Source organism: Nomascus leucogenys, chromosome 10, assembly GCF_006542625.1.
Source record: "Nomascus leucogenys isolate Asia chromosome 10, Asia_NLE_v1, whole genome shotgun sequence".
Classification (NCBI taxonomy): domain Eukaryota; kingdom Metazoa; phylum Chordata; class Mammalia; order Primates; family Hylobatidae; genus Nomascus; species Nomascus leucogenys.
The window spans coordinates 36,944,244-37,016,332 of record NC_044390.1 but is presented as its reverse complement, the minus strand read 5'-3'; the positions used below and the strand labels follow the sequence as shown (position 1 = coordinate 37,016,332).

Genomic DNA, 72,089 nt, shown 5'->3' with positions numbered 1-72,089 from the left:
TGGCACAATCTCGGCTCACTGCAACCTCCACCTCCCGGATTCAAGTGATTCTCCTGCCTTAGCCTCCTGAATAGCTGGGATTACAGGTGCGTGCCACCACACCCAGATAATTTTTTGTATTTTTAGTAGAGATGGGGTTTCATCATGTTGGCCAGGATGGTCTCGAACTCCTAGTTTGAGATTTTTAGTTGGGGCCAGGAGTATGGAATACACATATACAGCAGTTGGATATACATGTCTGGAGTCCTTTCTAGGAGAGAAAGGGGTAGTCTTGGAGAATTCACAGGATGAGAAGAGCAATGGGACCAAGAGAGTGTCCCAAGGAATGCCAACATTTAAGGAACGGTAAGGAAAGAGAAGTTGGATTTAAAAATACATTGATTTTCATTATTCATGGCAGTTATGTTCTCTGAAGCCACTGTGAACCCTGGATTAGAAAATGCTGAGCCATTTCTTTTAGGGGAAATACAGGGTTAGGTTCCTGCAAACCTCTGGTCACGACGTTTTCACCAACTTATCAGTGGTAACCTTGTTTTGTGTGTGTTTCTGTTTAAAAATAACATATTTAATCTACATTGTCAATTTATTAATGTTGAACTCATGCCCGAACAAAGTTTATCTAACACTTATTTTCTTCATAAGGCATAGTACAGCTTTCTTGTGCTTGGAAACACTAAACAGCACTTCAGTACTAGGCCTGGGGCTATTTTAAACAGTAAAGTCATCAACAAAAAGCACAAATATGTGAAAAAGGCGCACTGAATAGGCCGCGATAAGGAAACTTCTTAATAGTATGGGAACTGAAACGGGAAAGCAAAGCATCACCTTGGTCAGCCTCAGCTGAGAGCACGCCCATCAGGAAGCTCAAATTTTGTGCTCCTCAGCACACATTTGTGAGTGACCTCAAAAACCCTATCAGGATCACTTTTGGAGTTACAAAAAAATTTTAGCATAGGCAAATTTGCAAAAAACAGACTCCATAAATAATAAAGGTTGACTACATGTATATTCAGGGAAAGGAATGGTCATTCTTGAGAGAAATCAGTGCTGAAAGAGACGATCAATCTAAGAAGAAAACAAATAATAGTGTTACATTCCACCTAGAGCTTAAATAAAATGCAGACTAGAAGAATCCATTGGATGTTGTGAATAGAAGGTTAATTGCTGGCATTTGTTAGAGGACTTTCGTGGGAGGGTTTGAAGCAATAGTTCAGTTGCTGAGTTAGAGAATAATTGCGGGGTAAAGAAACGGAGGGAGAAGAAGCACTTGTTTTCGGATGCTTTGTGGTGCTATTCAGAGGGGAATACATTCAACATTGAAATGAAAGCTCTGTGAGGATAGGGGTTTTCTTCTCCTGCACTCACTGCTACTTTCTTAGTACCTAGAACAGTTCCTGGAACATAGCAGGTGCTCAACACATACTATTACCAATGGGCCTGATCTGACAGAGCTAGGAGGGGCTTTTAAAATCATACTCCCAACACTTTACAACAAAAGCTGAAACCAAGAATGCTTGTGATTTTTGTACATTGATTTTGTATCCTGAGACTTTGCTGAAGTTGCTTATCAGCTTAAGGAGATTTTGGGCTGAGACAATGGGGTTTTCTAGATATACAATCATGTCATCTTCAAACAGGGACAATTTGACTTCCTCTTTTCCTAATTGAATACCCTTTATTTCCTTCTCCTGTCTGATTGCCCTGGCCAGAACTTCCAGCACTATGTTGAATAGGAGTGGTGAGAGAGGGCATCCCTGTCCTGTGCCAGTTTTCAAAGAGAATGCTTCCAGTTTTTGCCCATTCAGTATGATATTGGCTGTGGGTTTGTCAGAGATAGCTCTTATTATTTTGAGATACGTCCCATCAATACCTAATTTATTGAGAGTTTTTAGCATGAAGGGTTGTTGAATTTTGTCAAAGGCCTTTTCTGCATCTATTGAGATAATCATGTGGTTTTTGTCTTTGGTTCTGTTTATATGCTGGATTACATTTATTGATTTGCGTATGTTGAACCAGCCTTGCATCCCAGGGATGAAGCCCACTTGATCATGGTGGATAAGCTTTTGGATGTGCTGCTGGATTCGGTTTGCCAGTATTTTATTGGGGATTTTTGCATCAATGTTCATCAAGGATATTGGTCTGAAATTCTCTTTTCTGGTTATGTCTCTGCCAGGCTTTGGTATCAGGACGATGCTGGCCTCATAAAATGTGTTAGGGAGGATTCCCTCTTTTTCTATCGATTGGAATAGTTTCAGAAGGAATGGTACCAGTTCCTCCTTGTACCTCTGGTAGAATTCGGCTGTGAATCCATCAGGTCCTAGACTCTTTTTGGTTGGTAAGCTATTGATTATTGCCACAATTTCATAGCCTGTTATTGGTCTATTCAGAGATTCAACTTTTTCCTGGTTTAGTCTTGGGAGGGTGTGTTTGTTGAGGAATTTATCCATTTCTTCTAGATTTTCTAGTTTATTTGCATAGAGGTGTTTGCAGTATTCTCTGATGGTACATTGTATTTCTGAGAGACATAGATCAATGGAACAGAATAGAGCCCTCAGAAATAATGCCGCATATCTACAACTATCTGATCTTTGACAAACCTGACAAAAACAAGCAATGGGAAAAGGATTCCCTATTTAATAAATAGTGCTGGGAAAACTGACTAGCCATATGTAGAAAGCTGAAACTGGATCCCTTCTTTATACCTTATACAAAAATTAATTCAAGATGGATTAAAGACTTACATGTTAGACCTAAAACCATAAAAACCCCAGAAGAAAACCTAGGCAATACCATTCAGGACATAGGCATGGGCAAGGACTTCATGTCTAAAACACCAAAAGCAATGGCAACAAAAGCCAAAATTGACAAATGGGATTTAATTAAACTCAAGAGCTTCTGCACAGCAAAAGAAACCACCATCAGAGTGAACAGGCAACCTACAGAATGGGAGAAAATTTTCGCAACCTACTCATCTGACAAAGGGCTAATATCCAGAATCTACAATGAACTCAACAAATTTACAAGAAAAAAACAAACAACCCCATCAAAAAGTGGGTGAAGGACATGAACAGACACTTCTCAAAAGAAGACATTTATGCAGCCAAAAAACACATAAAAAAATGCTCATCATCACTGGCCATCAGAGAAATGCAAATCAAAACCACAATGAGATACCATCTCACACCGGTTAGAATGGTGATCATTAAAAAGTCAGGAAACAACACGTGCTGGAGAGGATGTGGAGAAATAGGAACACTTTTACACTGTTGGTGGGACCGTAAACTAGTTCAACCATTGTGGAAGTCAGTGTGTCGATTCCTCAGGGATCTAGAACTAGAAATACCATTTGACCCAGCCATCCCATTACTGGGTATATACCCAAAGGACTATAAATCATGCTGCTATAAAGACACATGCACATGTATGTTTATTGCGGCACTATTCACAATAGCAAAGACTTGGAACCAACCCAAATGTGCAACAACAATAGACTGGATTAAGAAAATGTGGCACATATACACCATGGAATACTATGCAGCCATAAAAAATGATGAGTTCACGTCCTTTGTAGGGACATGGATGAAACTGGAAACCATCATTCTCAGTAAACTATCACAAGGACAAAAAACCAAACACCACATGTTCTCACTCACAGGTGGGAATTGAACAATGAGAACTCATGGACACAAGAAGGGGAACATCACACTCCGGGGACTGTTGTGGGGTGGGGGGAGGGAGGAGGGACAGCATTAGGAGATATACCTAATGCTAAATGATGAGTTAATGGGTGCAGGAAATCAACATGGCACATGGATACATATGTAACAAACCTGCACATTGTGCACATGTACCCTAAAACCTAAAGTATAATAATAATAAAAAAAAAAAGAAAAAAGAAAACTGAAACCAATGAGGTTGAGCAATTTGTCTATAGCCACGCAGCTAGCTACTGGCAAAACTATGCTAGAAACCCAAGGCTCCTCACTTTTACTTCAGTGTACTTTTTTAATTTACGATGGGACCAAAGATGAGATAAATTGAAATGGAGCAAAAATATGTTGCTTCCTCATTACAACAGCAATTGCCACATACGGACAGGCTGGATAGGCTTCCAAAGTGAAGAAAACGAAGTGAAAAGCCATGTGTATACCGTGACCCCATTTTTGTAAAATAAGAATAATCTGACCTGGTGCTGTGGCTCATGCCTATAATCCCACCACTTTGGGAGGCCGAGGCAGGTGGATCACCTGAGGTCAGGAGGTCGAGACCAGCCTGGCCAACATAGTGAAACCCCATCATTACTAAAAATACAAAAATTAGCCAGGCATGGTGGCAGGTGCCTGTAATCCCAGTTACTCAGGAGGCTGAGGCAGGAGAATCACTTGAACCCAGGAGGTGAAGGCTGCAGTGACCCAAGGTAGTGCCACTGCACTCCAGCCTGGGCAAGAGAGCCAGATTGTCAAAAAAAAAAAAAAAAAGGGAAAGAAAGAAAGAAAAAGAAGAAGAAGAATCTAGCTGGCATACCTATTGAAAAAAATTGAGGCTCACTAGACTATTAAAGTGGTTTTCTCTGCAGGTAGAATTATGAGGCACCTTCACTTTTTACAATACATATTTCTTCAGTGTTTAAATTTTATTTAATGTATATATTACTTCTGTTGAGAAAAATAAATTTTAAAAACACTTTAAGAGTTTATAGAAAAACTTCTATTACTGTTAGAACTGGATTGTACAATGTTGTCTAAGTAGGAAATTAGCAGATCTTTGGCCAACATGTAAAACAAGTTTTGTGAAGTTGCCTGCCACACCCCGGAACAGCCATGGAAGGTTCCTTCAAACATCAGAGCAATCTAGAAGGAGAATAGGAGAAGATACAATTGCTACTGTAAAGTAGGAGAAAGAGAAGGTGATGGGAAGAAAGAGAGAGACATTCCCACTGTGAGAGGCTGAGGTGTGCTAAAAACAAACCGCAGAGAATCGAGGGATTAATAACAAAGGCTCCTACTAAGAAAGAAAATGACTCAGAGATTTGTAGTATCAAGAATAGAGGGTTTCCTGCCCACTCCTACTCCCACCTCCTTGCCCAGCTCACAGTCACCCAAGCACGCACACACAGCTCTGCCATGCTCCTGTGTGCAGTTTGCAAGGTATTAAACCCTCAGATCCAACTCCATCAGGGCTGCTTGAGGATTCAGGGAAATAGTTAAGCCTGCAGCAGGCTCATAATAAGTTATTACCGTGGTAGTTGAATGAAAAGGCAATCTCAGTTTGTATACACCTTAGGGAAAGTCACAGATTTATTTCATGCTACGTATACATTTTCTCTTAATTAAACAATGTTCTACAGCATTATTGGAAGTGCAAATCATTGAGTGTACAATTGTCCTGCTTGAAGACAATCCAGAGAGCTTCTCACACAGTGGTTATGTTTTTTGAGAACACAGTTTAGGGGGAAAAAAGATGGTTTAGGGGGCTTGTTAGCCAAGTTCAGAGCTCTAAATTCATAGTATCTTTTTTAAAGTCAGTAAGCAAAAACTTTAGAACTCCAAGACAGGCATCAAGCATAATGCTTTCAATTTAGATGCCACTTGGTAGCAATTAGACATTCCCAGCATTGGTTTCTCAGTGCTCCCCCAATGAGGCTCCTTCCCTAGAATCATTTCAAGCATCCAAGTAGAACAGGAGGCCTCCACTCCTCTCATTCCCAAATTCACAGGCTCCTCACGCCTCCTGGCAAATTAGGGGGTGAAGAGGAGCATCGTGTATCATCCAGCCCCAAGCACGTAAGGGCCCACTGCTGCTTCCCTTGCAAGGTGATTCGTGATAAAGATACCTAGTCCTACTATATATTGATGTGTAAAAATGTGAAACTTTTATACTTAAGATAACTGACAGGGGCCACTCTCTTTCTCATTGAAAGCACTAAAGGATTTTCTCTCTTCCCTAAAAGAAATATCACAAGGCACCAAATATTATTGAGGCTATAAAGACCTAATAATTAATGCAGAGTGGTACTGCTAAATGAATTCACAAATAGACCAATGGAAAAGATGCAGAGTCAGAATTATAAGCAAATGCCTATGGGGATTTGGTATAAGATAAAGGCTGCATCTCAAATCAGTCAAGATAATTTTTAAATAGAACAGTGGTGGGGCGACTGGGTAGTCAGGGGCAAAAGGACAAAGTTAGATCCATAACTAACATAATACTCATCAGAATAAACTCCAAATAATTCAAAGATTTAAAGATGAGGGGGAAAGGAATTGTCAAAATATGATAAAACGCAGGCAAATCCCTTTGTAACATCAGTGTAGGGAAGGCCTTTCTAACTATGGCTGAAAATCCAGACAGCACGAGAGAGTAATGATGCTTAACTACATAAACAAACAAAAGCCATCTGAAGGCAAAAGAGTAGTAATAATAATAACACACCAAGGCAAAGTCAAAAAATAAGTGGCAAACCCGCAAAAATATTTGTAACTCATCTCAGGCATAGACTCCCCTGCACATATTTTTCACAGAAAGGAAATACACCCTTAAACATATGAAAATATTCTCAACCTCAGTCATGAAAAAAAAAACAACTATTAAGTCAGAACTGCACTAGGAAACCATTTCTCGCCTATCAGATTGGCAAAAATCCAGTGTGACAACACACTCTGTTGGCAGGGCAGTGGGACACTCTCTTATCTAATGCTAGTGGGAGAGTCCTGTGAAGGACAATTTGGCAATAACCATGTAAAAGCACATTTACTCTTCGACCCAGCAATCTTACTTCTGGGAGTTTATCCTACAGATACCACTGCATAAGCAAATTCATCGCAATGTTTTTTGCAATTACAAGACTGCAAACAACCTAAACGCCCATTCATGGAGGCTGGTTAGATACGCTGTGGGACAGGTACACAAGGAATACTCTGCAGATGTAAACAGTAAAAAGTGCATGTTCTGTATGTATTTTTAAAATACTTAGAGTAAAAAAGATGAGGACAGAGTGTAGCTTTTGTGTAAAAAAAAAAAAGAATAAACAGGTATTTATATTTGCATTTAAAAAGGATGAGAAGAATATGCAAGAAACTAATAAAAATGCTTACTAATTTAGAGGGAGAATTAGGGTGAATGGGGACAAGGGTAGAAATAAAATACGTTTTTATATGTAATTGCTTTATATTGTTTTGATTTTGAACTATATATGTATATATTATTTATTGAATGAATGAATTTAAATTTTAAGGAACTATAATGTTGGCATAGAGTAAGATATAAAGACCAAAAAATACCCCATGCTTTTGCCTCCTCCATTCGTTGTAACAAGTAAATCACATCCTCAGGTAAAGATTTGTCCAAGCCTTGCAGAACTATGCTTTCCTAGGGACATTTATTGAGTCGCTCTTTTTCCCGCTGAAGGAAGGTTTATTACATGACAGGTGGAGAGGAGCCTCTACTTGCAGAATGACACAGGAATAGGAGCTCTATCTGCTCAGACACAGGAATGAGATCACAGGCAGACTTCATATTTGAAGGGAAGGCAGGACATGAGAGCACTGGCGTGTGGTTGGAGATAAACTGCCATTATAATCCCTCACCCAAGACAGGGAATCTGGAATATACTGTGCAGGAGAGCTGAACAAAGCAGGACTCTACAGTCAAGGGACTGCAGCTTGCAGATTCAGTCTGCCTCATATGGGCTACATTTTCTATGAGAAGCATTATACCCTGGTGCTCAAGACCAGCAACATACCTGGTCTCCAAGGCCAGTTAGGATGGCTTGCAGCCCCAACTACACCATTTATGAAGGGTATGGACTTGGTGAAGTTACTCAGCTTCTGTAAACCTCGGTTTCCTCATCTGTAAAATACAGGTAATAATAGGCAAAATTACATAAGATTATGCACATTCAGGCATTTGGTACAATGTCTGACACATCGTAAGTGCCTAGTAAATAGAAACCCTTCATGTAATTTGGCCTGTACTAAAGGGAGCCTGTTCTTTATCTCATCAAGGCTGCACATCATTGCAAGGTTTTGTTGTTGTTTGTTTGTTTGTTTGAGATGGGCCCTCACCATGTTGCCCAGGCTGGTCTCAAACTCCTGGGCTCGAGCAATCCTCTTGCCTTGGCGTCCCCTGTTGCATTTTGAAGGAGGGACATCGGATACTTGCACTATCTCCCTTTTATTTTATTTTCCATTTCAACTCATATTTTAAGTTAAAGAGTAAGATCCCCATTTTCACAGCTCCTGATGGAGCCATGTGAGTGAAGGTGTGCATGTGAGTGAGGCTAGTCTCCCAAGAGAACCTACTCTTCATATGCAAACCTGGAGGGGGACCCCGCACAGCAGGAAACAGGCCACTTACAGCAATTTAATCGCGGGTGGGAGAAAATCTAAACTAAGTTTGGACATCTTTGATTGAACTCAGCGCATCCTTTACAACCAGTTAAATCATTAGACTTCAGAAAATCTTTTCAATGTGGTTGCCAAACAGCCAGTTTGGCTTTAGCTGTTTTGTAGTCACCTTGGTTCCTCAATTTTCTCATCTCATTGTTCATGATAACAGTAATATCTGTACCTGAGGGAAGATTCCGTAAATACTTTACTTGGTAACTAAGAAATGAGCCACTACCAGAGAAATCATTTCACTGCCACATCAGTGCAGGGGAGTTTAGCTGTTATTTTCTCAGATATCGTAAGCTCTAAGAGGCTGATGCTTATCTGAGAATCCAATTTAAGGAAATTGCGCATACTTAAATCTAGTGGTATTTCTATGGCCATTTCACAATTTTATAAGGAGGAATCAATTTAATAAGAACTTTATTGGAATCAATACATTTGATTGGCCTAGTTTCAAAAGCACCTTGGCAATGTTACATTCTCAAAAATCAGCCACATATGAAACCAGTGTGCATGCAAGGATATTTATAAAGTACTTAGTGAAACTCGCTAAATTATCAAAGAAGATGGGGGAGGCTGCTATGACTTGGAAAGGCCAGATGGAAAAAGCATAGACTGAAATAGAGTCGCTTCATAGTTACACACTGAGGCCCAGAAGTAGACCAGTCTCATTTTAAATTTCTCCTCTACCCCCTACTAATTTTGTGAAACTCAGAAAATTTCTGAACCTCTCACCTCAGGGTCCTCCTCTGAAGAATAAGGAAAATCATAGTAATGAGAAGTAATGAAGTCATTTGTGAATCTCGGAGGTAAAGAGATTATTTGTGAAGGGCATTTAGTACAACACAATATATTATAAGCATCCGAAACTACAGATATTATTTAATAAAGCTGCCACATGTAACCTGATAAATCTGTCAAATACAAATAACAATTGTCTTTATTTCTTATGGTTATTGTGGTACTAAGTGAGTTAATGTATGTAAACAGACTAGAAGTGGGATCTTCATAAGAACTCAGTAAGTGTAAGGACTATGATGACAAAGAATCCTCCTCCTATTACTATAATTATTATCCAGTCCTTCTTTAGGGAAGAAGAAAAATTAGCCTGGAATTGAAGTTTTAATTTAATCAATAGCTTGAGCTACCTCAATTGCTGATATTTTACCACTTTTTACCTGCAAAAAACTAGCAATTTCTTTCTTTTTTTTTTTTTTTTTTTTTTGGAGACAGAGTCTTGCTCTGTCACCCAGGCTGGAGTACAGTGGCTTGATCTCAGCTCACTGCAACCTCTGCCTCCTGGTTTCAAACGATTCTTGTGCCTCAGCCTCCTGAGTAGCTGGGATTACAGGCGTGTGCCATCACATCCAGCTAATTTTCGTATTTTTAGTAGAGATCGGGTTTCACCATGTTGGCCAGGCTGTTCTCGAACTCCTGGCCTCAAGTGTCCGCCCACCTTGGCCTCCCAAAGTACTAGGATTACAGGCATGAGCCACTGCACCCAGCCAAAAATAGCAATTTCTTATGGTTCAATTTAATAATTGAATTTAATGTTCATTTAATTTAAAGCTGCTGTCTCAAAGAAGCAAGTGCAACTTTTCTCAGTACAACTTAATTTCATATGTGATGTCTTAAGGTTGTGCTTTTAAGGACTAGCCCCTTAGACTGGGTATTTTTATCTAGGTCACCACTTTTTTTTCTAGTCAGGATCTTGCTCTGTTGCCCAGGCTAGAGTGCAGTGGAGCGCCAACACAGCTCACTGTAGCCTTGACCTCCTGGGCTGAAGTGATCCTCCCACCTCAGCCTCCCTAGTAGAATAGTTGGAACTACAAGTACATGCCACCATGCACAGCTAATTTTTTTCATTATTTGTAGAGATGGGGGGTCTCCAAATGTTGCCCAGGCTGGTCTTGAACTCCTGGGCTTCAAGCAGTCCTTCCGCCTTGGCCTCCCAAAGTGCTGGAATTACAGGTGTGAGCCACGCATCTGGTCTTAGATTACCACTTTTGACATTTACGTAGCTGTCACCAGGTGCATGGTGGTGCCCCAGCCTCAGGCTCCATGGGAAAGCCACCTGAGCCCTCCTAGGCATGCCCAAAATACAGCTTTATTAACTATCTAGTGCAATTATTTTTACCAAGCTCTAATTGCTTAGTAAAAGCAAAGCAATATGCAATTTAGACTAAGGTATTTTTTATAAATAAAAATAAATATGTGGGTCCACTGTGACACCATTCTTATACTGACATAGTTGAATGGCTGTCTTTGCGTGTTTAGAATAAACTTGGTATTCTTTTCTCTAATGAAAACCTTTTCATTTTTCACTTATACCTCAAATGTCAAAAAAATTGTATGAGGCTCCTCATAGATCTAGAGTCAGAATCTCTTGCTGTCAGTTGAACTTTGGCATGTAACTCTCAGCTGGCTACTGATTTCAGAGGAAGCTGGAGGTGCCCACTCATCCACCTCTCCAAAGCAGTAGAGATGAATGTAACGTGGCTTTGAAGGCAAAAGACCTGAGTTTGGGTTTCAACTTAGCCTCAACTTTCTTACTGGCAGAAGAAAGACAGTACTCACAAGATCATTCGAAAAATTGAATTAAATAATGTAGACTCCTCATGAATCTAGAGTCAGAATCTCTTGTTTTCAGTTGAACTTTGGCATCTAACTAACTCTCAGTTGGTCACGGATTTGAGAGGAAGCTGGAGGTGCCCCTCATCTGGTTATTACTGATGACTGTTACTTCCCTTCTAGTAATAGCTAATGTGTAGTGAGTGTTTGCTGTGTACAGGTGGCTATGTAAGAATCCTATGCAGACCTGCTTGTTTAATTCTTATGTGAGGAACTCAACACAGGCTTAGAAAAGCCCGGTAACTTGCCTAAGATGACATAGTACCTATCAAAGCAGAGATCTGAACCCAGTCAAAGCCCACAGCCCGTGTGTTTAATCACTGCACCTCCCATAGAGATGCTTTTCTGAAAAAAAATATCACAAGCTGATGAACACTTTGTATTTTCACTTATCAAATGTATAGAACTTGTACAACTAAAGGGGCTTGGAGAAGTGGCTCTCAACTGGTTCTTGCAGAGACACCTCCGATGGTGCTACAACTTTCTGAAGAGCTAAAGTAGTGCCCACAAAGTGCAGGCTACAAGCTCGGGTGTACCAGAAACACAATTCTATTTATTTTTCACTATAATAGTACTTAACTTCTCTTCAAAGTCCCATTCAGGTGGGTGGTAGAATGGGGCCAACTTCAGGCACTTGTAATCAAGAATCTTTCTAACTTTTGTATTATCTCTATGGCTGCCACTACTTTTCTGCCCACCAGAGTGGGGAGGAAGGAAGCCGGTCCTGTGTCATCACCTGTCCACTCTTTTTATTTTTTTCTTTTGAGACAGGGTCTCACTGTGTCACCCAGGCTTGAGTGCAGTGGCACGACCTCGGCTCAAGCAGTCCTCCTACCTCAGCCTCCTGAGTAGCTGGGACTACACGCATGTGCTACCATGCACTGCTATTTTTTTTTTTTTTTTTTTTTTTTGTAGAGACGGGGTTTCACCATGTTTCCTGGGCTGGTTGTGAACTCCTGAGCTCAAGTGATCCATCCACATCAGCTCTCAAAGTGCTGAGGTTATAGGCATGAGCCACAGCGCCTAGCCCCACCTGTTCACTGTCTTATCCACTGAGATGTGCACCTTCCTGAATGATCTTTGACTGTCCACGCCCACAGGCATGGCTCCATTTCAATCACTTTTGAGCCTCTCTCCAAAGTACAGAACAAATTGGAGTGGTCTCTCATAACCCTCTGTGGCCATGGGAAATTCTGGATGCTGTCGTACAACGTTTCTGCCAAGATAGGTCACAGGCCACTCAGCCATTTCTACTTTTTGCCAGACATAGGGCAAGGAGGAGGCAGATTTCAAAAAGTTTGCCATCTTTCTGGACTGCACCAGGGAAGTAAGACAGAGGTCCCAAACCAGTGGTATGAGGGACAAATGCTTAACAATCAGCTCTCCAAAGAGAAAAGTTCTGATTTGTAGCAGTTGCCAATTTCTGCAGTGTGAATATTCCCACCATGGCCAATTTCAAGCAAGCAACATGAGAGCACCAAATGAGGAGTTGGGAAGAAATGCTCCACTGAGTCCTGAGGGTGAAGCTGTCTCCAGCAAGCCATTGCTCCAAACGAACCAAAATGTCCACAGTCCTCACTCAGCCAACCCAGGGCTCCATTTAGGAGAGTCTCAGGGAATAGGCCCTCCTTAGGAACACACCAACATTTACCCCTTCTCTTTCCCATTTTCATTCACAGTCTGGCTGGGAGCTAGAAACATTGGCTTTGCCTGCCCACATTGTCATCCAATTTTTATCTTGCAAAAACAAAACCAAAAGCCAGGCTCTACTTCTCCAGTTATGCAGTGACAACCCTCTGATTGTAATGGCTTATGTACTGTAATAGACAATCATGGCTTCTTGCCTAGTGCTGAACTGCGGGAGAAAAATAGTTTAACAGAAAATATCAGATTTGGGAGAAAGAGGTGGGAAGAATCTATATTCACTATATCAAAATAGTATCTCACTACATTACAGAGAATTCACTCCCTCTCCCATCTCCCAAAGCCCCTGCCAGCACTGTTTGTCAAGGATTCGACTACTTGTTTCCAGCCCTCTCCCAATTCCTTAGGAGGTGAAGACCCAGCATGTGCTTCAGTGAATGCCTCAAGAGTGGGCGCAGGGCTCAGACCAAAAGATGCGAACGTGCCGTAGTTCCTGTTTGGGTTGACCCTCCTGGCCCTTAGGCCACTGCCCTAACTACCCGTGTTTCACTTGCTAGTTACATTTTTTAAACACCAAGTTGAAATAATTTTTATCCCTTCCAGATCTCTCACCTCCCATAAAATAAAGTTATGTATAGGAAATAAGATACAAAAGAGCAATCATAGTTAGCAATTATTGAGCTCTAACTACATGCCAGTGTTACATACTTCAGTGCATGAGATGATTTATTCTCACAAAAATCATTTCAGAAAGTGTATAATTATTATTCCTATTTACTCAGCAACTGGACCTCAGAGTTTGGTAACTTGCCCAGGATCACAGAGCTAACAAGTGACAGAACATCCTGTTGTCTGACCCAATAGTATAAGCTTCATTTAAAATTAACATTTGTGGGCCAGGTGTGGGGGCTCAGGCCTGTAATCCCATCACTTAGGGAGGCTGAGGTGGGAGATCACCTGAGGCAGTTCAGCCTGGCCAACATGAAAAAACCCTGTCTCTACTAAAAAAATACAAAAATTAGCTGGGCTTGATGGCACACCCTTCTAATCCCAGCTACTTGGGTGGCTGTGAGGCAAGAGAATCACTTGAACTCGGGAGGCAGAGGTTTCAGTGAGCCAAGATAGCACCACTGCACTCCAGCCTGGGTGACAGAGCAAGACTCCGTCCAAAAAAAAAAAAGAAATTAACATTTGTGGCTGATTCCTTTTCTAGCTCCTTGGTGGTCTTGTTAAGATTATTAAAGAAAATCTATTGTACAGAGACTTGTGGAGATTGAATCATTCACTCAGAAAAATATGGTGAGTGAATATATTCTAAACACATCTGAGTTTGTGTCATGCCATGTTTAGATTTGAGATGCCCTACAAAGGCCAAGGAAAAGGTGAATTCTGGAGTCCTAGAGTAAACAGTGCCTTAGACACAAAAGAGAATGTGCTCCATGCTTGTTATAGAAAACCAGAAGGGCAAAGACAAGACAAATATTCCGTAAAGCAGGTTGGTTTGGCAGAAGGAAAAATTTGTTACATCTTTATCTTTCAGTGCACACAAAGCAACAGCGGTAAGTGACAATGGTAGTGTGTCGGTGTTGTCATTAACACACATGGGAACATGTACTCATGCACACACACAAGCCACGCAACTCATATATTTTACTGTGGCTTAGATGGGCTTTTTTTTTTTATTAGCAACTAGGAAATAGAGTTTACCAAAGGGAAGCTAGCATGGGAAAAAGTAAGACTCGCTGGCTCTGCTGTTGTTCAGAGAGAAGAGGAAATGGAAATTACTTGTCACAGTACATCTAAAATTTCCTGAAGTATCAATGGAAACTAATCCTTCTCCTTATATGGAATTAACAAATAAAAAAAAAAGCTAGTTGTCTAGTAAATTATTTTGTAATTTGTGACTGTGACTTTTTAAGATTAAACAGATACTAAGATACTAAGATTAATGTGTTGTACATAGCAGAAAATGTCTGGAATTGTTGCAGGCAGTTTTAATTAGTGAATGAAAATAACCACTAAATCTATATATTAAGGAAGGTCATCAGATATTTTTCTAGAAGCTTCTCTAGTAAAAAATATTCACTGTTTCTAATAAAAAATACTCACTCAGAAACATCAAGCCCAGCTAATTTTTGTATTTTTTTATTTTTATTATTATTTAAGTAGTGACTGAAGAACTGTATATGTTGACATATGTCTCTACTATTCTATATTTTTACGTCTTCAAATTATTAAAATTAATCTGAATAAAATTTTTTGGGTCCCCACATTTTGATTCTGAATGATAAAAGAAACTGACATGTTGTTAGTGTATTGATCCACAATGTTTTTAAAGTCTTGGCAGCAAAAGAACAAAGATGGAGGCATCACGCTACCTGACTTCAAACTATACTGCAAGGCTACAGTAACCAAAACAGCATGGTACTGGTACCAAAACAGAGATGTAGACCAATGGAACAGAACAGAGCCCTCAGAAATAATACCACACATCTACAACCATCTGATCTTTGACAAATCTGACAAAAAACAAAAAACAAAGGATTCCCTATTTAATAAATGGTGCTGGGAAAAATGGCTAGCCATATGTAGAAAGCTAAAACTGGATCCCTTCCTTATACTTTATACGAAAATTAATTCAAGATGGATTAAAGACTTAAATGTTAGACCCAAAACCATAAAAACCCTAGAAGAAAACCTAGGCAATACCATTCAGGACATAGGCATAGGCAAGGACTTCATGTCTAAAACACCAAAAGCAATGGCAACAGAAGCCAAAATTGACAAATAGGATCCAATTAAACTAAAGAGCTTCTGCACAGCAAAAGAAACTACCATCAGAGTGAACAGGCAACCTATAGAATGGGAGAAAATTTTTGCAATCTACTCATCTGACAAAGGGCTAATATCCAGAATCTACAATGAACTCAAACAAATTTACAAGAAAGAAACAAACCCATCAAAAAGTGGGTGAAGGATACGAACAGACACTTCTCAAAAGAAGACATTTATGCAGCCAACAGACACATAAAAAAATGCTCATCATCACTGGCCATCAGAGAAACTCAAATCAAAACCACAATGAGATACCATCTCACACCAGTTAGAATGGCCATCATTAAAAAGTCAGGAAACAACAGGTGCTGGAGAGGATGTGGAGAAATAGGAACACTTTTACACTGTTGGTGGGACTGTAAACTAGTTCAACCATTGTGGAAGACAGTGTGGCGATTCCTCAAGGATCTAGAACTAGAAATATCATTTGACCCAGCCATCCCATTACTGGGTATATACCCAAAGGATTATAAATCATGCTTCTATAAAGGCACATGCACACGTATGTTTATTGAAGCACTAGTCACAATAGCAAAGACTTGGAACCAACCCAAATGTCCATCAATGATAGACTGGATTAAGAAAATGTGGCACATATACACCATGGAATACTATGCAGCCATAAAAAATGATGAGTTCGTGTCCTTTGTAGGGACATGGATGAAGCTGGAAACCATCATTCTCAGCAAACTATCGCAAGGACAAAAAAACCAAACACCGCATGTTCTCACTCATAGGTGGGAACTGAACAATGAGAACACTTGGACACAGGAAGGGGAACATCACACACTGGGGCCTGTCGTGGGGTGGGGGGAGGGGAGAGGGATAGCATTAGGAGATATACCTAATGTAAATGGTTAATGGGTGCAGCACACCAACATGGCACATGTATACATATGTAACAAACCTGCACGTTGTGCACATGTATCCTAGAACTTAAAGTATAATAAAAAAAATTAAAAATAAAAAAATAAATAAAAAACAAAACAAAAAAATGTCTTGGCAGCAACGATTCATAGTAATTTATTTATTTTATTTATTTATTTACTTATTTATTTTTGAGACGGAGTCTTGCCCTGTTGCCCAGGCTGGAGTGCAATGGCACTATCTCAGCTCACTGCAACCTCCGCCTCCCGGGTTCAAACAATTCTCCTGCCTCAGCCTCCTGAGTAGCTGGAATTACAGGCACCTGCCACCAAACCCAGCTACTTTTTGTATTTTTAGTAGATATGGGGTTTCACCATGTTGGCCAGGCTGGTCTCGAACTCCTGATCTCGTGATCCACCCACCCAGGCCTCCCAAAGTGCTGGGGATTACAGGCGTGAGCCACCGCACCTGGCCAGTAATTGATTTAAATGACATGCTAGGGTATCTGTTAGTGCCAGGTATATGTTTTCAAATTAGTAAAGCACTTCAGATGTTTCATCTTTGCAAAATTACAAGTTAAACTTTAATATTACTCGTTCCTTGTGGAACCAAAATTTAGAATTGCCATACAACCTATTTTCGATTTTCTCTTGGTTTCCCGAGAACCTTAACTGTTTTGACCTGAATAGTTTTTTGACAGGAACACTGAATGCTAAGGTACTCACTGTGGGCAAATTTTTCCTGAGATGCCCAAACTCTGACTATCATTGAAGTTATGAGTGTAAAGCGCCTACATCTTCCCATAATGTGTGGCATTTGGGTTAGTTTATATTTTCTTCTTAAAATTACAAAACTGAGCTTTATTTAATTCATCTTATTCAAAAAAAACTTGCAGCAAACATAGGAAATCTTTGATATTGGACACGCATTCAGTCAGGGACCAAACTTGACTATCTTTCCTTTCATCAGTAATTATCGTGGGTACTTTATCTCTGCATTTCCTGACTCAAAGCTGATAACATCTCCAATTCATGGTTACGCTAATATAGTTTGCATATATCAGGTAATTAGTTCCACCTTCTAGAGTCGCTGAGTCACAACACTGTAGTCAGTCTTTTTTCGCTTTACCACATAACGGAAATAGACAAATCATTTCAGCACCCCTACCTGAAACTGCCTCTGGGTAAGCTGAATGTAGGTCACAACTGATAGGTCTGCGATGAGAGGCCACGATTTCAGGGTACCCTGTCACCTGCTTGTTAGATTTAACCCTAGCCTCTCTAAAACACGGCTTATTTTCTTGTTGTTTTAATGAAAATTTGCCAACATAATAAAACTAAACATTTTGAAGTGAATAACATTTAAATAGCATATATGAAAACTTTACAGACCTTATGCCATTTAATCTGAAAACTAAATTGGTGAGTTATCTTAATCTGCAAGATGAGGAATACAAGCTCAAAGTTCAACTGGCTTGCTCAAGGTGGAGTTAGGATTAGAACCTAGGCTACTATAACCCCAAAGCCAGTTGTTCCCAAACTACCTATGAGAATCATCTGAAAGATCACACATATAGATTCCTAGGCCATCTCTGCATAGTCTCCCTCTGTAAGTCTATTGTTATTTGTAGCTCGTTTTTATTTTCTAGGTGGACTTCAGCCAAGAAAATAAACTAAACCAAACCATTTTTATAAGCCAAGGAATATGTCAGTGGTATAATAAATATTAAAGCAGCTTATCTTGAGCTGGCTTTCTGAAGTAGATTGTTTTCTCTGTCAGGCAAGTGATATGGAAAGTATAGGAGAGCCTGAGGTGGTAGCTAGTGATGGACTTGTAAACCGCCTCCCAGTAAATGGGAGAAGCACTAATTTATGGCATCTGTTGATTTCAGTGGTGTAAATACTCCCACCATGGCCAATTTCAAACTACTGATAACTTTAACAATTTGCTCACAATATTCTTATTTAATGATTGGCCCATGAGTCAGCTCCAGCATAATACTGGCATGTAGACTGTATAGGGGAGAAACTGAACAATTTCCCAGCATTATCTAAATTGTCCATTCTGTGGTTTGAATTGGTGTAAACTCCCCAAATATTACCCTACCTGTTGGTCTCATGTTCTGATTTCCAAAGGTGGCTTAGTGTCCCCCAGGTCCTCATTTCTCAATTTCCAGATACGCTTTATATGGATATAGGGCAGAATGAAACTATGGATGGAGACTAGTGGGTAGAGCACTTCGTAGAAGAGAAATGGATGCCATCTTTAAGATGACGGCTCCTTTGCTCTTACCTGCCACGTGGCAGGAGTCGCAGGATGGGGAGCTGCCTCCTGTATGAGAGCTTCAGGGTGGGAATGAAACATGACATATGATTTAAAGAAGCTTGGCTCTAAGCCTGAGAGCAAAGGGCTGGGTCTTTCTGTGACTCCACTTGCCGCGGGAGAAACACACGTATGGTTAGATTGCAGTCAGCACTAGCAAGAAAGTGCATCAGCACGGAGCTGAAGAAATCAGTAGCCTGCTTTTAGTCCATGAGTTAAGCTCATGGGGCAAGTTGGCTTCTCAGAGACCCCATGTGACCAGATCCATTGGTGCACAACCCTAGCTAGTCCAATGACACAGACTGTTGTTCGGCCTGGAGTAGTCTCTATCAGCAGAATCACCTTGGGAAACTGAGTAATGGTGGTTTGACAGACTGGGCCCTAAGCACACTAACATGACTACCACTATCAGATGTAAAAGTACCAAAAACATACTCCAAAACCAAATAGAAATAATTCTGGGATCATCTACCATTTTACATTATTTGTTCCTTTGGTAAACTTCTAGAAGTCAGGATATTTTCTGGATGTCTGATATGTGCATGCACAATTATAAGAAAAATATATAATCCATCCTTGAGCTCCCTAAGTAGCCAACCTGAACACTGCTCTACATAAGGACAAGCTTATTTTGAATATTAATTTGCCTTCATTCTGGTTGAATCCACTTGTACAATAATTCAATGCTCACATATTCTTTTTCCCGACTAGAAAAGGTAGACATTTATCTTCCAAGAAGGCAAAGTGGAAAATTAACTCCCAAATGAATCAACCAGAGAGAGAATTGAATCACAGTGGGACTTGCAATTTTAGCATACACACTTCAAAGGAGTTAGCGTGGGTGGATTTCGAGTAAGGAGACCTAGATTTAATTCACCAGCCTTCAGATCTTGGGCCAGTTATTTCATCTAAATCTGTTTTCCCATCTGTAAAATGAGGATATTTATGCTTAAATCTCATGGTAACATTTCCTCCTATGTACCAAGCATATTTATCATGTTATTTATCCTTAATCGTCAAAACCATCCTTCAAGGGTTAATTTCGAGTTCAGAATTCCATGGGGATCCAGAGATGAGACCAGAAATTAACATGTGAAACCTCCCATGTATGTGTTTTGGTGCATTTTTATAAGGGCTCTCATATACGGATACACTGAGAATCTCAACACCTGGGGTGAAGATGGGGGAGGGGGAAGGGCAGGGAAAAGAGCAGGTAGATGTATGCATTTTAGAAAAACCGCCCGTTGCAGTTCTGCGGTTGGCTCCCCAGTGTGGCTTGTGAGATATTAATTCAGACAGAAAGACCAAGCTACCAGTTTATAATATTTATTTGGGTATATACTGCATACTCAAAGCAGAAGTTATATTCAAGGTGAATAAAAATTGACTTACCTGGATATTCTGCAGAGAAATGAAAGCATTTATCTACACAAAGACTTGCACACCAATACTGATAGCATTTTATTCATTATAATCCCAAACTGAAAATAACCCCAAAGTCCACCAGCAAGTGAATAAAGAGGCAACATGCACACCAAAACATGGATGACTCTCAAAAATATTATGCTGAGTAAAAGCCAGGCATAAAGGATGGCTCCATTTATATAAAATTCCTGTAAACTAATTTATACCAACAGAAAGCAGATTATTGGTTGCCTTGCGGACCAGGGGTGGAAGGACAGACTGACTGCAAAAGAATATGAAGAAACTTTTGGGGTGATGGAAACATAATGTATCATGATGGTGGTGTTAGTTTCACAGATGTGTACATCTATTCAAACTCATTGAGCTCTATTTTTTTTTAACAATTGCAGTTTATTGTAAAGTATGCCTTAATAAAACTAATAAAAATTTGAATTAGCAATCCCAGCTCCTGAATACCAGCAAATCTCAAGGGGCAGTTGTCATGTAACTAAGACTACTCACCAACCCAAATGCATGTCTTCTGAGTTGCCCTTAGAATGAGCGATAAAACACTACTGGGCCCTCAACACTATTCTCTCCCCTGGGCCACTGAATGGGGTTTTTAACAGAAGGAGTCAATAACTGCAGAGCTAAATTGTTGCATACAGACTGGGGTCATGACCTTGTCCCCATGAGAACTATATCCTAATCCATCTAACACCTGATAGATCAAGTTCATGTGGTTTGATTCACTCCAATGGGTGTACCCAGATTTTACATCTATAGCTTGAATAGACTGAGTTATGCAAAATTCCCTGCAAGCTAGCTCTAATTCCCTTCTTTACCATACATCAGTGGTCAGCCATTGAAAACTCTGTCCTAACCAACTAGACTAACCAACCTTTGAGGAAGAGGACAATGATACATCTATGTGTCTAGAGAGATAAGTTCCAAACCTATTTTACAATTAATATGCCTCAGTGCAGATATGTATAGAAGCCAATTTGTGTTCTAAAGTCCAGTTATACTCTAATTTCAAACTTTTATTTTCATATTTAATGCCTTAGTAGCCTTTACTGAACAAACTAGTTTAAAGGTCAGTGGAAGACAGGCAAATATTTGTATGCCTACAGTTCTTTAAGACTTCATGATAATGTAAGATCTTTAACAAACTTATTGTGAACCAATGATTTGCAAATACACTTTTGACCAATTATCACTTTAGAACAGATTGTTCACTTGTTTTCTAATCAATAAGCATGAATATTCTGTATATTTTAGCTTCAGTACTTTCTATGTATTACTGTAAAGATTTTATGTAATATAGTTGTAAAATCCATATTTTTTAGAAACTTAAATTTATCATAATTTGTAAGATAAACAGTATGACAACAGAATATGTCCTGTGAGTGAAGAAATGTATTTAAAAAGTTTTGTGTTAACTTTCTGTAAATGAGTCTGCCTTGGAAATTCTCTGTCTCACATTTGTGTGAAAATATCATAGACTTGGCTCCATTCCATTCTGACAGCTGCAAAACAAGTATAACTTTTCATTAACCTGTTAGGAGTAGAATTCTTCTACAAGATAATTATTTGTTCCATGTAATAACCTTCTGCAGAAGCCAAACACACTTGATCAATTTTTATTTCAAAATGTCTACAAAGTTTTAATTCTCCATTATACAGGTAATTTTTCAAAATCTAGACATTATTCAAATGTAAGCCAAAGTCCTTATACAAATAGAATACACTCAAAGATCAAAAATATACATATCTTTCAGCAAACTTTGTTACATAAATAAGGAAAATATATACAGCTGGTGTTTTCAAAGTACAATTATCTTAACACTGCAAACACGTATAGAAGGAACTAAAATAAAAAGAAACACTACAGCAAAGGTTAAAGGAACGACAAATTCATTTTACAACATCATCAATTATAAAGATACATATATCAAATCTTAGGGGAATATATACTTCACACTGGGATCTTAACTTTTACTTCACTTTATCTTTTTAGAATATTCTCTGGATAGGTGAAAATCTATCCATGACACCTATTACAAAAGTTACAACATGTGAAGAATTCAATAGTCTAGGTCTTTGTACTCTGGGATAGACGTAAAAAGAATTCTTTAAAAGTTAAATTTGTATAAGCCTATGTTAAAAATTTCCAAGTAAACTGTTCTATTGGAAATTAAATATTTCAAAGTAGAAAATGTCAGGAAAAAATTCAAACACTCAAAAAATTTTAACACAGTACGCAATAAAGAAAAATTATGCCAATGTTTCCTTAGATAAAGGCAACTCAACTAGGTTTACGTTTTACCCCAGAAATTCTCCTTCCTTTTCTTAGCTCTTGCCAGAGTTTGAAAAGCCCGGAGACTAGAAGCTGCAGAGCGAGCAGAAATCTCAGACAATCTGTCCTCATCTGCAATGAAAAAATCCCAAGATTATATTCAGTGCCAAAAATATCTATTAAATATTATGTTTTATATAACAGAAAATTAAAAGCATCAAACTGTGTATCAATGTCAAGTTAGTCAGGAAAAAAAGTAATCTACTGAAATGTAAGATATTAACATTCTCATGATACCTCACAGTAGTTTTCCAGGTGTATCATACATAGAAATCAAACCTTTTAATGTTAAAATTTAACGTTAAATTTTTTTCCTTCCTGAAATCCCCTGTCATTAACAGAGTACATGGCCTATGATTTCGGTATTACTTGAAAATAATTCATCATAATACTGTTTTATTCTACTTTAAAAAGCACAGCTATTCTGAGCAAAAAGCTTTTCTAGACTTTTTAAAAACAAAATGCCATACCTTAACATGGTATTTACATCACATTTCTAAAATAATCTCACTAAATGTAGAAATAATGTTTGACTTTAATATGCTACCCGTCATTAGTACTGAAATTCCTCATTCTGAGTAAGCAAATCTTTTATAAGATTATTTATAGACACTATTCTTCCATTAGAAAGAAAACAGGACTGGATTCAAAGTTGCCAGACATTTGCATTTCAAAACATACAACTTGATTTCTAGCTCAATGAATTATAACAAAAAGTCCTAAACCTGCTAAACGGAAAGAAAGTCTTTAATGTATGATACAGAGTATGAAATTTAAATTTACTTCCAATTCAAAATTTATAAGTTCAGTAATTCCATACTTCTAAGGATGAATTAAAATAGTGATTCAATTATTCGTATTGAATTCAAGTTCCTCCTGCCACTATTATAAGCAAATAAATGTCAGAATAAAAACTACAAAAGGCTGGGCGTGGTGGCTCACGCCTGTAATCCCAGCACTTTGGGAGGCCGAGGCGGGCAGATCACAAGGTCAGGAGTTTGAGACCATCCTGGCCAACATGGTGAAACCCCATCTCTACTAAAAATACAAAAATTAGCCAGGTGTGGTAGCGGGTGCCTGTAATCTCAGCTACTTGGGAGGCTGAGGCAGGAGAATCGCTTGAACCCGGGAGGCAGAGGTTGCAGTGAGCCGAGATCGCGCCACTGCACTCCAGCCTGGTGACAGAGCGAGACTCCGTCTCAAAAACAAAACAAAACAAAACAAAACAGAACAACAAAAAAGAATAATGTCAATTTTCTCTAATCATGTATTTGACCATGGAAAATTGACAAAAATATATAGGCATTTTTTTAAAAGATGGATGTAACACTAGGCCAAATTCCTGAGCCCCCAGCTAGACAAGGTGGAAAAAGAGAAAGAACACTGACCTCAGCTGTGACGTTAGGCACAATCTCTTATTATATGTTTGCCCTAGAACAGTTTTTTACCACTTTACTCCCAGCTTACTCATTTGTAAATGGGGGTAATTTCACTCCCCCTCACAGGGTTTCAAGGATCTAATGAAAAATCTGTGGAAGTACTTCATAAGCTACAAAGTGCTAATCAAATGTAAAGCCATTATACTATCATAGACTAGAACTCAAACTTTTATGTTACGTGACTACTGAAATACCTTCATCATTAAAGGCTTCATGCTGAGGTAACTGCAAATTGTTCATCCTTGCTTTTCCCACTTTAAAAAAAAAGGCAGAAGAAATTATCCTTCAAAAGCCAATGAACAGCTTATTTCAATTATATACTAAACTGTTAGTAAAAGGCTGTCACAAATTTTATTAATTATCAAACTTACATGTGAGTAAAGGTTTAAGAAATAAAAGATTTTATTAATTTTATATCTTAATAGAAATTACCATAAAAGGGCCATTCATAATTTATAATGCACTTAGCAAGCATGTAAACAAACTATGGATAACTTCCTAATATTCTTTCCAATGGTAATATTGATCTATTCTAACTTTAAAGAAATGTAGTAATCTTCTGATTAGAGATGGTAAATTGAATACACACATTTACAAGAACAACAAACTCATAGGACAAAGAGAATGGGAGCAAATAAGACAGCAAGAAACTTTTTGGAACATGGAAAGCAAATGGAAGGGCACTGAGTATGTAACTATACCCAAGTAAGTGGAATTTTAAGCTAGCAGAAGAGTGAAACCAAGAAACAACCAACTTGTTCCCCTGATGGCTCTGGGTTTGGGCGTACTGAGTACCACTGAAAGTTGGAGTGAAGGGAAGACTGAACCAGGAAGCTGGCTAAATACGTTTTACAAAAATAGTTAATATGCCAGGTCCTCCTTTAAATTTGCACAGCTGGGTAGTTCCCTCTTTCCCAAAAGAGGCATGGAAGTTTCATCTCTAAAAGTTTACCAGAGCTACTTTGACTGAAGGATACCAGGTTCAACTGTGGGCAGGGGTACTGTATTCAAAACAGAGGCATTATATGTATCATTTACCTCTTCAAAGAGATAAAACATTCCATTCATGAAATAAGAATGGGATGCTGTATAAAAGAAATATGCAATGTTTAAAAAATTCTTAGAAATTAAAAAGAGCCAAAATCTTTTTAAAAAACTAACAGACAGCATGTGAAGAGTCAAAGAGCAGACTCACCTAACCCAGCCCCTCCCCGGCTGTGCCCCACCACGGCTTAACAAAAAGGACATAAACTTTTGGGAGTTTTATAACCCTGCCCAGGTGTGAGAAGCCAGAATACCTCCCACCCTGGGCAACACAGAGCAAGCTCAAATACCACTGCTACTACTGCAGCTGGTGCTCTTTTGCAAGCAGCACCTCCTGATTAGAGGCCAACTGACACAGTCCATTATATCATCTCTAGGTAGAATAACGCTGTGCCCAGAATGGAGAAAACCAGTGCCTGACCTCAGCTATCACCACTGCCTGCAACACCCTAGCTGACCAGTGGTCCTGAATCTGCCTATGTGACAAGTTCACTACTATTATAACCAACATGCAAGAAAGCCAGCCCCCTAAGACTATCTACAACCAAGGAATCTCAGGAGTCCCGGATCTTTCCACTGGTGGGAAGTTTCTTTCGGCAGAGACACAATTGCGGTGCTAGGCTCAGCAGGGAGTCTACCCCATCATCCCAACAGTCAGGCAGCCTTAGTGCTCATGAAGGGTCTTGGAGAAGGAGTCTTTTTTCCACCACTGCAGACACAGCTGGGACTTCTCCCACAGGACTCGGTACGGGTGTGCCTATAGACAGCCTTCCTGGAACACTTCAGGGTGACTGCTTCCCCACAGGAGGAGCACTCCCCAGATGCAGGCTTGCACGAGAGGCAGAGTCACAATTCCTATCTACTTGGAATGTCAACGTTCCTACAGACAAAAAGAGGTGTCTGTCTGATCTGAATAGCTGGGATACTGGGACATGAGTGAGGATGGGAGGTGGATAGCTTTCCTGCTGGCCTGGCAGGGGAGCTGAGGTGGCTCTCACCCTTCACCCTGATAAGACCTCATTGCATCTAACTGAGAGCTCCCCCAGCCACCTTCATCAAGGCTGGGACCTGTGCCCACCAGTGGGTATTGCAATCACCCACCTGCCTTAGCCACAGTTAAGTTCCTGCCCAGGGATACCTCCCCTAATGGCCTGAAGCCTGAACTATCAACTCAGTAAACAAAATACTGGAGAAAAATTAAATAAATAAAAAAGTACACACCACAGGGGAATGAGATAAGCTTCAAGAGACCTCTGCCATTCCAACCCCACAGGAGACAGTGAACTTGCCCACACACTGAGTACACAGCTACTACAACCAGCATCTGAGGAAGCCATCATACAAAGACTCTCTATAACCAAAGAACTTATAAAGACTCTTCACCCCTAAAAGCACCAAGAACCAAATTAAACTATAACAAATTATAATCATTAAAGTCACATTCTTAAGAGGGGAAAAAATTTTTAAAAAACCACACACAATCAAATCAAAAATAAATTTGAGAACAATTAGAATAGTCTACCCAAAAAAGAAGGAACCAGAAAGTAATTCTAGTAATATGACAAAACAGGATTCTATAACACCCTCAAAAGATCACACTCGCTCTCCAGTAATTGATCCAAACCAAGATGATCTTTGAAATACCAGATAACAAATTCAGAAGGTTGATTATTAAGCTACTCAAGGAGCTACCAGAGAAAGGTGAAAACCAACATAAGGAAATTTAAAAAAAAAACCAGGATATGAATGAAAAATTTCCCAGAGAGATAGATATCATAAAGATCACCACCAAGGCACATAGTCATCAGGTTATCTAAAGTCAAGATGAAGGAAAGAATTGTAACAGTTGTGAGGCAAAAAGCATGAGGTAACTTACAAAAGAAAAACTATCAGACTAACAACAGACTTCCTAGCAGAAACCTTACAAGGCAGAAGGCATTGGGGTCCTATCTTTAGCCTCCTTAAACAAAATATCTATCAGCCAAGAATTCTATTAGTTTAGCAAAACTAAGTTTCATAAATGAAGGAGAAATAAAGTCTTTTTCAGACAAACAAATGCTGATGAATTTGTCACTACCAGACCAGCACTACAAGAAATGCTAAGTAGGAGTTCTAAATTTTGAAACAAAAGCTTGATATGCAACAGAACCTCCTGAAAGCTTAAAGCTCACAGGGCCTATAAAACAACACAACAGAAAAAACAAAGTATCTAAGTAACAACTAACAGAGTCAATACAACAGTACCTCACATCTCAATATTAACATTGAACGTAAATGGCCTAAATGCTCCACTTAAAAGATACGGAATGGCAGAATGGATTAAAAACCACAAACCAAATATCTAACGTGCAAAGATTCATATAAACTCAAGGTAAAGGGGTAGGAAAAGATATTCCATGCAAATGGAAACCAAAAGCAAGCAGGAGTCTTATATCAGGCAAAACAGATTTTAAAGCAACTATTTAAAAAAAGACAAAGGTCATCATATAATGATAAAAAGGTCAATCCAACAAGAAGATATTACAGTCAGTCCTAAATTTATATGCACCTAACACTGGAGTTCCTACATTCATAAAACAATTACTACTAGACCTAAGAAATGAAGTAGACAGCAACATAATAATAGCGAGGGACTTCAATACTCCACTGACAGCACTAGACAGATCATTAAGACAGAAAGTCAACAAAGAAACAATGGACTTAAACAATACTCTAGATCAAATGGACTTAACAGATATTTACAAAACATTCTACCCAACAATTGTAGAATATACATTCTTCTCATCATTTCACATGAAACATTTTCCAAAATAGACCACATGACAGGCCACAAAACAAGTCTCAATAAATTTAAGAAAATCATGCCAATTATCTTCTCAGACCACAGTGGAATAAAACTAGAAATCAACTCCAAAAGGAACCCTCAAAACTATACAAATACATAGAAATTAAATAATCTGCTCTTGAATGATTTTGGGGTTAACAATGAAATCAAGATGGAACTTCAAAAATTCTTTGAAATGAGTAACAGTGACACAAGTTATCAAAACCTCTGGGATACAGCAAAAGCAATGCTAAGAGAAAAGTTTATAGCATTAAATGCCTATCTTAAAAAGTCTGAAAGAGCACAAACTGACAACCTAGTATCACACCTCAAGGAACTAGAGAAACAGGAACACCATGGAATACTAATCCGCCATTAAAAGGAATGAAATAATGTCTTTTGCAGCAACTAAGATGGAGATGGAGGTCATTATTCTAAATGAAGTAACTCAGGAATGAAAAATCAAATACTGCATGTTCTCACTTATAAGTGGGAGCTAAGCTATGAGGACGCAAATACATACAGAGTGATATGATAGACTGTGGGGACTTGGGGTGGGGGAAGGGATAAAAGTCTACATGTTGGGTACAGTGTACACTGCTTGGGTAACAGGTGCATTAAAATACAGAATTCACCACTATAGAATACGTCCATGTAACCAAAACTACCTGTACCCCAAAAGCTATTGAAATAAAAATTTTTAATAACAGAAAAGACAGAAGATAAAAATTAGTAACCCTTTCAAATTTAAAGACACAGATGGAAAACAGGAGAGGTAAGATAAAAAATAAAATCATGTCCAATATCTGAATAGGAGCCCTAGAAAGAGGAAACAGAGAAAGGAGAGAATTTTTTTTTTTTTCGTCCCAGACGTAAGCAATTCTCATGCCTCAGCCTCCCAAGTAGCTGGAATTACAGGCATGCACTAACACACCCAGCTAATTTTTTTGTAGTAGAGACAGGGTTTCATCATGTGACCCAGGCTAGTCTCAAATTCCTGGCCTCAAGTGATCCGCCCGCCTTGGCCTCCCAAAGTGCTGGGATTACAAACATGAGCCACTGTGCCCGGCCAGGAGAGGAAATTTTTGACGAATAATTCAAGAAAATGTTCCAGAAGTGAGAATTTTCCAGACTGAAAGGTCTATGGAGTACCAGCAAAATGAATAAAAAAAAAAAAAAACTCTCTCACAGGCACATCATAAAATTTCAGAACATTAGATATGAAGAGAAGATCCCAAAAGCTGCCAGAAAGAAAACACCGTATATAGAAGATCCGGAATAAAAGGAGCATCTGACTTCTTAACATTAACGACGGAAGCTAGAAAAGAGCTGAGCAATGCCTACTAACACTAAAGGAAAGTCATTTCTGACCGTGAATTCTACACCCAGGCAACATTTGGCAATGTCTGGAGACATTTTTGGTTGTCACATCCAGAGAAGAGGTGCTACTGGCATCTATCTAGTGGATTCCCTGTACGTGTATGAATAAGAACTTGAGAGACATCTCACACATACATAACAGCAAAAAGTGAACTTAGGTGCAGCACAATTGTTCCCAAAGAGGGATTTTTCCTATTTAAAGATATCTTATTAATACATTAACCAAAAATACTAAATAACTGATTTATTAACATAAAGTGCATTCTTAGCCTTTGTACCTATCAGTATAACACTTTATTTTAAAAGACAAAAAATTAAAACCAAAATAATTACCATTGTGCTGAAACTCTGGATCTCTAAGAGAGCCCTGAATTCGACGAGAGGGATGCCAGTAGGATGGAACATGTGGTGGAGAAGTCGACTTTCCAGGGGGATTTGTTGGGTATTCTGGAATTTTTGAAACTGGAAGAGTTGCCTCAGCAAATTTGGGGATATTGTCTTCAGAATCTTCCCGCAAAGGCAGAGGATCAACTGTTTTTATACCAGCAGCTGGAGAAGTCAGTAGGGATACAGCACGATTTTCTTTCTAAATGACAAAAAAAAAGATGCCTATGTGTAGATATGTAAATAAATAAGCCAAACATTTAAATGCTAAAAACATAACCAAAAAGCAGAAGGAGAAATATGAGAGAATTTATGCAACCTCTATGTGGGGAAGATATGATATAGACAAACAGACTTGGCTATATAAACAAAATATGTAGACATTTTAAAAATTAAAAGAAAAATGCAGAACTTGGAAAAAAATATACAACTTTTATGACTGACAATGAATTATCATTGCTACGTAAGTATTTCTTTAAAAGCAGTAAGAAAACTATAAATCTAATTAAAAAGTAGGAAAAGGGTATGAATAAACAATTCATATAATGTACACACAAATCACAAACAGCAAACGTATTCTACCTTACTAATGATCAAATAATTATAAAATGAAAGCACTGAGATATTAATTTTTCACATACCAAATTTCAAAAATTAATTTTTAAAAGAACAATGATACCAGAGCTGGCAAGGATATAGGAAACTGGCAATATCACAGACTGCTATTGGGAGTACAATCTTTCCGAGGGGCTGGAAAAACATAGCAGAAGCCTTAAAATTTAGTGTTCTTTGACTTCTTTGACTACACAATAATACGTGGGGAGTAGTTACAAACACAAAATAATATAAACAAAAATGTAGCTACGGATGGATTTCTTTACAGTATTTCTTCAAAACAGATTAAAAAATAACAATAGAAATCTGAATAAAAATTAGATTTTAACAATAAGCATCTGGTTTTAAAAAACTATGGTGTTACTATAGATTGCACATGTCTCAATAAAAATAAGATTATATTTCATGATGTGAAAATATGTTAACAGTGCTAAAAATAATTATAAAACCTTTCTACAGTATGATAAACAAATAACCAAATATACTAACACATATATACCTAAATACCTCAAAAATTTAACAGTGGATGTCCCTGAACAGTACATGTGAGATATTTACCTTTTTTAGTTTGGTCAGTATTTGCTGTTTTCCACAATGACTACGTATCACTGTCCTAAAAGTCACTAACAATTTTACTTTTTAAAAGAAGGCAGCTAGCTGGACACAGTGGCTCATGCCTGTAATCCTAGCAATTTGGGAGGCCAAGACGGGAGGATCATTTCAGGCCAGGAGTTCAAGATCAGCCTGGCCAACAGGCTGAAACCCATCTCTAATAAAAATACAAAAATTAGTCGGGTGTGGTGGCACACACGTGTAATCCCAGATACTTGGGTGGCCAAGGCACAAGAATTGCTTGAGCTGGGGAGGCAGAGATTGCAGTGAGCCATGATTGCATCACTGCACTCCAGCCAGGAAACAGAGAGATACTGTCTCAAAAAATAAAAATAAAAATAAAAATAAAAATAGTCCAGGTGCAGTGGCTCATGCCTGTAATCCTAGCACTTTGGGAGGCCGAGATGGGAGGATCACTTTAGGCCAGGAGTTTGACCAGCCTGGTCAACAGAGCGCGACCCCATCTCTGTTTATTAAAAAAAAATTTAAATTAAAAACAAAACAAGGCAAACCAGTAAAATCAAACACAGTTCCAAACTTTCCTGATTTCTTGTAATTGTTGCCTTCACTTATTATCTTTGATTCTATCAATGTAACATTCAAAACATTACTTTCTAAACTTAGATATCATTTTCTGTGGTTGCAGAGCTTATTGCTTCAAAGTGGCCTAGGGCTGTTGGTCTCAACCAATAAACATACTTCAAATCAATATGTAGGATAAAACCACAAATCTTCCACTTGCTTTCCTTTTTAAACAAGTATCACTTAGTACAAGACAAATAATTCCAAAGAGAAACTGTTCTCTTTCTTTCCTTTTTCTATATATATGAACAAAATTTGTGATCTCTGTAAAATTGGTTTTACAATTGCTGAAAACCCCAGAAAGAAACCTGTAAAATAAAAGACATGGGGTTCCCAGGTTTAACATAACTGATTCTGTGATCTGTTTTTGAGCCTAAAGCCTCAAAAGGCCAATAGGCCTCACTGCTCTACTCAGCCCTGTGTACAGCAATTCTCCACTGAGGAGCCACAGTGACTTGATTTACCCTGTGAATCATATCCTATTTGCTTTATTGCTTCTGATATTCCAGAAGTTTCCCAGTGACATTAGAATAACATCCAAGAGAATAAACCCGCTTGATTATAATGAATTATCTTTTTGATGTGCTGCTGGATTCAGTTTGATAGTATTTTGTTGAGGATTTTTGTGTCTATGTTCATCAGGAATATTGGTCTACAGTTTTCTTTTTTGTTGTTGTTGTGTCCTTGCCAGATTTTGGTATCAGGATGATACTGGTTTCATAGAATGTGTTAAGGAGAAATCCTTTCTCCTTGATTTTAGGGAATAGTTTTAGCACATAAACAGAATTAAAAACAAAAACCATATGATCAACTCAATACATGAAGAAAAAGCATTTGATAAAGTCCAATATCCCTTCATGATAAAAATCCTCAACAAACTAGGCAATGAAGAAACATACCTCTCAAAATAATAAGAGCCATCTATGACAAACCCACAGCCAATATCATACTGAATGGGCAAAAGCTGGAAGCATCTCCACTAAGAACAAGACAAGGATGCCCACTCTCACCAACTCTATTTGACATAGTACTGAAAGTCCTACCCAGAGCAACTGGGCAAGAAAAAGAAACAAATGGCATCTAAATAGAAAAAGAGGAAATCAAATTATCTCTGTTCACTCACAATATGATTCTAAACCTAAAAAAAACTCTAACAATCCCTCCAAAAGACCTGATAAATGACTTTCGTATAAAGTTTCAGGATACAAAAATTAACGTGCAAAAATCAGTAGCATTTCTACACACCAATAATTCAAGCTGAGAACCAAATCAAGGATACAGTCCTGTTACAATGGCCCCCCAAAAATAAAGTACCTAGGAACACAGCTAACCAAGGAAGTGAAAGATCTCCACATGAACTACAAAACACTGCTGAACGAAATTATAGATGACATAAACAAATGGAAAAGCATTCCACACTCATGGATTGGAAGAATCGATACTGTTAAAATTGCCATACTGTCCAAAGTAACTTACAGATTCAATGCAATTCCTATCAAATTACCAATGTCATTTTTCACAGATTTAGAAAAAGCAGTTCTAAAATTCATATGGAAGCAAAACAAAAAGGGCCCAAAGCAATCCTAAGCAAAAAAAGAAAAAAAAGAAAAGAACAAAGCTGGAGGCATTACATTACTTGACTTCAAACTATACTATAAGGTTACAGTTACCAAAACATCATGGTACTGGTAAACAAACAGACACATAGACTAATGGAACAGAAAAGAGAACTCAGAAATAAAGCCATACACCTACAGCTATCTGATCTTTAACAAAGATGACAAAAAAAATGAACAATGGAAAAAGGACACCCTATTCAATAAATGTTGCTGGGAAAACTGGCTGGCCATATGTAGAAGAATGAAATTGGACCCCTATCTCTCACCATATACAAAAATTAACTCAAGATGGATTAAAGACTTAAATGTAAGACCTCAAAGTACAAAAATCCTAGAAGAAACCCTAGAAAAAACTCTTCTGGACATGGGCTAAGGCAAGGAATTTATGACTAAGTACTCAAAAACAAATGTAACAAAAACAAATTGACAATTGGGACTTAAACTACAGAGCATTTGCACAGCAAAAGAAACTATCAACAGAGTAAACAGACATCTTACAGAATGGGAGAAAATATTTGCAAACTACATATCTGACAAAGGACTAATATCCAGAATCTGTAAGGAACTTAACAAGAATAAAACAACTCCATTAAAAAGTGGGCAAAGGACATGAACAGACACTTCTTAAAAGAAGACAAAGCAGCCAACAAACATGAAAAAATGCTCAACATCGCTAATCACCAGAGAGATGTAAATCAAAACCATAATGAGATATCATCTCACATCAGTCAGAATGACTATTATCAAAAAGTCAAAAAATAACAGATGTTGGCAAGGATACAGAGAAAAGGAAACGCAACCCCTGCAGAAGGCAATATGAAAATTTCTCAAACAACTAAAATTAGAACTACCATTCCACCCAGCAATCTCACTACTGGGTATCTAGCCAAAGGAAATCATTCTATGAGAAAGACCTGCGCTTATAGGTTTATTCCAGCACAATTCACATTAGCAAACTCATGGAATCAGCCTAGGTGCCCATCAATAGTGGATTAGATGAAGACAATGTAGTACATATACACACCATAGAATACTGTGCAGCCATAAAAAAGAATGAAATAATGTCCACTGCAACAACATGGATGCAGCTGGAGGCCATTATTCTAGGTGAATTAACACAGAAACATACAGTCAAATACTGCATATTCTCATTTCTAAGTGGGAGCTAAACAAGAGGTACACACAATACAAAGATGGAAACAGACACTAGCAACTACAAAAGGGGGAAGAGAGGGAGGGGTGCAAGGGTTGAAAACCTACCTATTGGGTAAAATGTTCACTATTTGGGTGATGGGTTCAATAGAAGCCCAAATCCCAGCATTACACAATATATCAATGTAACAAACTTGCACATGAACCCTCCGAATCTAAAATAAAATTCAGGCTGGGCACAGTGGCTCAAGCCTGTAATCATCCTACCACTTTGGGAGGCCAAGAAGGGAGGACTGCTTGAACCCAGGAGTTTGAGAACAGCCTGGCAACACAGTGAGACCCCAACTCTACAAAAAAAAAATTTTTTTTTAATTAGCAGGCATGGTGGCACATATCTGTGGTCCCAGCTACTCAGGAGGCTGAGGTGGGAGGATTGCCTAAGCCCAGGAGGTTGGGGCTACAATGAGCCATGATTACACAACTGCACTCTGGCCTGGGCAACAGAGCAAGACCTTGTCTCAAAAAGCAAAAAACGGGCCAGATGTGGTGGCTGTAACCTGTAATCCCAGCACTTTAGGAGGCCGATGTAGGTGGATCACTTGAGGCCAGGAGTTCAAGACCAGCTGGCCAACATGGCAAAATGCAAAAATACAAAAATTAGCCAGATGTGGTGGCAGTTGCCTGTAGTCCCAGCTATTTGGGAGGCTGAGGCATGAGAACTCCTTGAGCCTGGAAGGCAGAGGTTACAGTGAGCCAAGATTGCGCCACTATACTCCAGCCGGGGCAACAGATCGAGACCCTCTCTCAAAAAAAAAAAAAAAAAAAAGTGAATATAAAATTAAATTTAAAAAAAAAAAAAAGAATAACATCTAAGATCCTTACTTGGCCTCCCTTTCTAATCTCATTTCCTGCCCTCTCCCCTTCCCTCTCCAGGCTCCAGCCACACTCTTAATCTCCCTGGGTTCTTGCCCTAGGGAAGAACACTTGAACTTGTTGTTCTTTCTTTTTTTTTTTTTTTTTTTGAGATGGAGTCTCACTCTGTCGCCCAGGCTGGAGTGCAGTGGTGCAATCTCAGCTCACTGCAACCTCTGCCTCCCGGATTCAGGCAATTCTCATGCCTCAGCCTCCCAAGTAGCTGGGACTATAGGCGTGCGCCACCACGTCCAGCTAATTTTTGTAATTTTAGTAGAGACAGGGTTTCACTGTGTTGGCCAGGCTGATGTTGAACTCCTGACCTCAAGTGATCCACCTGCCTTGGCCTCCCAAAGTGCTGGGATTACAGGCGTAAGCCACTGCACCCAGCCCGTTCTTTCTAACTGGAAAACAATCTCTGCCCCAGATCTCTGCATGGGCACCTTCCTCATCAGTCAGGTCTCAGCTAAAATGTGATCTCCTTAGAGGTGCCTGTCCTGATGGTCCAAATTAAAGCTGTCTTACCCATCCCTTAGAGATCTGTAGTTTTAATTCACAGCGCTTACTACTATGTGAAATTATTTTCTTAAAAAATTGTCTATTCCTCCCAATGAAAATGTAAGCTTCATGAAGGCAGGGATTTTGACTTGATTATCAATAAATCCCCAGATCCTAGAACAGTGCCTGGCACTTGGTAAGAGCCTATTAAATACCGAATTGAATGAATGAAAATAAAACTACCCTCCAAAGAGGCTCTTTGTCCAGAGTTCTCTTGCTCAGTGCATGGGACCTCCATCAATCTTGTTGGGCAAGCCAGAAACTTAGCAGGCATCCCTGTCTCTCATCCCCCATTATCCAACCCAGCATCAATCTTAACATTGTTCCCCTTACACAATTGTGCAGTTTCATCCACTTCTGTCTATTCCTGCCCTCCTTCATCCAAGCTACCAACACCTCCTACGTGGACTACTGCAATGGCCTTTTAAGGGCATTCACAGCCCACTCTTGCCTCCTATGGCAGCCGGACAGATCTTGCAAAACATATATCCATCACAATTCCCATACTTAAAATATTTCAATGGCTTACCATTGCTCTTGAGACAACGAAAGAAATCCCAATGTTGCCATGTTTTCCAGCCTCATGTTGTACCAGGCTCCCTGCCACACATCGTATTGGTCTTTGTTTCCTCAAACTCTACATTGTTTCTCTCCACAAGATCTTGGCATATGCTATGCTACTTCTCCCCATCCTTTTTTCCTGGTCAATGCTTCCTCTTCTCCTTTATCTTAGCTCAATTATGACTTTTTCAAAGAAGCATCATTGACTTCCAAGAAGGTTTCTGATTTCCCTGATTAGACCAATTCCTTCCAGAATAGCACTAAGTACTTTTAAACTTTTAATAGTTTTAATTTCATTTCTTTTTTGGTGTGATTAACATATATCTCCCTTACCAGACTGCAGGTTTCATAAGATTATGTACCATGTCTGTTTCTATCCATTATCATTGCCACAGCATGTGGGTAAATCTGCTAAATGAATGAAGTGAGCAAATCCACACTTGGGTTTTTAATATAATTTTAAGACTTGAAAATGCTTCCTGATGATCAAACCAATATGAGAATTCTACCCTAAAGTTTTGGGACATACTGATAATTTATTGGAAATTGAATGACCTATGGGTTTAATTTTATACATAATAATAACGTAATTTCTTATCAATGCTTTTATAAGAGAATATAAGGGGAAAAACTGATGGTGTATATCAAAGTTTAGTGACTCCTCTGCCTACCAGTAACCAAGGGGTAGACACTGGGAAATAACCAAATCTAGCTAGCTCCTGGTATAGTCCCTGGTAGTGCTGGTCGCAGAAAATTCACATGGAAGGATATCCAATCAAGATGTCAATAATAAACTTGTATACGTATGTACATATGTATGCATTTATTGGTTTGGAGACAGTCTTGCTCTGTCTCCCAGGCTGGAGTGCAGTGGCATCTGATCTCAGCTCACTCCAACCTCCGCCTCCTGGGTTGAAGCAATTCTTGTTCCTCAGTCTCCTAAATGGCTGGGATTACAGGCATCTGCCACCACACCCAGCTAATTTTTGTATTTTTAGTAGGGACAAGATTTCCCCACGTCAGCCAGGCTGGTCTTGAACTCCTGGCTTCATGTGATCCGCCCACCTCGGCTTCCCAAAGTGCTGGGATTACAAACATGAGCTACCGCGCCAGGCCAGAAACTTATTTTAGAGGAGCTGGTAATTAAAATGTTAAAAGTGTATAGTACTCACAGTGAGACAGATTGGCATTAACATTCTGAGGGATGATATTACTCTATTTAGATTATTCAATAAATTAATTCCACAGTAAGTGAAAATAATACATATAAATCCAGCCGCAAATATGGATTAGTCACTCATTTTGGCTGAATCAGCTGTGTGTATACAGTTGCCTAAAAGCTCACAGCTTCCAGATGGCAGCCTGGATTTCTAAGGAGGAGTAGAACAGTCCACTAAGATCTGATTCTCATGAGTCCTCTGACTGTATTCCTAATTTCACATTTCCTTTAATAAACCAATGTATACATAAGCTACAGGAAATAGTTTAGATATTCTGTCACTCCAATAACATTCATTCAATCTGTTACGTGCTATGAGCTGGGCTCTGTTCTAAGCACTGGGGATCGAGAGGTAGAGGGTGCTCTGATCCCATCTCCCACCTGTTCCCAATCCCTGAAAACTCCTACTTTGTACTCAAATTCACAAACAGCCATCAGCAAAATTCCCTATAGATTTTCAACCTTTTCTCTGAATGTTCTCTATTCTACTCCAACCACTTACACCCATGCTTATATGTTAGGCCGTGTCATTACTGATAACTGCAACCTCTCCGTAACCTAAATTTCTGATCACCATTTCCTAACTTTAAAACTAATCCCCACGGGTGCCCCAATTCCAACAAGTCTTTTATTTTACCTAGACCATCCATCCACCGATCCTATCACCTCTGCACTGTTCTCAAGTCCCAGTGTCCTTCCCTCACCAACTCATGATAATCCCTTCTTCATATATACCTCAACTCCATTCCCCTTTTTCTCACTTTGTCTTATTCTCATGACAAGTTCAAAACCCTAGGTAAATCCAACTCTATCTGATAAAAGTATCTTACACTTCCGCAGCCAAACATTACTGGAGAAAGGCACACAACCCTTCCTGACTGGTCTGCCACCAACTTTGTGACCACCAACTTTAAATGGCCCCTTAACATTGGCCTAAAATATCCCACATTCCCCTGGCCCACTCACTCTCCCACTCTCTGAGAAGACTACTCTATGCCTTCACTTTCCTCAAATCTCCAACATCTTCCCCAGCCTTATTCTCAGCAAGGACCTTTCTTCACATGTCACCAAGAAGCAATAAGGAGAGGTTTTCCAAAAGCTGCCATCACATCTTCCTACATTCATCAGCAGTGCCCATGAATTCTGCTTTCCCTCTTGTAACAATAAAGAAACAATCAGTGTCTAAAGCCAACCCTTCCATATCTCCACCAGATCCTACGCCCTTTCTCCAACTCAACAGCATCTTTCCAACAACTATCCCCTCACTCCTGCATCATCAACTTTTCTCTCTCCAAAATCATTCTTGTCAACATACAAACATGCTGTTATGTCTTCCACCTTGATCTTACTTCCCCCAACTACTCCTGCATTACTCTGCTTCCCTTCTTGGAAAAGAAACTTCAAAGAATTATCTGTGGCAGATTTCTCCAATTCTTCTCTTTTTTCTCTTGAATTCACTTGCACTTAGGCTTTTGTCCCTTCCTTCCACCAAAAATGCCCTTTATCAAGGTCACCAAAGAACTCCACGTTGCTAAATCCAATAAGCAATTGTCCTATCTTACTCACCTATCCTGTAGCACTGACTCTCCCTCCTCCTTGACACCTCCAGGATACCAGTCTCTTGTTTGTCACCACCTCACTGGCTGCTCTCCTTCAGTCTCCTTTGCTGACTAGTCCTCAACTTCCCAGTATCAAAAAACTGGGGCTTAGATCTGTCTGCAACTATTCTTCTCTATCTACACCCACTCCCTTGATGATTTCCTCCAGTCTCAATACTTTAGAAACCTGACCCACCTAAGCTATAAAGAGCCTCAAATCTGTATCTATAGCCTAACTTCTCCTCTACACTCCAAACCTATATAGTCAGTTCCCTATTCAACATGTCTACTTGTATGTTTAATAAGCTTCTCAAATTTAGAGTGTCCAGAATGTAATTCTTCATCTTCTCCAACTCAGTTAAAAGGCGACTCCATCCTTATTGCTAAGGCCAAAAATCTTGAGTCATCCTTGATTTTTCTTTCTCCCACCCCAGATCTTATCCATCAGCAAATCTTGTTGGCTGTATCTTCCATGTGTATCCAGAATTGAACTTTATATGACCTTCACTGCCACCACCAAGGTCCAAACAACCATCACCTCTTGCCTGGATAGAGTAAGTGACTCCCAACTGTTTTTATGCCCCAGCTCTTGCTCTACTACTATCTATTCTCAACACAGCAGCCAGAAAGACCTTGGAAAAAAACTAAATAAAATCATGTCACTCCTCTGCCTTTCCAATAGCTTGCCACTTCATACAGAAAAAAATTCAAAATCTTTGCTATGATTTACAAAGCCCTACACAATTTAGCACCCCATTATGTCTCTGAACCCATTATCAACACTACCCTCCCTCTCATTCTCTCTCTCTCTCTTCCAGCTACAGTGACCTCCTAGCCATTCCTCAAGGAGGCAGGTACCCCCTTCACCTGAGGGATCTGCACTTACTGTTCTTGTCACCTAGACCTTCCCAGATCCATACACAGGTCAATCCCTTACCTTTTTCAGATCCTGCTTAAATGCCACTCTCGCACCGAGGACATCCCTGGCCACTTCCTGTTCACTTCAGTGGCTTTATTTTTCTCCTTAGTACTAATCAATATCTAAAATACTACGTATTTTACCTGGTTATTTTGTTTATTGTCTCCCTCCTCCACTAGAATGTAAGTTCAATGACGGCCACGATTTTTGTCTGTTTGTTCTCTGCTATATCCCCAGCACTTAAAACAATGCCTGGAACATAGCTGGAATACAACTGTCACACAGTAGATGCTCAATAAAAGTATTGTTTTCTTTCTCTTCCTATTGAGTCACTACTGACGAAGTTGAAAGTGTATCAACAAAAATGTAATGCTTCTCACAGAAAAAAAGTCAAGCCTTTTGCCTTACTAAAAGCAGGTTAACAGTATCATCTCCTCATATGATAGCCACAATTCTCTAAAATCTTAACCTATCATTCATTTATTACATGTGTCTATAATAGTTAGTCCTAGATGAGATGCTTTTTTCCCCAAAATATATTTACCTTAGTAAAATCATTCTTTGAAGTTTCTAAACAATCCTGAGAGGTCATTCTTTTCCTCAGTTCTGGGGCTGGAGGCTTCATCTTAGATGGAGACACTAAAACAGCACCACCTGGAAAAATAAAGATGACAGTTTCAATTACACTAAATTAACATGTAGAAAAAGTAGGTTAAATAAGAACTGCACGGTGTTTGCCAATTACCAACAGCTGGAGTAGTGAGATCATGATGAGTCCTCTGGATTCCACCAAGTTCTGTCAGCTTGGGAGTAGGAAGCCGGCCTCCTTTTTCTGAGGATACAGAAGAATCTGACCTATAAATTGAAACAATCTATGAATCTATACAGCATTTCCTCCAGAAAATATGATAAAAAATACTTTGCCATCATTGTGCAATAATAAAGTATAAAACTTGTAAGAGGCCAGGCACAGTGGCTCATGCCCATAATCCCAGCACTTTGGGAGGCCGAGGCTGGCGGATCAGGAGATTGAGACCATCCTGGCCAACATGGTGAAACCCCATCTCTACTAAAAATACAAAAACAAAATTAGCCGGGCGTGGTGGCGGGCACCTGTAGTCCCAGCTACTTGGGAGGCTGAGGCGGGAGAATGGCGTGAACCCGGAAGGTGGGGCTTGTAGTGAGACAAGATCGCGCCACTGCATTCCAGCCTGGGTGACAGAGCGAAACTCTGTCTCAAAAAAAAAAAAAAAAAAACTTGTAAGAGAAGGCCATTTTGTTTCTGAAAAAAATAACCACCAAATCCACATGCAGTTAAAAGTGACTGAAATTTTCAATAATGAATAGAACTAAGCACAAGATCAAAAATAAACAGAACACTGAAAAAATACTATAAGCTATACCAACTATATCAATAGAAGAAAAACAATCCACAAAGTAAAAAGTGACTGAATACTGGAAAAGGGGGAAAATCACTGCAAGTCAGCACCAGCACAGCAGAGAATCCTTCCTCTTATCAAGGCTCAAGTTCCATAACATCCACGAATGAATAAGGGATTTATACACAAAAGGCACTATTATCACAGGTGGAGAAGAGCCACTCCCCAAAGCAATTTACACATAAAACAACAGGAATTAGCTATTTTCAGAAATCACTTTTTAAAAAATATTATAAAACAGTATCTTTTTTGGTAGAATCATCTGATATTAAAGAACACCAGTTTTTTTCTTTAAAGTCATTATTCCAGACACATTTGCAAATCCGGCACACCATAAATTATAGGACATAAACGAAAATAATCCTAACTACTTCCTCCCAAAGTAGCCCAGAATTCAAGTATTCAATTACCAATCACTAGTGACTTAAATACCTGAGTGAATCAAATTATTCACCATACAGCAGTGCCTCCTTTGTGACGTCGAAATAAAATCTGCAATTTATTAGTCATAAGATCAAAAGTGTAAACCACTATATTTAGTGACAAAACAAAATACGTATCAACTATGTAAATAACGCTTCTCTATACTGAGTAATTTAAAACTCTCACCCTTCTTTCATCTTATCTGCCTTAGATTTCTCATGTACATCCAACTTCTCTTGCTCTCCCATAAAAGCCTGCTTGCCCGTTTTCCTGTCCCTTTCCTCTTCATCGTCCTCCTCCTCTTTCTCCCTGGGCTGTTTCTGTACGTCTTCACTTGTGTTCTCTGTATCCCAAGCCAGACGCCTTCTAACAGGTATGGTAGGAGCTGACACACCCAATTTCTCCATGTTATTTTTCTGGGGCTGTTCTTCCACGATATTTCCTTTTTCTTCTGGTTCTGTAGAAGGACATTTCTGCAAAGTCTTATGGTTTATAGGATCTCTGCATAACAAAATCAGTTTTATTTTAAATGTGAATAGTTTGCACTTTTCTAATCTATATCAATTTTAGTGAGTCCATCATTTCCTTCTACTGTTCACAACTACATGTTTTCCATAGATATTGCCTTACTCAGGTATTGAAGAAGGAAATCTAATTTGTTTTATAGCGAAATAAATGAAAGTCATAATCTGGAGTTTCTATTAAAATATTCCAAAACGTATTTATGTTCTTTTACTCCTACCTTCACATGTTTGTGTACATCTGCTGACACAAGTGATATCTAGCCCTAAACTGGCATTTAAACACATAAACTAGGACCCCATGGTCTAAGTTCTTCAATTACTTTCGCTTACAAATAATTAAATCATGTTCATTTTAACCCAAAACAGCAGAGCGTTCTTCCATACAATCAGCAGCCAAGTTCTGAATTAGCCACAAAATCTATTAATGAATAATAGGTATGTATTAATAGCTTACAGTCTCTATTTTATTGCTGTTGACTTTCTTTTTACCTTCTAAAGATCTTTTTACATCTACCATGTAATCATCCCTACTCCACTATTAATTGCCAACAAAAAAAATTATAAAAATCTAGCCTTCCAGATTTACATTATGTGTTATTTGTACTGAGAATAAAAATGAAATAAATGGCTGCCACACTTCCATTTGACTAGGAGACAAATTTTGAGTAGTCAGGTCATTTTCCTATGTCCTTCTATGATTTACATAAGCTTCAACAAACTTTTTTTGCCATCCACAAAGAATATCTCACCCAGCAAGATCTAATGCTCTGATGTTGCTACTAACGGTTCCTTCTGAGCTTGTGGTTGATGAGACATCCCAACAGCAGTTGCTATCAGATAGAATCTGATTCAGATGGTCCCGAGAAAAATGCGTCCCCTGAACTCGCTTCCTATAAAACTCAGCCTTTTCTCGGAGTTCTTTAACCTATGCAGGAGAATTCAGACACCATATACTATTGTAAATGCTTCTTTACAAATAGCACCAAGTAGCATATCAAAGACATTCCATAAATACAGCCAGGGACCAAAGACAAAATTAGCCACATACAGTCATCAGACTTTGTGCATTTAAGCAAAAACTAAAACAATCAAGCTAAAGCATGATGCAGTTATTTTATTTCAGACCAGCAGGCAGGGAGAAATTCATAGCAGCTAAGAAAAATATTGACACCTACTTTTTATTCCAACTGAAATTACACAAGTAATCTATGCATTATTATAGTTTTTAAAAACTCAAAAGCAACCAACCTCGGCATACCACATGGCATTTAGAGAACCCTAGAGAAGGAATACAGAAACACACTTAATGATAGGTTAATGCCATAATTGAATATTAATGGGAATCAATGAAACACATTATTCTCCCTTCTAAATATCTACCAAACTTGTCAATCAATATTTCTTGGGATTTTTAGTAATTAGTTCAGTAACCAAGATACCTTATTATTATCTTGAAAGCCAGCCACATTCTTGCATGGCTAGGGTGCTGCTGATGATAGAAAAATTAGGCAATCTAACTATTATTCCTATTTCCCCACCTCTGGAAGAGTACTTACACGCCAGAAATCCCTAACCCAGCTGTATTTCATGGCTTTATATACAGCTACTACTGCTACAGAAGCCCTCACTGGGAGAGTTATGAGGTTATGAGGCTTCCTTCTCCAAATTCCTCAATATTCCCTTGGAATCAGCAAAATCTCAACTTAAAAAAAAAAAAAAAGTACTAAATATATAATTAAAAATAATAGCCCATAAAATCATAATTGCAATATGCTCAGCAAAGGGACAGGATTAAAAAAGTTCTGATGAATAATAAAGTGATATGAATTATTTAATATGCAAGTAACATTTTCTGATGAAAAGGAGCCTTTATATCCATTTGAAACCTTTCACTTCATACATTATACTGCCACCTGCTGGCTTCTCCAAGTACAATTCCACAATGTAAAAAAATTAAGTTGAAGTTTTACCCTTAAAATTCTGTTCAATATCTTTATTTATTCTCGAAAAACACTAATTTTTTTATCATCAAGACAGAAAATCTTTATTCTAGAATTGCTTTTCTTTCAGGGCAAAAAAAAGCAAAAAATGAAACGGCAATGTAAAAACAATTGTAGAAACATATTCTCAGCTCCTTAACAAGGTACGACTTTGAATGCAAAGATGAAAGTGTTACATCTCTAGGGAATTGGCCAAAGCAAAAGACAGCACCTATATGGCATAAGAAACCATATAATCCCAACAGAGTCCTACTCTAATGAACCATACCTGAAAAAATTCCTAAAGGATAATTTGAAATATTTTCTTCACTGCTAAAAAAAAAAAAAAAAAAAAGCTATGTTCATTTATCATTTCTATCAACTCCTATAACTTTAAAGAAAATTTCTAGCAGCGGCTTTTGCATTTAACAGGTAGAAGTGAGGTACATGAATTAACTCTACTGAACTTCTAACCAGGGTACTCTGAATGCACAGGAACTTTGTTATAAAGTGCCTCAATATACTCCAGATTTTATTGCCAATAAGTGCCCCCATGTTTCAAATGTTTCATGGCCACTCCATCACCTACATGCCTTAGCATCACTTCCTCCTCTGTGTTCTCAGAGTTCTTTGTGCACATCCCCATTAATACATATTCAATTTTCCTGGAATTAATTGCACATGTCCTCCTCCTCCAACAACCTATGAACTTCTTGAGGTGAGGGAAAATGTAGCACTTAAGCACTGAGTCCACAACCTGTCCTGAGTGCAGACTAAGTGGTATGCCTGAGCTAAACATGGCAGCCAAAGATAAGTAAGAAACTCCCTGCACTCAGTGAGCTCACAGTCTGAGACAGGAGGCCAACCTGTACATAAATTATCATAATATTGATGGGGGTCTCTGCCATAATAAACAAATGAAATGAAATGTAAATTGAAGGAGTAGTTCAAAAGGGGGACCAATCAGTCCTGCACTGTGTTGGGTAGAGTGGCGGGGCTGTGGGGGTGGAGGGGACAGCAGAGGCAGCTGCATCTATCCATGCATGATGAATGAAAGGATGGATGAATACCCTCCATGTACACAGTCATCCAGTTTTATTTGACGTCAACTTTATTTAGAAAGGAGGGGGAGACTATACTTCACAAAAATTCTGAAGACTTTGATTTATTCAGTTCTATTTGTTACTGACATTTAAAACTAAGTGCTTTAAATTTACTATATCAACAATCTTTATTAATCTTAGTGCTAATATTTTACAAATATGATTTTAAATATCTATAGCCCTAAACTAAGATGAAAAATTAGAAGGCTGACATTTTCCAAAGTAGTATGTTCTACTAAAAAGAGGAGGAAAAAAATCAATAGCATGAACTCAATGTTAAATAGAACAATCCCTATAGCCAACTACCAGAGCCACTAAAAAGGATAGAAATAAACCATTCCCAACTCAAAACAACATACACACACCTTTCTGGGTCAAGTAATGTTATTATATTATATATTATGATATAATTATAAGTGGAATGTTTCCTTTTCTGAATTTCTTTGTCCAAATTAAGAGTTCAACTAAATTATTTAAAACATATGCAGAAAATTCAAACTCAAGAAACTGGGGATAAAAACCCTTTTTACCCAAAAACCATCCCCCCAAAATGAGGGGTCACTTTATACCTAGTCTTTACAATGTCTGTCAAATTATAGGACATCTCTCAAATGCAGGACTTTATCTTGAAACACAGTCCTATTTGTGGAAGACACATTAGAATAAAATCACCTCAACCAATCGATGATGAAAAGATTACCTAACAATTAAGAAAAAAAGAAGTTTAACATAGATTAAGTAGTTATTCTGAGGATAGAACCTAAAAAATTCTAATTGCTGACTATTAAGAAACAATCCCTTAAGTGAGCATTTTAGAAAGCAATAGTCAAGTGGTTATTATAATAGAGATGACAAATATACAACGACTGGGCAAATAAAACCAACCACCCTAATGCTCTATGAGAGGTAACTGGGACTTAGCATAGAATTTCCAGTGACTAGACTATAAACAGATTCAAAAAGTGTATCTCAAACATAGAAAGAAATGAAGATGATATATGGACTCGAAAACTAATGTGACTCAAAAAGTGAGTTAATATTCCAACAACAAAGTCACTTATGCCTGAGTGCATTTGAGGAGTGTGAATACACTCCTTCCTGAAATGTTAGGAGTGGGAAAATGAAGGAGTACTGTACCTTATATTTAGGAACCTCATAATCAGATGCCTATAGTAAATGACTTCCAAGAAATATAAGTAAAACATGGCCCATATTAAATGTCTATAACCTGGTCAACTAAAACTGTTATCATCAATGATCACTGACTTCTTAGCTAAAAATTCTTATTCTTTTCCAACTTCAATTTACTTTTTGAATTATTTTTCTCAAAGAAATTAAGGCAAACTATACCACTAATTTAAATATTTACAACCACCATTATAGTATTTAATAAGCAAAAAAAGCAGCATTACCAAGATATCATAATAGGAAACCTTGAAAAGTCTATCTTAAATTGACAACAACAATGTTCTCTTCCATCAAGGCAGGATAAGGAATCTCATCTTACTATGACTTCAGTTTTAACAATCTTCTTAATTAGATGTTAGTTCTGATGACTAAACTCATCTTAGTTTAAAGAAATCACTGCTCGACCTTTTGGCTAAGATCAAGTGTAGAAATCTCAGAGAAAACACAGTCTTCCAAAACAAAGAGTTTCTCATAACCTCAACCTAGTGTCATGCCTAAACACAACAGGCCAGCGGCTGACATCGATTTACCGGCCACACACTGTTCTGCCTCTGTCCTGCTTTTCCTCACTCCCACTATCAGACTCCTCAGTCAGGGAGATCTTTGCCAAGACTTGGAATGGTCATAAACTGCTCAAGAGTTTAGCTGACTCACTGCCTTTCTTCCATCATGGGTGCTTTCGATGCTTCTAGTTTTAACTTGATTTCACTAAGGTGAATATATGAACATTGCCCCAGATAATACTCGGGACGGCTTTGAGCTTTGTCTTTTACTTTGCCTGTGCTGTCTTCAAGCTATGCTCAAATAGAGAAGTAGAAAGCAGAAGAGTGGCCACGGTGGAAGGAATCAAGTGACCTCCTGAAACAATATGCAGACAGCATGACAGTCGCCAGGACATATGTCTGGGAGCTGCAGCTCAAAGAACCAGCAGCTCAGAGCACTGAGCACCAGCCCCTTCCCCCAGAGGCTGATTACATATAACTGGGGGCCATGGTTTTAAGTAATGAGCTAAATAAAAGACTCATTCCCCATCCAAATTATCCTTCTGTTTACAATGACAGGGGGAAGTGGGATGTTTACTAATGTCTAAACAGAAACATTTTAATTTAGCTTGTTCTCACAGAAAAGGCAAAAAAAAGTCAAGATATGATTTGAAAGATGCTAATTAATACAATAACAAAAAGGTTCCATTCTCTATCCTTTGAGTATAAGAAGCTAGTACTAAAGTAACAATTCTCAACTCTAGAATTACCCTTCCCTTCAAACCTATCTTCAGATCCCCAGAGTTTCTCCCATGTTAGAGTACCCCAAAACTGTAGCTCACACCTCTAACACAAACTTCACCTTTCTTTTGCCTACAAACTGTAATAGCACACATTGACAATGGGCATCACTATCAGATAAATTATTTAATCTTGAAAATTAATCTTCAGTTGAGAGAATGGAGGTCTGGAGGTTATGAAATAATCAAATCTATAATGATACAATTCTATAAATTGAATCTATTAACACAATCAAATGTTTGATGCTAAAAAGCTTTAACTTAAAAGACCTCAATAAATATTAATTTCTGAAGAGCCAGTGGCATTAACAAAAAAAACAATGACAATTTACATCCTAATACATAAGTTCCTGGTACTATTAGTGCTATTATTGTATCACACTTCTTTAAATTGTGGTCTCTATTACCAAAAGGAACTCATTGTGAAATTAAAGTGTTAACAGAGGCTGAAAGAACATGTAGGCTTATTGAGCTCATGTACACTCACCTGATTTGGCATGTTTCCCTTCACACGTGTCCAAGCCCCAGCTTTATACAGATACTGAGCTGGGCTCAGAAATTTTGCTTTATATTCGGAATTCACCTTCCTAATAGAAATGAAACGAAAGTAAATATTTCACCATGTTAATCATTGAAATACCATATTTTCCTATTAAAATACATACCCAAGCCTTTGATGTTTCCAAGGAGTAAGCTTCTTTTTAGGCTGGTGTAAGTCTTTTAATTCCATCTCTGCTTCCAATTTTAAAGGATTGTCTATTTTATTACTCTGAAATGGAAATAATTTAAGCTTTTTATGCTTAAGATGTTACACATTAAAGTGACAACATGCATGTTATAAAGTTAGACTTGAATATTTAATGACATTTCTATTTTTAGAAGCTTTAGATACTAAAGAAAACAAAAATCATAAGAAATCAACGAAGAAGTTTTGAAATTTTTAGTACATTTGGTTAGTTATTTTTGAAGTTTAGCTGAGGATATAGTTTCATTTTCTAACAATAAAGATTTTAGATCTTTGGCTAAGGAAGAAAAATTTTAAGTTAATGAATATATATCTAAATAATGTTATCACATACTGAATTTGATATTCTAAATTTACAATTGCGTTACAGTAATTAAACATAAGATCCTGATGAATTAGTTACCAAATCGCTTTACTGAATAACAATCCTTTTTTTCTCCAATAATATCACAGGCCTAATATATATGTGTGTGTATAAATCATTTTACTTTTAGTCATATTTACTTGTAGTTACATACTTTCTATTTTTGGGACCCATAAAGTATCAGGTATCAACATTCCAGGAGATTCAAAAATAGTATTTATACCCCAATTACCTGTAATTTATAATCATGTTAGCCTGGTTCTGCAAATTAAATGGCTGTAATATCACACAGAAGCAGTTGTTTGTATATTCTGAGGTAAACCATGTGAATTATACTGGCTATAATTTGGCATGCTAAAGCTTTGGTTTAAAATACATGTGATGGCTGCGTGTGGTGGCTCACGCCTGTAATCCCAGCACTTTGGGACGCCAAGGCGGGCGGATCACCTGAGGCTAGTAGTTTGAGACTGGCCTGAGGCTAGTAGTTTGAGACCAGCCTGGCCAACATAGTGAAACCCCGTCTCTACTAAAAATACAAAAATTAGCCGGGCATGGTGGCATGCACCTGTAGTCCCAGCTACTCAGGAGGCTGAGGCAGGAGAATTGCTTGAACCCAGAGGCAGAGGTTGCAGTGAGCCGAGATCGTGCCACTGCACTCCAGCCTGGGCGACAGACCGAGACTCTGTCTCGGAAAAAATAAATAAAAATAAAACACATGTGAGTATGTATGTGTTTAATTTCCATAACTTAAAGTATTTCTATCACTACTGTTACCCTTGGAGGTTACTGTAAATCGTCATTTGATATTAAACTTACTTGACTTTGATATTAAACTTATTAGACTTACCTCTTATATTGTTAAGCACTCATCACGCTGTATCATTTTAATTTATGTCTGTCTCCCCACTAGCCCAAGAGCTGCTTGGGGCTATTTGCCAGCCTTGTATTCTCAGTACCAACCCGTGTCTGCTCCTAGTAGCTGGCTCAATGAACATTTGATGAACAAATGAATTAATGAAGTAGTGAAAACCAAAAACTCCCAGGTGGTAGTAAGTAAATGAAAATTGGGAGAATCTAAAATAATGGGGATTTTGTTTTGTAAGGTTAAAAGTTGATGAATACCTTCTTTTCAGGAGACACTGTTTCAAGATTTCTGTTTTCTCTCAAATCATTTCTTAATTTTGGTTCTTTCACTGGAGATAAACCCTTGAAATTTCTTTTGTATTCAGTTTCATGGATGATTGTGTTACCTTTGAATGGTGGAACAAACTGGCTTTTATTGTGGAAAACCTTAAAACAAAAATTATTTTAGTTTAGTTTTGTTGACTAAATATGCAGAACTTTGGTCTTCAATTACTTAACAAAACAAAGTTGAATTGCAGGACAAAAAAATAGCAAAGTTATATATAATTTTAATTTCATTTCATATATATTATTAACATCCAAAGGTCAACTTTATATACTCATTACTATGTTTTGAATAATAGTTTTGTAATCAAAATATAGCTTATAACCAAAATAAACATTGGCATATTTTCATATGACATAGACATTAGCTTTAAGGCAACTCTGTTGTCAGTTCTACAGGTTTTTTTCTTCCTCCCTGACATGATTCTTTTTCTTCCTGCCTTAATAGAAAATTCTTGACATTTTTGAATACCCAATACGTTCAATCTGTTTAGCTTTTCTTCCCTTGGCTTATTTTCAGCGTTATTTTATTAAGGCAAAGAAAATGTTCTGAGCAATTACTACACTTCTATTACTACTTCATAATATGGTTTCTATTTCACAGCATATTACCACTGATTACAAGGAAAGCAAATGGAAAAGATAGGGAACTCAAACAAGTTATATCACTGCTTTGTAATGCTGAATAGTACATCTTCATACAGATCAGATCTAAACAGTTTATCTTTTTTAGTAAAATATAACCTCAAGGACTTTCCTGCCAAAAACTGTTCTGACTCCTTTACATATTAATATAAGACATCCTTTCGGAAAGCAGGTGTCTGATAAAATAGAAATGAACAACCTTTTTAGAGGTTTCCTATCAACAAGCATTGAAAGCTGTCTCAAAGCTCTTCAATCCATAGACTCTGAATTCAATATGCTTTGAACTAACCATGAGCATTTCCTTCTAAAAAAAGTATGTGAAACACTTATTAAAGAAAGCAGTAAAACTACTGGTGAATATATTGCTAGTGATTTCTCTTATAAAAGTAACGTTTCTACACAACGCTTTCACTGACATGTAAAAGCCCTATTTGACGATGATAGGGCTTTGATTTGAATCAGCTCTATTTTAAAGGTCAAATACTCTATAAAAAACTGAATAATTACAATTTTCAGGTTGTAAGTAATGTTTTAGGTACACTTAATCTCCAAAAAAACTGTAGGCAAGCAAAAGAAGTACTGATCCTATTTACTAGGCTAATAAAGGGTATTTATCACTTTGTTACTTCACAGGTTCTTAAAATGTTATATAAATTTCAAAGGTATTTTAAAAATTGAATAATAATTAAGCCCAAAGCTGCCACAATTTATAGGATCACTGGCGTTTTTTTATCTTAACGTAAGATGACTAGATGTTATTGTCTTGCTGAATCTAACTATCCTGTCAGTTCTTAGGGCTGTACACAAGTGAATGTTGACGTACAAGAGAAAATGAATGTGAGGGTGTGTGAAAGTGTGTGTATTTATAAAGAAAAACACAAAGACCAGAAGAAAAAACAGACTAAGCCATTACAGGTCTCTGGGGATATTCCAAGTGGAGGTATTTCCTGTCTATGCCTAGAAGTACTGTTAAGAACATAAATGAGAGTTTAAAGCCTAAGAACTGCCTAAAGGATGAAGGTAATAAAACAACAGACTATCTATTAGTAATGGTATCTCAATACTAAAATTGTGCAGGCATATAATGAAATCTAATACCACATCATTACAGCTTTTGAATTTTACAAATATAGTTATACTGACAATGCCTATTACTATTTGTCTGATACAAGGACAAAATTATGTATCTTGTGTTACTGTCAACATATTTTGTATTTATTAAATACTCAAAGCAGTTATGCCTTTCTTAGAATACAGGAAACATGCAATATATTAGTCAACAAAATACAACATTTTAGAATAAAATCAATTTAATAATTTTTTAACAAGTAAAAAAATCTTGTAGCATGCAAAAAACTTACCAGTTCCCCAAGTTTTCATTACCCTGTCTCATATTTAGTATATGTGCTGCATCTGGCAACAATGATCATCAGAAGCCTAGGACAGTATAATATTACTACCATAAATCATAAGTAACAGGATGATTTTAGCAAAACTCTCATTTTGGTTTTCTAGAACCTACCTCCAGGCTACTTAAGTACTTAATTTCTTTCAACTCTTAATTCTATGTAAATCTACATTACTAAGTAAGATAATGGTACTCAGAAATGTATTACATCCATTAAACTACCTGATTGGCTGCAAAAGCTGGAGCAGTTTCTTTAGAAGTCTTCCAAACAAACTGCCTTTGATATTCAGAATTTCTCAAGGCATTATATGAAGGAACAACAGTCAATCCAGCTTTCTTACGCAGAAGTCTATCCAACTGTTCAAAAAAAAAAATCCACTCAAAGACATTAAAAATTTCTATTCAAACTTTTAAAAAATTGTGGTAAAAAATGCATAACACGAAATCTATCCTCTTAACAAAATGTTAAAACTACAGTACAAAATTAACTACATGCGTATTGTGGTACAGCAAACTTTCTTCAACTTATAAATAGTATCTTTTTTCAACTGTCAAACTATTTAAAATTCCTTTAAAATTCCTTTCTATCAAAGGACTATTAGGCATCCTAGGAAAAATAAAATACTCTCAGTCCTTTCCTATTAATCATTCATAATTAAATCTATTACCAAAAAGTCCCAGCACTTTGCCTCATCTGCACACTGCTTCTATGAACACCCCTTCTCCTGCCTGCCAGACTCACACATCACCTTCCTTGTTCCCTTTCACCCCCAGCTTTTTCAACAAGCTACAGATTCTTCTCCAACACTCTGAAATGCCTCTTCAGGGTCCCAGTCAGCGGTGGACATGAACCAGAGAAGAGCAGTGGAAGAGAATGGAGAAAGAAATGTGGAAGGCATAAAGATCCCCAGGCAAGTTCCTGCAGCCTCTGCTTATGTGCTCACAGGGACCTGCTGCAGGCCAGCTGTGACATAAGAGAGCAGAAATGCAAGATCTCTGAGAGACAGCCAGAGCTCTCCTTCCTTTTGCATTTCATCAATTGAGTTTCTGTTTGTCTTCTTGTACACGATAAGAAACTGAAAAGGGGCTAGGTAGAAGTCAGCTCAGCACCCTGCCAGAAGTAAGGGCCTACTTCCCTTCTCTGTCTCAACTTGATCTCTCCCTTAGGACTCAGGTGCTAATATATGATGAATAAAATCCAGACACAGGAGGTCCATCCAATAAACAGATATCATAGTGTAACTACTACAAAATAGCGAGTAGTCAGAATAGAACTAATTCACAATAACTAAAGTCAACAGCCTGTTATCAACTATTCTTATAGACATTAGACAAGAAAACAACAATGGAAAATTCTGAAACACAAAATGTAATATTACAGAAATGACGACGAAACCAACAAAGAATTCTATGCTTTTGAAAAGAAATGCAGTGAATATGCCTACCCCATTATCTACATTTTCTGAAAGAACCTTGGTAGAATGTTCCAGTTCCACATTTTCATTAACTGGTGTATGGTTTGTTACACCCTCATTATTTTCCACATCTGAAGCCCCTTCAGCTCTGGAGTCTGCAGAGTGAGATCTGGTTCTTTTGGGAACCCTGGAAGCTTCTAGTGAGTGAACTCTTTCTTGAGTAACATCCTTTTGTTCTGCTTCTTGTGATTTTGGTGTTTCCAGGGCTTCTGGTTCTGGTGACCCAACCACATTGCTCTCTGAGATAGCTCCATTCCACTCCAGAGATTTTGAAATCTGTGGGTCATGGTAAGGGACTCTTCTTTTTGAAATAAAACTTGGCTCTTTCGTGATCCCTACAAAACACAGTACACAAAAATAGTAGCTACTAAAGCAAAAAGTTACAAAGACAACTTTTAAGAACACTTGTGGAGGAGAAATGAAATTTAAACTTTAGTTCAGATATACGTACCTATATATACACACAATATCCTTCAGATTATAGGATTTTAAAAGTACAGCTTTTCAACATAAAATATTTAATTTTGCTTTGAAAAGCATTAAAAATTTGACCATAACAAAAAATTAAAAATCGGGGGGTGGGGTCACAAAATGTTCCAGTTATCCTAACAAAAGTCACTAGAATTGCAACGTGATAGACCTGGCAGGCCAGGCAGTAGTACACGCTGCCTCGTTTCTAATTACTTTCCTGTGCTACTTAACAGAACAATGGGCCCTGGTACTGTCAAAATTTGGAACTTTTCACAAAGCTTCTCTTATGTGGAGCGGACCAAGATGAGAAGGGATGAGATGTCACTGTGCTGGATCTTGGTTCTACATCTGCCTTGATTTCCTGAGAATTAAAAAAGAATAAGCCCTTTTAACAACAGCTAAGATACAATTTCTCTATATTTCTGTATGGAAAGCAAATGTCCAAAAACTTAACCTTCTATGGAGGTAAGAGCAGCTCTGCAGAATGACAGCCACTGAGAGACTGCCCTAGTTTAGGGCCATTCTTTAAGACGGTTGCAGGGTGGAGAAGGGAGATTAAGACCAGAATGGAAAGGGAAGGTGGAAAGAAAATTGGGCATGAGGTAAAACCCAGGGCTCCTTAGCCTCTGTTGTAGATGTCTTGGCCATGTCACCCTGGGTCCTTATCCTTTTAAAAGGCTTCCCTAGACCACAGGTCTTCACCCTGGGTGGATATCTGTCTGGAGGCACACAAAGATGTTTCAGGAGGGTAAACAGAAGTGGACAGCTTAAGGGAATCATTTTCCAGATCCTCAACTCCGTATGTGCTCTCTTGCCTGATGCTGATCTATCTGCCTGAGAGCTGCATCTGCCATCTGCAGTTCCATTTCCCACCGCCCCTTTCATAATTTCCCTTTTCCCACTTTACAGAAGAAAGACACACCTCTTAATCAGCCTGAAACTTACTCCAGTGCATCCCCCCAAGGTAGAACAAAACCTCAGGGGTAGGGAGCCAAACAAAGGGACAATTCAAGAAAGCATATCCCTGAGGGATAATATTTGACAGCAAAGCAAAGCAGGCAGAGATTAGAAATAACAAAGCAACAGCATCTTATTTCATATAGCTCCATGGATTTTCCATCTACCTTCTTAGAATTAAAATTCAGATATGAGAGGGATGTCATGTGAAATGTATATATGCATATAACATATTTATCTTAATTAAAAATAAACAGACTTTTTCTCACAGAAAATAATTCTAATTTGTCCGGTTGGTTTGCCAATGAATACTGACTTTGCCAATTGTATGATAAACATCTTCCATAAATTGAATGGGCTAAATTGGCAGTTCCAGAGTTTTTACAAAATATATGTAAAATATATAAGCACTATGCAATATACCAGAAATTCTATCATTCAAAACTATTCATAAAAATTTATTATAAAAATAGCAATTTAGAAATGTGTGACGAGGCACAATGTTTTTCTAAATTTTTCTAGGAAGTATAAAAGCAAAAAAGCTTGAAGATCACCAATTACACTCCTCTCTGCTTTAACACAGAGGCAGGTTTTTGGTAGAAGAGCAAAATAAAGAAGATTCTCAAGTGATCTGCCGTTGTCTCCCAGCACCAGCAAATCCCCAAGGTAAAAATACACTACTCTAAAAGAAGGGACAGCCATCCTGGGTAACACTGCTGTTGTTTTTTGCTAACCTCCCACCTCCCATTCTGAGCATTCTGGAATTCTTGCTCAGTCCCTCCCCATGACCTAAAATTCCCCACTAACTTCCTCCCCTAGTCCATTACTTCCTTCATTATACACCATGCTCTAAGGTGGCTTTGCTCTCATGGTCTCATTTCATCACCTTCCCCTCAAATGCAGCTGATGTAAGCTGAAATGTTATTGGACAACTACCCAGTTTAATGTATTTTCCAGTGTCATAATAGCCCTGTAGGCGCTCAGCAGGGTGGGATATCTGTGCTTAAACAGAGATTTATTTGGATTCTTAATCTAATGGAGGCTCAAATATGTGGAATTTCTGGTCATTTGTAAAAAGAGGATTATCAGCAGAGGGATTTTCCTAGCACCCTGCCGGAGAAGCAGGGACACCCAGTCTCTGAAGTCTGACGCTGGGTCAGATCATGATGCTTCAGAGGAACCCTAAAAGAGACACTCACTCTTGCCCACTCTTCCCTTTGTTCTCTAAACCTAATTCTTAAAATACCTCCTCGTCTTACTAACTTCCCAGGCTTGGTACCCTACCCATAAGTCTTTTCCTGGCTTCAAACATCTAACATTTATGTGACTTACATGCCATACTCCCACACATCATATGTGGGGCACTAAGCACTGATCTGTGTACTCAAACCAGGCCCTTAATAGGCAACATCTCATTTAAACCCTCCCAGCAATCCTATGCAACAGGCTTCCTAAAATCTCACTTGGTGAAACAAGCTCAATTTGCCCAACATCGCACAGCTATTGTGGATTCAAATTTAGGCTTATTCATTCATTCAAAAATTAGTTTCAAGAAGCAATAGAATGTTCCAAGGCCTGTGTTAGGTACTGGGTAGGAACAAGGTGGTGAATAAGACAGAGCCCTACTCTCAGAGATCTAATATACTAGTAAGGAAGAATTAAACAAGCAGGTATAATGAGGTCAGTCTGTCTCCTTTCTGTTCTATCACCCTCTGGGAAACTCTGGCCCAGGACTCTGACTTCCCTGGGACACAGGGATGAGGCATGTGTGATAACAAGAACATGACCTCTGAAATTACATGCTTTGCACAAAACAGACTTGATTTCAAATCATGGTTCTGCCACTTACTAGCTGTAAAGCTGGGGCAGCGACCTAATCTCCCTAAGCTTCCATTTCTCAAGACCTTGGGAGCACGCTTCCCCAGCACTGTCCCCTCAGCTTTCAGGTCTCAGCTCAAATATCACCTCCTCAAAAACAGCCTTTCCCAACCATCTAATCTAAATCATTTTCCCTCCAATCCACCCCTCCCGCATGTTATCACACTTCCCTACAATTTTATATAAAAACCTGAAATTCCCTTAATTATTGAGTGACTTGCTTACTGTTTCTCTCCACAGTTAAGGGACTTTGGTTCAGGGCTATATCCCTAGTGTTCCCAGACCAAACTGAGGGTCGGGCTGCTATTTCTCTCGGCCAATAACGAGATGCAGATGAACTAGGGAGAAAGAGAGTTTTTATTTCTATAACCAGTTACGGGGAGAAGGCCTGCAAATTATCGCCAGACGAACCCCAAATTACAAAGTTTTTCAGAGCTTATATACCTTCTAAGCTGTATGTCTACGTGTAAGTGTGCATTCATCTAAGGATATAAGTGATTAACTTCTTTTAATCTATAACTAAGGTCTGAGTCCTGAAGACCTTCTTCTGGAGCATCAGTAAATTTACTTAATCTAAATGGGTCTAGGTGCTGGGCTGATTACCCTTATCTTGTCTCCTGCTGAATCACGGAGGTTTGAGGAGTTCCTTCAGACCACCAATAAATTTGTTTGTGGAGGCCTGGGGAGTTTCTGCAGACCCCCAGTAAAACCTGTTTAATCCTAAATGGATCCTGTTAAGAATTCCTTATTTTGTCATGCTTTACGGCCCAGGAAAGGCCTAGGCAATACTCTTGATGGGCTTTTGTGACATCCTAGCCTTTGTGTAAGGGCACTGGCTTTTTTCAGCTTTTAATATTTAACTTAACCACTCAGTCAGTACCGAAACAGTTGTGATGGAGGCCTCCATTAGTGAAACCTGGACTGCCACACCAGGTGCTGGGAATAGTCCTGGCTCATAGTAAACCTTCAATAAATATTTGATTAATAAATGAATAAATCAACCAGGCCAGCTGAACTTTTAATATATCATTTAGTAAACTTAGCCCAAGGTTTACTTAGCCCAAGTTATAACGGCTTGGCCCAAGTTATAAACTTAGCCCAGGTTAGAACGGCTATTAGCCTGCTCAACTTACCTAATTGATCTGATCTAAGTCCAGCCCATGGGTACTTTCGCCCCACGGAGGAATTACAAGACTCTGACAAATAAGACTTTTTCCACAGGAAGTTCCTCTGGTATTCACTCAGCCCCTGTAATGCAAAGTACACTTTGAGTACAGTCCAATTAATGAATGATGTTTTAAAGCAGACATCAGTGAAAAATAATTTCTGAACCTCCCAAAAGAGACTTAAGACTGAAAATTAAACACAGACGAGCTCCTTAATAAGAGCTAATATTCACCCAGCCCTGTGCTAAGCAGTTCACACGTGTTATATCCTTTAATCCACAACACCACTTGAGGCAGATGCTACCAGGAATTCCAGTCTCAGAGGTTACCCTTTCACTGATTATCTGATTCCAAAGCATGAGTTCTTGTCGGATAACTCGCGACAATCTAAATTCTCATCATTCTAGATTTATCCCAGGTTTTCACCGAGTACACAATATTATGTACTATGCCTAGGACCTTTTGCTATTTGATAAAGTCAACAAAAGGCAAACTCCCCTTCCATTCTGAATACACGCCTTTAAGATAAATGAGTCAGGAGATGTGGGACGCTGTGGTCACCTGTTAAATTGCAGGGTGCTAGTCCCTGACAGCTACCAGCTACCTGGAACTTTTAACATACCCTAAGAATGCACAACGATGAAAAATGTGTATTTCTTTATACGCTGTCTTTACTAAGAACCCATTTCTCAAGCCTTTAAAAGCCACATACACTAAAGTGTTAAAGGTAATGGGGGGTTAAATGCTAAGCTAAATGGGCCACAGTTGTCCCCATCTGAAGTCGCCTTTAGTTCTCTTCGCAAAGGGACCTCCTCCCATCTCCACTCCTCGTGAGTCCCCCTAAGTAAATCTGTCTCGCACCATCTGACTCTTCGACACACGGCAACCTGCAAATGTGAGTGAGCGGAGAGGGAACTAGGTTAAGAGGCGGCGGGCAGATTCTAGGGCCCCTCGAGCAGGCCCTGGGGCTGGCAGCTTCCGCCGGGCAGAGGGCTGCAGCGCAGAAAAGCAGCTTGACCTCGGCGCTCCACACCTCCCCCGCCGTGGCTCTCCCCAGCCACATTCCGGCCCGGGGACCCCAGCCTCACCTTGAAGCGCACCGGCATGTCGCCCGGCGCCAGAACCCCCGCCACTCCGACAGTTAACAGGACAAAAAGCTCCGAGGGGGCGGGGCGATAACAGTCAGTTCCCTAGCAAAGCCTCGGCCCGGCGTCCCCGACTACGCGCCGGCGCATTCCGCGCTTCCCTCCTAGAGCCCTGTGGGTCTGTTTTTTCCCCGCCCATTTTGGAGCCTAGGGACCAATAGAGACTCGCAGAGTGCCGTACCTCCATTAGGATTTGACCAATGAGTGGCCGAAAGGGAGCCACCTACCTCCCGTGCCAAATCCCTGGGGCTGATAGAGATGGCGGGCGGAAGGCCGGCCAATAAGGCTCCCGGAAGCGTGCCGGGCGGGACCCCGGGGTGCCTTCCTGGGTTGGGTGGAGCGCACCCTGGTTCGCGGGGTCCTGCGCAGCAATGCGTCTGCTTGCTGGTGGAATTCGCCAGCCGCCAGCCTCGCTGGCCCAGGTGCTTGACAGCATCAAAGGTGAAAGCGTGTTCTTCATTCTAAAATCTATGACAGAACCGAACGCTTCTTTTTCTGAAAGTGCTCAGATCTATTCTGCTGAATATCGGTTCGCACAAACGACAGCCGCATTACAGTTTATTGTCACATCAAAAGGGAAAGGCCAAAAAAAATATATAACTTAGGCAGGATTTTTGAAACTTTATTGAAACTCGAAAGACAAACTGCTGTCTCTTCCTCCCTCAATCTCTACCCTCCCCAAAATGATGTACATACAGCCCTTAGATGAGTAAACGTTTATTAAAGATGGTTTTGAGTCTCAACTTCCAAACCTTCAGCCTTGTCTCTCCTCTCAACCTTTTTTTAAAAATAAAACTTCATTTGATTTTAATCGACTATTGCCATCATTGTCGATAAATGTTTCTTGACAGAATACTGCTGATTCTGCGAATTGGGAAAGAGAGAAATTGTCCAGATAGTTCTCTGATGTACTTGGGAAGGACATACATCTATTTATTCAATAATGGTGTAATGTGACATGTGCTAAATTTCTAAATGAAAGGCGTCAATAAAAAGGGCTACAGGATCTGGGAAGAGGGAGTCATTTCTGAGGGCAGAAAATGCCTCAGGAGGAAATATTCAGACTGAAAGGACTGCAATAAGTAAAAAGTGGGACGATGAAAGGGCAGATGTCTGAATGGAATGCTGCCAAGCTTCTTTCAGGAACAACAAATGAGTGCCTTTTACATTTGTCATGTGTTGATTGAATAAAAGTATACTTCTCTTAAACTTTCAAATATCAACACCAATCCTTGATGCTTCCCTTTAAGCATTTTCCGCAAAAGCTGTCTTCCTGAATCCTGATTAATGTGTCTGTTCTTCTTCATCATCACTGAGATACTTAAAAATTCATTTGAAGAAGCCACCCGATATCTGGAACAAAGAGCATATTAAATTAGTCCCAATGCAGCCATGCATCCGGGGGCCCTTGATTAATGTTAATTGGTGATGACAGCATCTCTGTCGTGTAAATTAAGAATGGCACAAACAAGACACAGTGGAACATAAAACAAAAGTCATCTGCAGGAAGGCAGTCCATCTTACAGAGTAAGAAAGGCACAACTTTGGTTGCGCACACAGCTTTGTTACCACAAAATGCTAAGGTGAAATCAGCAAAAGCAAGTGTGTAGAATGTAGCCTGCCTGCTAAACAAGGGCAATGATCACTGCAGAAGAGCTCTGCTGAGCAGGGAGTAAATGACAGGAAAACCAAACAGCAGATGGTAAAAATAACTCAGTCACATCCCAGGCTTGCTAAAGAAGTATCATAAAGACTTAAGGAAGAAGATTTTACTTTGCTGTTGTTAAACAAAAGCCTACCCAAGTTTAAGAGGCAAAGATAGAGAAATGGAAAAAAAAAAGTGACTACCTTAGTAAATGAGTTTTGTAGCCTGTGTTTTACCAGCTCTTATCTTCTCTGCTACTGCAGGAAATAGTACCCAGTACCCTACAAAGTTCCACCCATGTTTTGAGGAGTCCCTAGGAGGTATTTCACATGTGCTCGCAGCAACCACATAGCATATGCCGGGCAGCACTGCCGCTTGTTCCAATAGCCATGCATCTGTAGGTGTCACTCTTGCTACTGGCTATTATAGCCACTTTAGCTTGGTACTGAGTCTCCACTGGGCACAGCAACTGGGCACAGCCACTCCTCAAACTGACTGGCATTGGTGGTAATCTATGGCAAAGCACCTCTCCTTTTTGCGTTACCCCCTTTGAAATGAGTAACACTATGTCTTAGAGAGCCTTCTTTTCATTTGTATTTTGGCCTTTCTCATCGCCAAAGGGCTCAAAATGAAGACCATGGAGTCTAAGCCAAAAAGTAATTCCTCAAGTGACAGATCTCATGCTGTGCTTCTCTCTTCCACTAGCTAAGGCCCTCTTACTGGGACAGTGGTATCACACCTGGCTCACTCTTCCCTTTGTTGATTTCTTTGTTTCTCATAGGAATAGATTTCTGTGTATTGCCCGTGAGAGACTCAATTTGCACAACCTCTATGAAGGGCATTTAGGCAATTTGATCCAGTAGTTCCCCTTCTATAAATTTATCTTATAGACAGACTCACACATATGTGAAAAAATATTCATTTAAGGTTGTTTAATGTACTGTTTCTAGTTACAAAAGGTTGAAAACAACCTAAATGTCCATTTAGAGAGAACTAGTCAAATACGTTACGGTTCATCCAAATCCAAAGAGTAGCGCAGGCTGTTCTGCTCCTTTGGGCCTTCTGATCCTGCATGGATATGTTAGGTCCAGCTAGGAAAACAGACCCTACACTAGGCATTTCAACAAAGAGAACTTAATATAAGCTATTGGTTCATTAGCTATTGGAGAACTTAAAGCCAAAAGGATAAAGAAGAGGAACTCCAGGAAGCAGCTCATCCTGTAAGGCTGAGAGAACAAAAGGAAAATGTTGAGGTTACTAGAATGTGGAGGTTTGTAGGAGAGGCCTCCTGAGCTGGTCAGACCACTGAGAAAGGGCCACTGCCCCACTGGTGGGGTGCCTCTGAGGGGACAAAATGAGACTGCTTCTGGGAACGCCTGGAAAAGAGGAAAGCTGGAGACTGCAATGAACTGCCACTGTGGGGAAGAAGATCACTGTTCAGGTGCTGTGGGGAGGAACAGCAAGCAAAACAGAGCATCCCAGTCTTCCCCTAGCCTCCTTTCTTGGCAAACATAACAGGGAGCTGGCCATGTGATTTGCAGAGTCTGAAGGGTGAGACTGGAACTGGCATGCAACAGCTTATTAACTTGCACACTTCCATGCAACCCCTAACAAGCAAGAAGCACCTCTTTATGAGCTAACATAGAAGACTCTCAAAGAAAAAAAAGCAAGGCTTAGAAGACTGTTTATGGTATACCATCAGTTGAGATAAAAGAAAGACAAGTGAATAAAAGAAAGAAAAAACTGTCCTGTGATGTCGTATAATGATGTCATTCACAGGCACTTTCTCCCTCACTCATGAGTCCAACTCCATTAGCGGCAGCTGTAAAGAAAAAAGCATTTTATTCAGTTTACTGGTAAGATATGGAAACTTTAAGGTATTGATAGTTACCACTGAGGCTATTCTCCTTAAATAAAATAACTCTTTGCGTTGGCCCTTTCTAGATTTATCTTGACATATACATCACGATAAGGCTGTCGCTCCTTTTAGAGACGAAAACATATCAAAATCCTTTGAGGCAAATTTTATTTGCACTTGAAATATAAAATATCCTCATCTACTACTCATTCTATTAAAAAAAGGAAGTTGACCACTTCACAAATTAATAATCTCCTATCATTTTCTCAGTAGCAGTTGAAACAGTGGAGAATTTGTATTTGCCTCTAACTGTATTTATTTTTATTTAACAAAAGAAAAGTGTATATGAGCAAACACATCAGATGAGGGTTGAAGAAGGAAGGTACAAAGATGAATAAGGCATAGCCCCTGTCTTGAAATATAATTATAATCTTCTAATGGGGGATCAATACGTAGACAAAGAACACAGAAAATAAACAGAAAGGAGAAAGTGAGAAAGGGGCTAAATGTGAGCACCTTGGTATTCTAAAGATGCTTTTAAACCTGGAGCCAGAAAGTTTGATCTAAGATAGACGATTAAAGAGCAGGCAGGATAAAGGAGCTGAATTTAAATTCCATCCTGGGAAACACCTGATCTAGAGGCCTTTCACTTTTTTTGTTCTGCCCTGGGTAGCTGAATCCAAGCCAGATGTTCCTTGAGAAGATTCAACTAACATTGCTCAAGATTGGTTCCCAAAAAGGTAAATTACTTGCTTTCTGTTGTCTTTTTTTTTTTCTTGTTGCTTCAGAAATCAGTAAAGCTGTTTTAGAAACTACCGTTTTATCAATATAGTGATACACAGCCTTGTGTTTACATATGTGTAATTTTCTCTGAAATACCTTACAAGGTAACTGAAATGCCAGTCTTTGGGCTTAGTAATGCTCTTTAGCTCTGTTAACATTCTCACAGGTCACACTTAATTGGGCTTTCATTGGTAAATCTTGAGCTCAGCCTTTGCCAAAAAGCAATCAGTCTGACAACCGCTTTCTTTTGCATTTTTCCATAGGTATTAACTGATTTTTCCTCCTATGAATGAATTTCTGATTGCACAACTAAAAAAAAACGACAAAATTAAATCCATGGATTCTGTCTGAGAAGCAAAATTGCTGATACTTCACATTAATGTCAGTAAGAATCAAATAAATAGGGTCTATGATTAAGACTTAGCAATGAGCCAAGTGCAATTTGCCCTCCAGACTTTTAGCCGTGAGATGCCTTTGTTGACAAGGGAGTGTCTGGCTTTTGAATCAGTGGGGCACCTTCTGGAGGGACTCCAGGTTCTCTTGACAACAGGACTTTTTTTTTTTTCCTCTTTTTGGTGAGCCAAAAGGACTCCTCACCATACAAGGCCACGGCTGAGTGAAGTAATTCTCAGTAAGGCATAAATCACTGGCAAGCCTCACATGTCATAATAATCATGTTGTACTGCAGCTGAACAAGGTCCAGGGAATACATTTGGGGCACAAAATTTCTTTCATTTTAATACCTTCGCTGTATGATTCTGTTCTAAGAATTTCCTTACCCTTTCTTCATTGATTATTTATTGTCCTAAATCACAATCTCTTTGAAAAGTCCTCACAGGGATGCAGGTATTTTCTAGAACTGCTAATTGCTGAATTGAAAGCATGAATTCTGTCATCTCATCAAATCGGATTCTGTGTCTTAAAGTCAGATCAGCCTTTCTAAGAATCTTGTAAATCTCTAACTTTATGCCAAAATAAATTTTGAAGTATTTCTTTTATCACGGATAATGTATACGCACCTGTAATCCCAGCACTTTGGGAGGCTGAGGCGGGCGGATCACAAGGTCAGGAGTTTGAGACCAGCCTGGCCAATATGGTGAAACCCCTTCTGTATCAAAAATACAAAAATTAGCCGGGCATGGTGGCACACGCCTGTAAGTTTCAGCTACTCAGGAGGCTGAGGCAGAAGAACCGCTTGAACCCAGGAGGCAGAGGTTGCAGTGTGCCGAGATTGCACCACTGTACTCCAGCCTGGGTGACAGAGCAAGACTCCATCTCAAATAAATAAATAAATAATTAAAATAACTGCAGATTAAGTCCAGATTGCTACTATTATTCTTTCTGAAATCGTCGGTCTTTCTACTGATAATGGTATCTGAAGTATCAATAAGGGACCAAAAATTTTTCAGAACATAAAGTCAGTTGCCTCTCCTTTGTGGCTTATAATTGTTGATTCCCTTAAGAGATTTTTATGGCCTGGCGCAGTGGCTCATGCCTGTAATCCCAGCACTTTGGGAGGCCGAAGCAGGCAGATCACGAAGTCAGGAGTTGTAGACCAGCCTGGCCAACATGATGAAACCCCATCTCTACTAAAAATACAAAAATTATCTGGGTGTGGTGGCACACACCCATAATCCCAGCTACTCAGGAGGCTGAGGCAGGAGAATTGCTTAAACCCGGGAGGTGGAGATTGCAGTGAGCTGAGATTGCACCACTGCACTCCAGCCTGGACAACAGAGCGAGACCCCTTCTCAAAAAAAAAAAAGATTTTTACATGTATTTTGCTGTAGCAATTAGTTCATAAAATCTTAGTATCATGTTATTCAATTCATCCTTCAACCTCTCAACTTCTATTAATTGAATGAATGATGGTTCACAGTGTAGCATGATATGTCCAAATGTAAAATACTGCACATATAAATATGTTGTTTTAGTATCATTAAGCACTATCTATGGAATAAGTTTCAGGAATCATACGTATGTTGGTTAATCAAGCTGTGATGATGCTGAAACTGACTCATTCCAAATTCATGCCAACCTCCTTCTCCTACTGCAGAAGCTGGAAAACTAAAAATCCCTTTGACCTTAGACCCCTTTGCAACTGAAGTGTGGGTATAATTTACATTCTGCTGATCAGAAGCACTTGCATAAACTGAGTTAGATGGGAAAAAAGCAGAGCACAGGTTTGCATTGGTGTAAATCATGATAGTAGCAGCAACAGCAGCATGGTTCTGGAGTTGGCAGCTCTACCAGCAGCTTCCTGGTCATAGCAGAGGTGAAGTCGGAGCTTGTGGCAAAGGCGTCTCAACTTAGCAGGCAGATTGTTGGTTCCATGACTTCCTGACTGTAGGCTCCTTTAGTGAGTCTGTTCTGTGATGTGGCCCTAGAGTCTACTTCTTCAGCTCTCGTAATGATTCTTTAAGCCACTTGTATCAATCGTCGGTTGCCACAATAATGCTGTATAACAAACACTCTCAAATGCAGCAACTTAAAATAATAACCATTTATTATTGCTTATGAATCTCTGGGTCAGTTGGCCAGTTCTGCTGATGTAGGTTGAGCTTGGCTAATCCTACTAAGCCTGCTTGTGGATTTGTGGCCAGCTGATGGGTTAGCTAGAAATTGGCTGGTCTCAAACAGCTTCAGCTAGGACAACTCCTCATCGTTCCACGTGGGCTCTCATCTTCTAGCAGGCTAGCCTGGATTGTTCTCATGGAAAAGGAAAGATTCCAAAAGGGATCCAAAGTAAGGAGGATTCCAAAGGATTCCAAAGTATGTGAAGCCTCTTGAGGACTTGGCTTCGAAACAGCATACCATCACCTCTACCACATTCTGTTAGCCAAAGCAGATTAAAAGGCCATCCCAGATTCAAGGGTTAGGGAAATAGACTCAACCCCTTCATGGAAGGAGTGGCAGAGTCACGTTGTAAAGGAAGAATGAAGAATTGGTAGACTAGTATTGCAATAGGTCTTCCTCACTACTGAATACCCTGAAAATACCCTTTCTGTTTTGAATAGCTAGAATAAATTATATTATCTGCAATTTAACTCTGACCGATACAATGCCAGGTCAGACACATGCGTGCATCTTGATTCCCTCTTAAAACTCGGTAAAATGACAGTAACTGAATGCCAGGGCAAACACATGCATTCATCTCAATTTCCTCTTAAAACTTCATGAAATGGGCCGGGCATGGTGGCTCACGCCTGTAATCCCAGCTCTTTGGGAGGCTGAGGTGGGCGGATCACGAGGTCACGAGATCGAGACCATCCTGGCTAACACGGTGAAACCCCATCTCTAGTAAAAATACAAAAAAATTAGCCGAGCGAGGTGGCGGGCGCCTGTAGTCCCAGCTACTCGGAGAGGCTGAGGCAGGAGAATGGCGTGAACCCAGGAGGCAGAGCTTGCAGTGAGCTGAGATCGCGCCACTGCACTCCAGCCTGGGCGACAGAGCGAGACTCTGTCTCAAAAAAAAAAAAAAAACTTCATGAAATGACAGTAAATGAATAAAACAGGTATAACAGGTATAAACCAGTGAGGTCAAAGAGAATGGCAGAGGGGACAACTGTAAAATAGAAATATTAACAAATATTGAAGTTATGGAGAGTAGTCTGTTGCAGACGGGGTTCTCTGGAATAGACTCGGAGATGAAGTTTAACATGCTGAATGTCTATTAGTGAGTGTTCCTGAGTTCAACACCTGTGGAAGGGAGGGCAACAGAGTAGAACTGGGTAGAAGGAGAAGTCAAACTGCAAGGCAGGCCTGACAGCCTCAGCCAGCCTCATGAGAAATCATGAACTAAAATGATTTGTCAGAGGTGTCCTGCCTTGGGCCAAAATGAGCCTCCTTAGGAAGGCTGTAACCTTGGAAAAGGTGGCTGTCTGCCGTGGAGGCAACCTCTAAAGGGGCTGACAGCAGAAAGCACTCCGAGTAGGAGCGGCAACACATCCTTCTTTGAAGTGGAATATGGACAGTGCATCACTGAAAGCATGTTACTGTTGAGGCAGTCAGTGTACCTCACAAGCAGCACATACTTGAAGGTTTACACACAAAAAAAAACTCTGGTCCTATTGGGAGCTAGTTTCAATGCAGCTGTTAGACTCTTAGTCTTCAAACCTTCAGGAGTGAAGGAGAGTACCTGTCAGCATGAGTTCTTTTTGCCACAGTGTAGAGTCCCAGATGGAACATTGCCTTATCCTGTCCAGTTCCTGCCTTAGCAAAGAACTGACTCCTCCTACTGCCAGGATCCTAAAAAGAATCCTTCATCTTTTTCATAAGCTTTCCAGCCTACTTCTGGTTCAAAACTCTCAGAGACAAAACACTGGATCTGCATCTCCTCCTTTCCCTTCCCTAGACTGGTCTCCCCTTCCTTGCTTTGTGGCAAAGTGGTTATGTTTTGCTCCTGGGGCGGATCATCCACAGCCCTGTGCTTCCAAACATTCTGGTAACATTGGTGCCATTCAAACAATGAGGAAAGCCAGATCCAGGAGCCAACAGGACATCTGCTTATGACATCCATAGCCAAAGGAAGGATGAGAATTGGGTATAGAGAAACCCCAGCCCTAGAAGAGAGCAAGAAAAAAGGAACTCGATCTGAGGAACTGTGCAGACTTGTCTTTTTATCTATGAGACTATAAAACACGATATGAAGGAAAATTGTCCATATTTGTGAACCAAAAAAAAAAAATTGGCTCCCTAAAATTAATTCCAATTGCAGTCATTTATCAACCAGCTACTACCACTTATGCCTAATTACCATGCAGCACAGTGACAACCGTACGTGTCATAAAGCATGTGATCAATTCATTGACTGGAAAGCTAAACTCTGCAACTACAGGGACAGCCGATGTGCAAACACTTTGTGAATTGAAAAGTGTTACAGAAATGGGAGCAGTTCTTGTCATTAGGCTATGAAGAATGTCTCCTTTTGTATCCTTCCTCATCTTTGCTGTTCCTAAACAATGAAACTCACATAGTTTCACTTCAGTCATCTCTTAGTCTCAAATTATTCTAAACAATACTTTTTCTGATTATTATTAGTATTGGCTATGATTGATTAAGTCCTTGCTACATGTCTTTAGATTGTCCATGCTGTACCATAATGTTTCAGTCAGGAAATCAGAGCCACTATAGGTTGTACAGGCATAAGGGGCTTCATATAGAAATGCAAGCTTGCCCAGATGTGAGAAAAGGTAAAGTAGTGAAAGTCGAGACAGTGACAGCCCAAAGACTGGAAAAAGAAGTTGCTGATGACTTCAGCCTAAAGCCTGGAGTATGGGTAGGGAGCTGATGGGTGAAGACTGAGAATCCTGCCATCACTACAGAGCGAGAGCTCATAGAAAGGACTATGGACTCCCACATCTGGTGACCCTGTCTGATAAACCTCAGCAAGATTTACCCTGAAAACAATGGTCTCCCCTCACTTCTGCCTACCAAGTCTTGCACAAGTCGTAAACTCAAAGTCTCATTGACTACCTCCAACCCAGAATTACATAAGAAAGGAGATTCTGGGAAAGGTAGTTCCCAGCCTTGGACAGGCATGGCACTGATGGTGTGGAGTGACCAACAGGCTGTCTGGCATATGGACAACTCTACTATGTAGGATGTAGGTGTTACTGTTAATATTTTTTGGCAGATAAAATTCTGAGATGTTTAATAACTTGCCTGAGGTCACATGTTAATCAGTGACAGAGCTAAAAGTCAAACCCAGGTCGTTCTGATGCTCATGATCCTACCTTAACAACTCTTCTCTAACAGTCCTTCAAAATCTATATAAGTACTATTAATTGTCACAATATTTCTTCTAATATTATGTCCCTGTCTCTGTGACTACCAGAGGCATATATTTTGACTATTCTAGAACATTGTGGATAAGAGATATAGATCTTGGGAGTAAAGCAACATGTCAGGGACGCATTCCTACTCTGGAGCCAGAGCTGGGACATTTCTGCTGCCCTCAGTAGCAGGTGAACTGTTAGGCAGCTTACATGGCTGCATTATTAGAAAGTCCTTTTTCCTCCTCTGGTCGAAGAAAAATTAATATCTACAGTCCTCCATTCTCCAGTCTCTTCCAAGTACTGTGCCCTACACAATGCTTCCTTGAATGTACTTTTGGAGGGAGGAAAGGGTATGCGTTCTTAAACTTCAAATTGAATGTAAAGAGCTTTAAGGGGACTATTTGGAGAACTTCTTATGTGCTCCCTAGACTTTGTGAGATGGAGTGGCTATTATCTAATTGGGGGAAATGCAATGGGGAAAGTTTGCAGCTGGAGTTGGTTTAACAGCAGAATGAAGAGAGGAGGGTGCATTAGGAGCAATATGCATAACAGGGCAAGAATGTGTGAGCTCTCATGGGCCAAGCTAGACTGATGGAGAGGACCAACCTGGAGTCATGTTCAGTCCTACCTAACAGTATTCCCTGAAGGGGAAATGTGACCCAACCGTGGATTGCCAGAAGTTCAGGCGTTGCGAGTGACATCAGTGTTGTCCCTGAAGTGCAGCCCTGCCCACAAAAAGGGAGCTGCAGTCAGAGGTCCTCACTGGGTAGGCCTCCAAACACATCCCTCAAGGGAAAGAGCCAGCAATTGTGCACCTGCCACCTCAGAGGAAATCATCGGATTACAAATTGCACAAGCCACAAAAGGCCTTTTTTCATTAATCCTCTGTTCTTCCAAGCCCAGCTCTGAAAATGTCAGAAATAGCATCTAGAAAGCAGAGAGTAGTAGAAGGAGAAGCAGAGAAGTAGAAATGTCAATTACGCATCTCTCCAAACACGGATATCCAAGCCCTAACTAGGCACACGGTTGGGAAGGTAGGAAGACAGGAAGAAGGGAAAAGGGAACCAGATCAGAGTTTTATGCTTCATGAGAACTTTAAAAATCATGAAAAGGAGGCTGTTCTTGTGACTAAAAGTAACCAAAGGATTTTTTTATTTCCTAACTAGGAGTAACTGAAGAAGTTTGGAACCTAGATGAGATTGCATCCAGGAATGAGATTTAGCAGGGAGAAATGGGAAGTAATAAAGTCTTTCCCCTATTCAGTCCAGCTTGTAAATAAAATGATCATACCAATGTAATAGAAACAATGAGAGAACATAAAAGGACCCTTAGAAACTAAAAATATTATAGGAGAATTTTTAAATGGTGTGTAAGAGTTAGAAAATAAAGCTGAGGAAATCCCTTGGAAACTAGAACAAAAAGAAAACAATCAATTAAAAGACAATAAAAGTCAACAGTCATCAGGAAGACCCAGAATATGACATCATAACACCTCTGTTTGAAAAAAGAGAAAACCAGAAAAAAAAAATGTAGAGAAGGAAATTACTAAAGAAACAATGCAAGAAATCTTCCCAGAATTGTTGACATGAGTTTCCAAATTAAAAGTGCCCACCCTGCACATGCATTAATTCATTCTGTAAATATGTGAATGCACCTTTTATGTGCTAGATGCAGTTCTAGAACTATGGCAGACACTAAAACAGGAAAGTCCCTGCTATGGAGCTTGCATTCTACTGGAGGGAGACAGGTAAGAAAGAAAGAAAGAATTATATCATCTGTCAGATGATGATAGGAATTATTAAGTAAAATAAACCTGCATAAAGGAATATGTGTTGAGGGGGTGTGGGGCAGGGATCACTGTTTGAAAGCGTACAGTTAAAGACCTCTCTGATAAGTGACATCTGAGCAGAGGGGGTAAGAGATGCAAGTATGCTAGGAATGTAAGCCCAGCAAGGGCAAGGTTCTTTGTCCACCTTGTTTACTGACGTATCCCAACGACCTGGAGCATACTTGGTACTCAACAAACATTTGTTGAATGAATGAATCTGTTCCATATGCTGTTGCATAAGGAATAGCACATGCGAAAATCCTGAGACAAGAATAAGAAAGTTAATGTGGCTGGAGCAGAGGAAGCTCTGGGGGTAATTGTAGGTGATGACCTTGGAGGCTGTGGCTAGAACTTTGGATTTTATTCCGAGACACGGAAATCCATTGCAAAGTTCTGAACATCATAGTGTCACAGTACAATTTACATTGTTAAAAAAACTGCCCTTGCATCTGTGAAGAAAATAGATAGCAACAGGACAAGGATGGGAGCAGGTAGACCCTCCCAGTCCAGGCAAATATTACCAGCGGCTAAGAGTAAGGTAGTATCAGTGAAGAAGTGATCCTATTATTGATAGATCTTAAAGCAGAGTAGACAAGGCTTGCTGATTAATTAAATGTTACGCGTGAGAGAAAGATAAAAGTTAACCTAAACAACTAAGAGGATGGAGGGGGAAACAGAGGAACCAGTTGCAAGGTGAGAAGTTAAGGGTTATTTTGGATTTATTGATTTTGAGATGCCTAAATGACAAGTGGAGATGCCACATGTATTTCTTTGCTAAATAAATAAATTGGCGGAGAAATTGCATATTCAGGTTTATCCTCCTCAATATAGTGTATCTATCTCAAGGGCCACACGAGTGACCTGATTTTAAGGCTCATTTCCAACATTGACAATGCAGTAGTCCTTTCCTCACAGCTAGAGTAAAAGCTGTTGATTCTCTCCTCTTAC

General features: G+C 39.1%; 1 protein-coding gene across 8 annotated transcripts; it reads right to left on the bottom strand.

Annotated features, from left to right (window-relative positions):
- Positions 1 to 21,720: 21,720 nt before the first annotated feature.
- MDM1 (Mdm1 nuclear protein) lies at positions 21,721 to 59,382 on the bottom strand. Of its 8 annotated transcripts, none has more exons than XM_030820027.1 (15): positions 59,194 to 59,382; positions 58,073 to 58,187; positions 53,604 to 53,968; positions 52,112 to 52,187; positions 50,040 to 50,207; positions 48,474 to 48,577; positions 48,296 to 48,395; positions 43,505 to 43,534; positions 43,006 to 43,181; positions 41,919 to 42,233; positions 40,616 to 40,725; positions 40,415 to 40,524; positions 29,473 to 29,725; positions 24,086 to 24,145; positions 21,721 to 22,524 (listed from the first exon to the last, which is right to left on the bottom strand). In XM_030820027.1, exons 6-15 carry the CDS (start codon positions 48,536 to 48,538, stop codon positions 22,412 to 22,414), a joined length of 1,332 nt encoding a protein of 443 aa, XP_030675887.1. In that variant the 5' UTR covers positions 48,539 to 48,577; positions 50,040 to 50,207; positions 52,112 to 52,187; positions 53,604 to 53,968; positions 58,073 to 58,187; positions 59,194 to 59,382; the 3' UTR covers positions 21,721 to 22,411. The 8 variants fall into 8 exon arrangements, with proteins under 8 accessions (XP_030675887.1, XP_030675890.1, XP_030675883.1 ...); XM_030820030.1 differs by lacking the exon at positions 52,112 to 52,187 and adding an exon at positions 52,381 to 52,515 and having other exon boundaries at positions 59,194 to 59,349; XM_030820023.1 differs by lacking the exon at positions 52,112 to 52,187.
- Between the last annotated feature and the right edge of the window lie 12,707 nt (positions 59,383 to 72,089).

What these genes read in the sequence shown, in the direction of transcription:
- MDM1 (XM_030820030.1), bottom strand. An exon ending in CAGTGTCTCCTGAAAAGAAG is followed by an intron (nt 48,578 to 50,039) that starts GTATTCATCAAC and finishes TTTCCATTTCAG; the next exon opens with AGTAATAAAATAGACAATCC. An exon ending in TCCAGAGTTTCAGCACAATG is followed by an intron (nt 24,146 to 29,472) that starts GTAATTATTTTG and finishes TTTTTTTTAAAG; the next exon opens with TGGGAAAAGCAAGGATGAAC.